This window comes from Lissotriton helveticus, chromosome 2_1, assembly GCF_964261635.1.
Source record: "Lissotriton helveticus chromosome 2_1, aLisHel1.1, whole genome shotgun sequence".
Taxonomy (NCBI): domain Eukaryota; kingdom Metazoa; phylum Chordata; class Amphibia; order Caudata; family Salamandridae; genus Lissotriton; species Lissotriton helveticus.
This window is the reverse complement of record NC_136059.1, coordinates 1470517731-1470589819: the sequence shown is the minus strand read 5'-3', so window position 1 is coordinate 1470589819 and position 72089 is coordinate 1470517731.

The following is a 72089-nucleotide window of genomic DNA, read 5'->3' as shown; positions in this document are numbered from 1 at the left end:
GCGAGGAAGAACTGGGGAAAATGTTGAAATTAGAAGAATACATTAAGTACAGTGACATTGTGATGGAAAGCAAAGAGCTGGTGGTAAAAATTGAAAAGCAAATTGAGGAATTTAAAGAATTACACTTAACTAAAAACACTCAAAGTTAGAAACAGATAACAAGAACTCTAAATGCGAAACCACTTGTCCCTACCCGAGGGAAGATTTTTACTCAAAACCAGAAGCAAAGAGATCACTAACGGATTAGCATGGCAGGGTTTAAGGATTCATCACCTTTTCAGGTATTTCATTTTCAGAGGGCCATAACGACCTAGAGTCAGGTGAAGGAACCTCTGGTATCAATTACCACCAACAAGTCCTTCAACCGCATCTTTTTAAGTAGAGACAGAAGTAGAGCAAGAGGGGCCCAGCTATGGGAAATGTGGACATGACACTTCTTCTACAAGAGGTGAAGAGCCCAGGTCAAACCATATCTAATACAAGTGTATCCAAGATCAAATATCAGTATTATCAAGAGCGCTTGTTTGAACAGACACTACTATATGTATTTAACAGAAGCAATCACATTTTTTTCACAATGTTCAAGGAAGAGTCTAGTTTCAACAGTTGGCACTCCAAATTTTGCTATTCGATCTGACATCAGCAGCTTTGAGACTCAAGTTCTCTCACCCATAAATCAGCTTGATAAAAGATCAAAGTACTTGAAACCTAATATTTCACAGCCAATAATCAATGGTTAATCTCAAATGAAGGAAAATGATAATGTAGTCATAAAGCCAGTGGAGAAAAGTTTTGGCCGGTGTAATCCTAAATAAAGATGAATACATTGCAGAAGGTATACGCCAAGTTTTGAATGTAGACCACCTAGGGAAACTTGAAAGATATCCCTGCAGAGAACTACTTGAGGAAACAACACATCTCCTTGAATATGGACACACAGATGAGTGCATTTGGACTAAAGTAGTTAGAATTCTTTACTAACAAAACACCCAGGACTCCAATACTATACCTTCCCTCCAAGATTCTCAAGGACCCCAATAAACCACCAGGAAGATGGGTCATCTTTAGATGTGACAGCATTCTGGAGCCCCTGTCTAAATATTTTGACTGCATTTTGAAGCCATTTCCCAGCACTGCCCGGCCAGTCATAAAAGATAACAGACTTTAATAATCATATAGAAGCTAAGAAAGTTAATACCGAAAAGCAGCCTCTTGTAACTGCCCTTGGAAGTCACCCAAATGCATTTTGATAAAAGAGAGAGACCGTATCAGTTTCCCACAGATTCTATCCTCAAATTGGCAAAGCTGGCATTAACTAGGAATTAACTAGGAATAACTCCCTATTTAATGAGGAGTACTAACTGTAACCAAAAAGGGCTTCCCTGGGCTGTTCCCTCCTTTTAGAAATAGCAGCTTTGTGCATGGTTGAATTTGAATAAAAATGTATATTTAATAACAACCTTTTTTTAAGAATATTGTTCTTGGTAAAGCTGACATATTCTGCATTTGGACAGGCCTAACAGATGACTTACAATGATTCTTTGAATAGTGTAACGTAAGAACAACTGACATCAACATTGACAATACATTTGGTAATAGCGAGATCAACTTCTTGGATATCGCAGTGGTACCATCGGAGAGGCATTTCAACATCACTCTATACACTCTAGTCAAGAGACGAGACCAATCTTTTTATGATACAACAGCAGACGTACTCTGAATTTGTTTGACAACTTGCTCAGTGGCCATTTCTTAAGAATCTGGGGAAACTGTTCAAATAAGATAATAAGATGAATACTCCATCTAAGCAGAGGGACAGAGGATAAAACTAGCTGAAAGAGGGTGTCCTAAGACCATCTTGGATAATGCACTAAAAAGGGCATGGATTACTCCACGCAAAACACTTTTAGAACACCGCCAACAAACCAACTCAAGAAAACCATCTGAGATTTCTGCTACCTACAACCGATTGAAGGGCATCACAGATGCAAGGAGTGCACTGGCTGCGACCAAACGGAGGAAGGTAACACATTCGAGTATAAAGGGATCAAACCAACATATGGTTTTTCAAACTGGAAATCTAAACTTTTATGCGCTCTTGTAATAAGCTGTTCATTGACAGTCAAGGCAAGAATCAGCAAACAAATCTGCCACCATATATCGCATATTCGTATACATTCTTGATGACAGCCATCTGGTGAAGCATTTCCAGAACCATTCTCACAAAGAACATGATTTAAATCGCCTGTAATCGATGTCATTCTAAAAGATCACAGGGGAACAGTGACATGGAAATACCTTTGCTGGGGATTGAGAAGCTATTGTGATTCCAAAATATGATACAATCCACTCAACAAGCTGTCTGAAATACAGAAAATATAAAAAAAAGTAGTCGGTGCAGCCCTGACTCCAGTATTCTTCCATTGTTCTAGGTGCTGCAATATAAAGACTTTCCCTCAAACCAACAACACTTTCTGCCATCTATTGGCACTGTTCCTATATGTAGATCTGTTTTCTGTCTATTGAATCGTCCGGCTTGTTTTATAGACTGACACACTCCTCTTAGACAGACTTTCATATTCAGCATTATTTTTATACCCACATGCTTTTTTCCCTCCCTCTTAGGCCAAATCATAAATGTTACCTCTATCTCAAAGTTTCCAATCAAATAAGAATTCCCCACACCTTACCCATTTTATGCCATGTCAAAAACAAGCTGTTGTACTCTTATGAGATCTCCATATCCAGAGACACTTTCTCACACTTTGCCCGACTGATTAAGAGCCCCACCCGGTCACCAGCAGAAAGTGAGTGTAAATGTATTTCAAATTGCAATTCCCATGAGTACGACATCCAGTGCCTGAGGTTTTTTTTTCCGCCAATGTTTACAACAAGCCAGTAAAAAAGCTCTCAGTGCATCCTCTTTACTCTCAGCATCCTGATATCTGAAAACAGGGGCTGGAAAGAACAGACACTCTGCGGAGATCTGAAAATCCTGAGAGGTACTTTCAGAAGCAGCAATTGGGGGGGATAGCGCATCCAAGAATGACTGACTACTTTATAATGTGCATAAAGCCTCTTTAAGGAGACAGGGACACAAAAGGACAGCAAGCCTTGGCTCTAAAGCCTTACATATTAAAACAATCTGTCCTCACTATACATTTTGGGCCAGATGTAGGTAATTTGTATTTACCGATTCATAAATATCGGTAAATACCGAATGTTGCAAGGGTGCAGGGGGTGTCACTTTGACACCCTCTAGCACCCAAAGTAAAGGCATGTGTGACATGTGGCACACATACATGCCCTTAGGGCATGTCTGTGTGTCACATTGCACAGTGTGCATGCACAGATATGCATGCACACCTGGATTCATTCATTCATTCATTTCGTCTTTATTTCGATCAATGTAGATCATAAAAGTATACAGCAATTTAACACATACAAAGCAATATTCAGTATAAGAGATATAAAAGCAGTACAATTGATCTGTTGCAATGAATTTAAGAACAAAGAATTTTAAAATCATCAAATACAGTTCATTGTCCTATTAATAACTAAATGTAGCGTTTACGAATGTGCCACATTGCAGTTAAAAATATTGCCACTGCAAACACGATTGGAGGAGAAAAATCTGTCTTTAGTATTCTATAGGCTGGAGAACAGTTCCTAAAGCCAAGGTTTTAAGAAGTGGGACAAGCCAGTAATTCCTAGGTCTATGGTAAGCTGTGCAAAAGAATATAATGTGTAAATCAGTTTCTCGAGGAAAAGGGCATGCTGGGCACTGTGATGTAGAATGGGATTTTTTCCCAGCGGTCCGTGAATGCCCTAATAGGGAGAGATCCATAACGCCACTGCATAAATAATTTCCTAGTAAGGGCAGGGCTAATGCTTTCAAGAACAGGCTCTAGGTGGTATGAGTCTTTGATTTTAATGAACAGATTTAGTTAAAGATCCCTCGCGTGAGCTCTCAGTTGAAACAGATAATTTGTGCTCGTAGAACACCTTGGAAAGACATTTACGTGGGATCCTACCGCATGCGTTTCTAGGATCTAACCACAGTTCCGGTCTTCCCAGTGTCTCACAAGTTTGTCTGATGTATTTCAACCATGGGATTTGTCCAGCGTTAGGTAGGCGTAAGATCTCTTCAAGCTCAGACCTATAAATAGATAATTCTGGCTGGGTCCAGATTTTACGCCAAAAAGTTAGAGGTTTGAGACCCAGTTCTTCTGTAATAGGTCTGAGATCCAGATCTAATCTCATCGGAAGCAGTGGAGTACTAAGTGGTAGGGCTGCCAGCTGCCTGATGAAGTTGTTTTCGCTAATCTGCAAATTCTGGGCAGTTGTATGACCCCATAATTCTCCAACATAGATGACTGCCCCTCTTGCCTGCATTTTATAAATTTGGAGGAGGGGGCCGAAAGGCTTGTAAGTCAACCCACTTGCCAGCCTAGAGATACCACCCGTTAGCTGTGCCAATTTCATGTTTGCCTTAAGTCGGTGGGAGTCCCACGTCATGTTCTGATTAATTGTTACCCCCAAGTATTCAAAGATAAAGACCCTCTCGAGTCTTAGGGACCCTATGGTGGGATTCGAACGGGTTGAGGATGGCGGGTTGAGGATCATATATTTGTTTTTTAGTGCGTTGATCTCCAGCCCGCGCTCGACGCAAAAGGTCGAAAACCCGTCTAATACCCGTTGAATACCCATGGGGGACTTGGACAGCAGCAGGGTGTCGTCCGCACACATAATGGCGGGCACCCGATTGCCATTGAGTTTAGGGGCATCAATATCACTGAGCCTGTTCAGGTGGTTCATTACCCCATTGACAAAGAGGCAGAACAAGGTCGGCGCAAGTACATAGCCCTGTCTTACCCCCCTGTCAACGGGGAATCTTCCCAAGAGTGCCCCCCCTCTGCCGCACCTGACCCTGGCAAAGTTCCCCTGGTGTAATCTTATCAGAATTGACAAGATATCAGCCGGAATACCTAGGTCCGCTAGAACGGACCATAATTTATCTCTAGGGACTAAGTTGAAGGCTGCTCGCAAGTGCACGAAAACCGTGTACAAGCTGCCGCCCTCGATTCTCGCAGTCTTCCAGAATAGGAGGTTCAGTCGGAAGATCTGGTCCGTAGTTGAAACACCCCTTCTGAAACCGGCCTGAAGGGGACGTAGGATGGAGAATTCCTCGATCCAGTTTCGGAGGCGGTCGAGTATCAGTCTACCGAATAATTTCTGAGAAACATTGATAAGACTGATAGGTCTATAGTTGGCTGGGAGCAGAGGCGATCCCTTCTTGTATATTGGGACAATCTCTGCGCCCAGCCAAGTACCTGGTACCTCCATGCCCCTCAGGATTGCATTAAAGATCGTCATTAGATATGGGACCCATACATCGGGTTCCTGCCTGAATAGGTCGCCCGGTAAACCATCGAGGCCAGGTGCTTTACCTGATGCCAGCCCAGCAATCGCTACTCTTACCTCCAAGTCTGTGAAAGGGTCCCTTTCAAAACAATCGCTGGGGGACAAAAAGGGAGCAGGTAGGGCCCCATCAACTGCCCTATACAGGGATTGGAAATGGTCTTGCCAAGCCTTGGGAGCGATGTTAGGTTCTATAGCCGAGGCTAGCTCCTCAGACCCTGTATTCACAATACGCCAAAATTTGCGGGAGTCCATGACAGCTAAGGAAATGGTGAGATTTTCCCATTTGTCCTGCTCCCACTCTCTCTTGGCGAGGGCAATTAGACACTTATAAGCCTTTCTCATGGCTCTGATCTTATCTTTATCCCTGCCTTCCTTAATCGAGTTTAGCAAATCGTTTTTTGCCTTGCGGCATGCAGTGTTATACCAAGAGCGGCGGATGGGTCGGCCGCTGCCACTTTTTGCAGTCGAGAAGAGGACTTCAGCCACAGACCTGATTAGGTCTTCGTGCAACAGCCACAGATTTTTGTTTGCGCCTTGAATGCTGGTTTGTTCCGCAACTGCACTCGCCATTTCAAGTATGGGGATGACCCGGGCGTATAGCTCTCCTAACTTTTCTGGACTGGAGGCCAATTTCTCCCACCTTATCCTATGTCTATTGTTGGTTAACACAAGCCCTTGCACAGAGACCTCTGCCTCTGCCCCCCTAGCCTCTAGACCAGGGTGGGAATACTCTAGTTCCAGTGCGTCGTGGTCGCTGTCCTCCCTAGCAATCACCTGGAAGTCGATAATATGCGACCACAATGCAAGTGGAACCAGAATATAGTCGAGTCTTGACTCCCTACCCATCTTGTTATATGTGCATTTGGGGGGAATGTCAGAATTTGTGTGTCCATTACAGGCCCGCACGCCATGTTTCAGAGTTAGGCATGTGATTTGGACGGCCACTGGAGTCCATGCTCTAGGGGCGGGCGCTGCCGAATGGGGTATTAACCATAGAGCATCCTCCTCCTGGGACAATCCATCTAATAAACCGGAAAGCGGTTCAAAATGGCAGTTCAGATCCCCTCCTATCAGGAAGGGTGTACCCTCTGGAATTTCGTTTAGGGCTGTCGATAGCTCCTCAATGGTGCAAGATTCTTGTGAAATGCCCACCGGCCTGGAGTAAACATTTATCAACAGTCTGCTCGAGTTTGGCCACACCAGCATAACGTCTAAGATGTCCTCTGTCGCTAGGGGAAAAATTGTTGCCCTACATCCCAAGTCTACAGCCACCCATGTTGCTAGACCTCCCGAGGGACGCCCTCTTCCCCCCAACTTTGGAGGCTTTGAAAATGCTGCAAATCCTGGGTGAGAGACATCCTCTCTCGCCCAGGTTTCTTGAAACATACAGATGTCTTTGCCCTTGACGAATAAACTCCAATCCGGGCAAGTCAATTTGTTCCCCAAACCTGCCACATTCCAAGATAATATCTTCAGGAAGGGAGGGTTGAGACTCGGGGTTGAAGAAGGAGAAGAGTCTGTATTGGGTTCGGGCGTCACTAATGTATTGTTGTCGGAATTTTCCCTCTGGACAACAATTGCATTGTTTGGAGCTGATGGGGTCCCGACAAGGATTTTGTTTACCTCACTACTGATGTGATGCTCCTTACGGTGGGCCTTTCCCCTTAAGTTAGGAGTGCATTGTGTAGGTGGAGAGACCTTATGTTCACTTGTGGCCTCCCTCCTCCCATGTCCACTCTGTCAGTCTACCATGTCCAGGGTGCTGTACCTGTTATAAGTTAGAAAGTAAGCAGGCTGCTGAGCTCTAGGAACGAAGAGGGCTCCTCTTTCTCTTTCACCCCATCTTCCCTCCCTCCTATGGACTGTTTCCCCACCCTCCTCTGCTTGCACGTGTCATGATGGTGGATAGAAGAATGACAGAGGTAAGGGCTGGATGGAAGTCCCTGGGTCGGGGTAAGACCAGCCCCATATGTGTGAGACGGTCATGGGATCCCTAAAATTAATTAGGACACAATACCAATTGATGGATTTCCTGGTGTTACCTAACCATGGTACTCTCCTTACCATAAGGACCTCACTAGTTATTCCTTGTGTGAGGGGCCTATTAATGGAGAGCCAGTTCACCACCTTATTTCTCAAGGCTGCGACGGGTTCTTTGATAAATGATTTTAGCTCTGGGACACCAGCCAGAATAACAGTATATGGGCTCGCCTCTGGTGGTAGGTTCATTGGCCTATATTTTTTAATATTGCCCTGCTCGCCCAGTACAGCTTCAGCGGTCCTCTCAGGGAGGCTGAGAGTTGCGACTCGGGTGGTCTCCTGTTGGTTGGAGGTGTCAGATATAGGCTGTTGAATTTGCGTGGGCTTAGGGGCTGGACCAGCTTCCTTCGCTAAAGACGCTGATGTAGCCTTCTTATTTCTAGGCTCCCCCTCACCTCTGGGCTCTTTATTTTCTTTTTTAAGACTGTCAGCTAAAAGCACCATTGCCTTTTCAATGGTCGCTAAACTAGCTTCGATCTTGGAAAGGCGTAGTTCAAGTGGATGTAACATTGACCTTAAAAGGACACCTATATCAGAGAGTGTAATGTCCTCATCCCCTACGATTACACTGGGGCATGGGGGTGACTGTCCTGGTGATTGGGTAGGTAATGGCATGTTTGTTTGCGGAGTGGTAGAACCCTTACTAGTTACTCCTAGTTTGTGACCCTCCGCCCTAGAGGTGTACTTCACAGCCTTGGCCTTTCGCCCCCCAGTATGGTGTGCACCTCTTTTTCTTTTTGGGATAGCTCCTTCCCTTTCCTCCTGGGTAGAATAGGTGGTTCCAAGGGGAGTGCCATCCGTATGAGCCATAATGGCTATAGCAGTAGTGGGTGGTGGAGGGGGCTGGGGTAAAGGTAGAAGGCTTAGCTCTACGGGGGCACTAGTATCAATATCAATATTATGAAGGGTGGAATTTGTTAGATCAGCTAATACAGGCGTGCCGCTTGCCCCCCTATTCCCAAAGTCTGTCGATACACAGTCTAGTCTTTTTTCTGGGGTAGTTGCATGCGCTAGGGGACCCATAGAGGATCTCCTTACCCAATCAATTTCTTGCGATATGTGCCTCTCGAGGGTGGTAATTTCATCAATAAGAAGGGAACCTGCTTTTGCAAAGTAAGTCTCCAAAGTACCTTTTGCCGCTCCAGCGGCTAGCGTGGTCTTGCTCCTAGTCTCTCTTGCGGCCATTGTCTGAGGATCAGAAGACGTGGTGGGTGAATTGGGAATATGTAGAAGGTACAGAATCCAAGGGGGGTAGCCCGGTCCCGATCTCTGCCGGACTCGAACGGCCTCAAACGGCCCGCCCTTTGCCCGGGCTTAGCCCGGCGCTAGCCCGCGCGCGTCCCGCGTCGTGGGATAAGTAGCCTAGTTTTAAATCTCCAAGGCAAGTGGGCGTAGCCGCTGCGGGAAGAGGCAGCAGGTGTGTCCAGTGCTTGCCTCGCAGTCCCGCAGCGGTATGGGTGGGATCAGCGGCACACCCGTGGAGCGGGGCCGCGACTGCAGAAGTCCACCGAAAATGCCCCAGCAGGGATTTCAATCAGCCCAAGAGGTCCCGGTCCGATCGCGGTGAGCAAAGCAAGCTATGAGTAGCACCCGCGAAGAGGGTGCTGCGAAAAGTTATTGCAGAGCCAGGCAAGTGGGCGTAGGCGCTGCGGGAAGAGGCTGCAGGTGTATCCAGTCCTTGCCTCGCAGTCCCGCAGCGGTGTGGGTGGGATCAGCGGCACACCCGTGGAGCGGGTGCCGCGACTGCAGAAGGCCGCCGAAAATGCCCCAGCAGGGATTTCAATCAGCCCAAGAGGTCCCGGTCCGATCGCGGTGAGCAAAGCAAGCTATAGGATTGTGTGGTAAAATACCGACTCTTAAGGGCCTGTGACACTCTCAGGAGTGTCACCTACATTTGGAATTACCGAATCGGTAAAATTACCGATTCGGTATTTTACAGAATCGGTAAATTTACCGAATCGGTAAATTTACCGATTCTGTAAAATATTGGCCCCTACATCTGAAAACCCAAATACCGGTCGGTAACGGCCGAATTTGGCCGTTACCGACCGGTATTTGTTCTCCTACATCTGGCCCTTGGTAACTATCCAAGGGACTAATCCCTCCTCTAAACAACCCTTCTGAACCAAATCAACCAAAATCAATCACAATCATTGAACTATCCGCATCCCAACCTAATACCTACCCCACTGTAGTCATTGTGTTCTATTCCTGCAACTCACCCTTCACCTCCATACAAAATCTGAACTTGGTCTGCACCTGACCAACTTTTGTCGCCATAACTTCCAAAACGTATCTAAAATCTACCAATGCACCTGCTTATACCAGCGATAGTAAAAATAATCAAATAGCACTCCTCATGCACCTGACTTATCAAAAACTGAAAAATAGTGATCATGGGAGGGTGGGGAGAAATCTCCTAAATGGTGGCCGTCAGCGAGGATGCCCGTAAACTAAAATCGCACCCGGAAACCTTTAATCCTGCGCTAACTACCTGACACAACCATGCACTCATGCCCCATCCAATCTGGCCTTACCCTTGCCCTTGGACTCCTGCCCACCCGCCAAAACCCCCAATACCTGTGTAACAGTGTAGGAAGGTAGGATCTGACTGCAATTTTACCCCCACGTTTTACCTGGTTTTTGACTAGTTTGGCTGGGATCCTGCTGATCAGGACCTCAGTCTATCTGCTTTCTCCTTAAATGATGTGCCATGTGCTTTGTTACACTCCAGATTGGATACTGGTTTACCCTTATAAGTCCCTAGTATATGGTACCCATGTATCCAGGGCATATGTACCACATAGGCCTCCCGTGTGCTTATGCATGGATTATGCCACCCATATATCAACATTAACAGCCAGAAATCTGTGATCACTCATGCTTGTTGGAAGTACCTTAAATTGTGTACACGCACCAAACAGTTGGTAAGCTACATCCATGTGATCAATTCATGAGTGACCATATGGTCCCCGGTAAGTATAGGAGGCTGGGGAATCCTCTGGAAATCTGCCATTTAACATTACTAGGTCAAACATTCTCAAATTATACAAAAGTAACAGGCCTTGTTTATCTGATCTTAATTGATCGGGCAATAAAGGTTCTGAAAGGAACCATACATCCTCCAATTCAGGTTTTCAAAAAGACACAACTGCACCGTTGTATAATTTGGCATTAAAGTCACCCACCTTCTTAATCAGCAACCATTCTTTAGTGCTACTTATCCTTTGCACATAAGTACATATCGAATCAACCAGTGAGTTGGATGCTCTCCCTGAGGGAATGTACACTTTTACCAAGAAAAGAAAAACAGCTTACCCAGATTTATCTTCACCCATCCTCAACTTCACTCCCATACAACACTTTGAGGGATGAATGAAAATCACAGGATCCCATATTATGGTACAGCTAAGTAAAATTCACTATATCTATAATTATGCGGATGACCTCCAACTTGTTTTCAATTTGTCTTCTTCCTCTGCTTCCATTTCTAACTTTCAGTCTATTATGATTTTTATCCGGGACTGGATGAACTACAACCACCTGAAACTTAACCCGGATAAGACCGAGTTGGTGTTGATGGGTGGTTGCTCCAGTCCCTGGTCTCCTCTTTTTTGGCCCCCTTCCCTTGGTTCTCCCCCGGTCCCTTCTACCTCTGTTAAAACTTTAGGTATCAAACTTAATTCCCAGCTCACTCTTCACTCCCAGGTTAGTTCCGTGTTGTCCTCTTCTTTTCTGTCACTACGCACCATCCGCAAGGTATCCCGTTTTTTTTCCTTTGATGCCTTGAAACTGATCATCCTGGCGATGGTTATTTCCCGCCTGGATTACGGCAACGCCTTATATGCAGGTATTCCTGCATATTGTCTAAAGCGCTTGCAGCTGATCCAGAACCAGGCGGCACGGTTGGTGTTCAATCTCCCAAAATCCCACCACGTAACACCCCTTCTTAAATCCTTGCACTGGCTCCCTGTCCGTGAACGCGTCCAGTTTAAGCTCACTTCCATCACCTTTCGAGCACGACTGGGCGCGGCTCCGGCCTTCATTACATCTGAGATCGTTCCCTATGTTCCAACTAGGGAACTACGATCATCCACCCAATCCCTGCTGTCAATCTCCCGTTTCCGGAGGAAGAAATGGGGAGGATCAAAGTTCGCGACCCTTGCCCCAGTCATGTGGAATTCCTTGCCTCTAGAGCTTAGATCTCTAACTCTTTACCCTCAATTCCGTAAGAAACTCAAAGCCCATCTATTTGCTAAAACTTTCGACTAGGTCGGTTGTTGCCTTTGCTCTCTTCTTGTCATCTTCTGTTTCCCCCCCTGGGGATTTGTTTGCTGCAGCGCCATGAAACCGCTGGTGAAAGTGCGCTTTTATAAATATTTTAAACTCAAACTCAAACTATATCTATAGGTCACTGCTCTTAAAACTTATAAGTCACCGCTATAGTAGGCCTTAACAATCCTGAAGACAGGGTGGTGGGTTGTACATGAGAGGGTGCCCCTAAATGAGAAGAGCCCCTGTGTAGCCTTCGGAGACCATTCTCCCGGGTTGTCTGTGACTCAGCCCGACATAAAGGTAGATGTGCATTATAACCTCGCGGTAAATGCTGTCTCGAAAAAGGCTGAAACAAAACATGTTGTGTTTGGTATCAAACACCTTGTAATCATACCTTCACACCTGTAACCAGTGTGGGAGGTATGATTCCACCTTTCTGAAGCAAGCTTTGTGGGGTCTATCCGCTGCCAGCACAAAATGGATGCTGCTGACCAGAGACACATTTCTGCCCTCCTGCTTTTGAGCCAAGCTTGAGCAGAAGACGGCAGCACACTAGGCATCCTGTCACAGGGAGGAGTAACCATTTCCCAGACAGGATCTAGTGTATGGTGGCTAGGTGGGTGTTCCTGTGCATAGTCCAGCTCAAACCAGTTCTGGGAGCCGTTGGCTCCTGCTCTGGCGTGAAACTGGATAAAGGACATGGGCTTAACCTCCCCTCTGCCCTGACCTAGGAGGGTACCCTGAATCTGCCCAACTCTCTCCCATGGATACATAAGGGCTTACCTGGCTGTAAGACTTTAGATTTTAAGTGGAAAAGATTCTTCAACAAGAAACCACTGACCTTCGATCCTTTAGACACTCTGGACACTCTGGACTTTGCTGGACTTCGACTACCCCTGACTTCATCTCCCTCTGCCTAAATATTTGTCTGTGTCCTTTCCCCATACAATACAGGCTCTGTGAAGGAAATTTGGTGCACTAAGGACAACTGATGAATCTCCCTTGGGGTGAAGGAGTCACTCCCCTGCATTTGCAGGTACCGCAATGCAACTGACTGGCCTGCTGATCCTGAGCTCCTGCAGACTGGGGAAGGCTCCAGCAACACAGGAGGTGGGTGCAGAAGTTCCTTGAGGTTGAGCTGCCCTCTCACCGAGTTTGATGCCAGTATCCCTCGTGGAAACCGCCTAACCCGAATCCCTGTGCACCGCGTACATTTGCAAATGCATATGCTTGTTGCCGATTTCCGAGCTAGTACATTGGACTCCGTGTAGTACTGACCCCGTGCAGTATTTCCAGCAAAGAACTCAAGCCTCCTTGCACCGAGTGCTCCGTGGGCTGGTACTTTGTGATCTTGCTCGAGGTCCCCTCGCGACTCCTGGTCATTCGACCTAGGGGTCCACCTGGGGGTCATCTTGAATCCTGTTGGGCTTTCCTGGTTGCTCCAGATGTGCCCTGACTCCCCATTGCTTGGTGAGTCCCCTGGACCTTGCTGGTCCACACAGTAACCTGCTTGACCTTCCTGCATGGGTTGCATTTGCCAGGGCTTTTTGGTGCTCAAGCTGGACACCGACCACTCAACACGCGACATCCTTCGTCAGACAGCTCACATCTGGATCCTGGTTGTTGTCGACATCTCCTGATCCTCGTGGCTGCAGTGTCAGGCATCCCTTCTACGCAACTGACATCGGTGGGCATTCGTTCAATGAGCGCCTGGTCACCCTGAAGTGACCCAGACTATGTCCCTTCTGCTTTCAGGTTCCTTCTATCACAAATCCACCCTTGGATTCCAACAAACACTTTATTCCTGCCCGGCAACAGCTCTTCTTTGCAACCCTCCATTGAAAACGCAGTTGGTTTCCAAAACCACTCCAGACCTCTGCACCCAGCTACTCTGGGATAGGTAACTTGGGTACTATGGCGAGTTCGCTGATTTTTTGCGAACTCGCGGATTTGCACAAATTACTGTTTCTACTGGCTAACAGTAAGTGCTAGCTCGTTGGGTAAATGTATAGTGCTTTTCCAACACTGCAGCTGCGAAAGGGCCAGAAGAGTTGTCTCCAGTCACCATGTGTGTGTTATTAGGCCATTGCGCCGAAGGGCGCAGGGGTCCCTTTAGTGAGCTGTCCATCATAGTGGGTAAAAGGCGGGAAGATGGTGCACACCTCTAGTGTGTGGGCGGACCAAAGAGCGGGGCTTATATGCCAGTTCACATGCCTATTGTGTGTGAAAAAGGTCAGAGACCGATCAGAGCAGCAGATGGAGAGAAAGAAGCTCCTGGACATAGGAGCTGCACGGTGATTGCGCTCGGGAAAGTGAAGGATGCAGAGACCTCTATCCAGCATCACAGCTAATTTTCGACGGTAGATATGGGGAGAAAGCACACCTGCCCAGCGCCGTGGTCCCTTAAGTGAGCTGTCCATCACAGTGGGTCAGGGTGGGAAAACGGTGCACACCACTACTGTGTTGGCGGGGCCAAAGAGCGGTGCTTCTATGCCAGTTTCTCATGCCTATTGTGTGTAAAAAACGTCAGAGACCGATCAGAGCAGCAGATGAGGAGAAAGAAGCTCCTGGACACAGGAACTGCACGAGGAATGTGCTTGTGAAAGTGAAGGATGCAGAGGCCTCTATCCAGCATCACAGCTAATTTTCGATGGTAGATATGGGGAGAAAGCACACCTGCCCAGCCTCGACAAAGCTCGCGAATTTGAGCTTCAACTCGGGCTATTCTCTGACCCTGCCTCAGGCACCCGGCTGTTTAGGGTCAGGACAGGGTCAGAGAATAGTTGCAAGTAAGCAACTTCAACTCTGGCAGCTTGCCGGCGCCATTTATAACTATTCTCCGACCCTTTCTCGGGCACCCGGCTGTTTAGGCTCAGGACAGGGTCAGAGAATAGTTGCAACAAGTAAGCAAGTTGAACTCTGGCAGTTTGCCGGCGCCATTACCTGCCTTAACTCTGCAGGAGCATCCTGCCAGAATGTAAATCCCCCCGCGATCGGACTTGAGGATTTTTCAGCAATTTAGCGAGATTCGCGGATCGCGACATTGCCAAAAATCTGCAAATTCCGCGAGCGGAACGGATTTTGCGCCCTCACTTACTTGAAGTCCACCAAAAAGAGACCCAAAACTTTAGATTGGTAACCCCAACTTCCCAATAGAATTGTACGGAGCCCATGGTCATGTTATCACACTGCACCTTTCCTCCGTGTGGTCCCTTTTCACTCACCTTGGGTGGTTCCTTGGAATCCCAACAATTCTCTGTGTTGTAGACACTGCCTCAACTCCAGTTGTGGTTCTTATACCACTATTTTAGAATATTGTCTGGTTTCTCACTGGAGCACACTGTGTATTGTGCTACTTGCAACTGTTTCTTTGCGAAAGTATTGTGTGATTTGTGTTTTATCCTTGTGTAAGTGATACTAGTGAGTGTTATACAAATAAATACATATTTGTATAACTACTGTGTGGTTCTCCTTTCATTTACTTAATACTAAAGGTGATAATGTGGTAAAACAAGCTGCTTTACATTCCTTCAATATTAAGCCAGAAGGCTGCTCTCCACAGCTACCACTAGGATAGCTTTCTAAAGGTCATCTTTGACCTCATACATCATAAGGGTCATTTGGACTGGTGCAATGTGCTCACTTTAGTTTACAGCATATACCAGGCCAACTTCTCACATTGATGTGCAGCGGTTGGGATTCAAGCCTGCATTGTTTTACCAGATACATCTTTGTAATGATTAACTGAAAACTAAGTACTAGGTACATATAATACCTGCCTAAAATAAGAAAGTTCCACTGAACTTGGGGTTGGGTAGTTGTTGGACTTGGAACATTTTGGCAGGTACACCCCTAAACTTTATGCCTTTTCTGTGACGTGATATTGGTGGTTTTTGGCCTCTGCGCACTTTAGCACTGTGGCCCAGTGTAAAGGGTGTGCGCTCTCTGTGTTATATTTGTACGGTTGGCCTGCACTCCCATAGGAATGCTTTGAGGATTCCCTGATCATTGTGAGTCAGTGGTAATTCCTGATATGAGATGAGCAGTATGGTCAAGTCTGGTATGTCTGAAATTGTGTGAATAAATGCCTCGCAATGGAGTGCGCAGATTTATTGTGGTTATTTTAGAAATGCCACTTTTAGAAGTTGGCATTTCTGTGTGCTATCTGTCTGCATGCCTGATGTTAATTGCATGTTATAAAAACACGGGTCAACCCAAGAAGTCGCTGGGACCTGGGCAATATAGCAGTACAAACAAGGTGGTCCCAGTTTATAGAGAACAAATAAAGACAATCAATAACCAATAGAAATGGATGCACAAATAATTATAACAACATTGTTTTTTAATCACAATGTGTTTCATATAACAATTATTCATTCATTAAATGTACAAAAAATCACTTTACAAAATGCCCCTATGAGAGTGAAAAAGGGAAGGGTAGTGTTGGGATGGTGAAAGAATAAGATATTCAAGGAAGGTCTGCAAAACCACAATATATCAATTTGTTCTATAAAGAGTTAAATCATCTTCTATTTGAAAACATCATGCCTCAATGGAAAACAATACTAATAAATGATAATAGAGGCTGAACATAGAAGAAAGTGTCGACGTTGGATGGGGGTGGGTATGCAGATCTATTGCCCCACCCTCCACCACCCCCGTCCTGATGAAGACCCTCTAGCAAGGTTTATCCACGCCTGCATTCCAACTGGGTCGAAACGTCGACACTTTCTTCTATGTTCAGCCTCTATTATCATTTATTAGTATTGTTTTCCATTGAGGCATGATGTTTTCAAATAGAAGATGATTTAACTCTTTATAAAACAAATTGGTATATTGTGGTTTTGCAGACCTTCCTTGAAGATCTTATTCTTTCACCATCCCAACACTACCCTTCCCTTTTTCACTCTCATAGGGGCATTTTGTAAAGTGATTTTTTGTACATTTAATGAATGAATAATTGTTATATGAAACACATTGTGATTAAAAAACAATGTTGTTATAATTATTTGTGCATCCATTTCTATTGGTTATTGATTGTCTTTATTTGTTCTCTATAAACTGGGACCACCTTGTTTGTACTGATGTTAATTGCATGGCTGGCTTGTGAGTGACAGGGGCTGAGGGGTGTGGGTGGCTCCAAGAGATAGGGTGAGGCAGCCCAGCGATGAATAGAGAGATCTGCATGCAGATGGGAGGGAGGAATTGCACCTGGGACCTGAATAGGGCTGTGCCTTCCCTCCACAATGCTGGCCCTGTGGTGTGTCTGATCACTAAGCCCCCACCTGACAAAGGGGAGAGGATCTGGGCAAAACAAAGTGCTCCAAATTCCCCCTAAACCAGTTGCATCTGGTTCCCCCATGCCCTGCACTTTTACACAAAGGGAAATGTAGTATAAATATAGGGGCTGCGACCTCAAGAAAATGTTGAGTCTTGGTGTGATGTTCCTGCCGGGGCGTGCTGCTGCTGGGACCCAGGTGGGGCTGCCATGAGGGCTTGCCTCCCTGGGCCCTGCATTGCCCCTTGATGCCTAAAGGACTTGTGGGACCCTTTTCGTTCTTGTCATCTCCAGGACCTTAACAAGACTTTTGCAGAATTTCTGCACACTGGCAGCACTTTACTTGGTTTCCCCTGGGGCGCTGGAGCTTCGCTGCCCCGGGGCTACCCAGCGCTGCTGGGGGGAATCCCCAGCGTAGGGATTCCTCCGTTATGCCTTTTTCGGGGGTGCCCACCTCTCGTATTCTGATATTTACTTTGTGGGTGCCCACCTCACATGGCCGCTTGTATTTATTTCTGGCAGCCGGGGCCCACCCCGCTTCTGAGTTTATTTTAACTGCGGGTGACCACCCCACATTTTTATGCCTTTGCGGTTGCCCATCCCACATCTGCGCAGGAGAAGAGCTCACTGCCGCGGCTAGGCAGAAGTCAGGCAACGTAGTGCCTGACGGCGGGTGGGACTTCCGGTTTCTCGAGGGAAGTCCTTCACACACCGCTGGTGAAGAGGGGCCAGCCTAGTGACGTGTGCGGTGCTGCCTGGGGCTCCCGTGAAGCGGAGGAGAGCCCCTGTGAAGAAAGGGGGTTGGGAGCCTACCCTGCCTCCACAGGCACCAATGTAGAGTCCCAGGAGGGGCCCCGGGTGAAGAGAAAGGGCAGCCAAGGCCGCTGATAGCAGCCCGCGGCTCTCAGGAGGAAGGGAAACCCCGCACCATGAGTAAAGTACAGCCGTAGGTGGGGAAGTACTGGTACTAGTTGACGGTGCTCTCGGAGCGGAGAGAGAGCTCTGCATCCTGCTGAGCCGCCGCCTGGAAGAAGACACACATCGAGACCTGGTAAGAAAGGGCTCGAGGGTGTCCCCTTTTGTTCACTTGCAGAGCAGACCCGCCGTTGTGGGCTGCTCCAACGAGAGGGGCCATGTGTATTTAGTTATGCGAAGTCCCCGTGGGGGCTTGGGGACACATTCCGTTTTCAGAGCCCGTGTGGCTCCAACAAGGGGTATAATTATTGTTAAAGGGCCCAGAGGGGTCCGTGCTTTCACGTACCGTCCTCCATTTTTCTCAGCTGCCCCACCAGACAGTGGGCAGCTGCAATGATTAGCATACTTTACTTGAAGTCCCAGAATGGGGTTTGGGGACAGTTCTTGGCACAGTTGTGGTCCCGGTCCGAGGGCACAGATGGGCCAGGGCCCATTTGCTTTATTCCCAGCTGTGCTGCACCAGCACGGGAAGCTGCAACATTTTGACCTATTTGTTCAGGGGGCCCAGCGAGTGCCCAGGCCCACGTTCTGATCCCAGCTTCCCAGCAAGTAGTGAGCAGCTGTAACGTTTAGGTCTGCGCAAATAGCGCACCCTTGACTTCTGCTGCATTGGCAGCGCCCTGACTTTGGGACATATAGGCCATTAGAGCCCCTTAGAGATGGCCAGTTGTCCAGGGGGACTGTTAGGTTAACAGGGCGCCCGGCCCTAATGTGATTTATGTGGTGCTAGGAAATGTAATTTATATAGTATGATTTACGCACCCCGATTTATACCTCTAGATTTAGTTTTATGATTACGAGGTTTTGCATACTGTGATCATGTTTGAGTTATCCTCTACTGTGGTTCAGGTATTAGGTTATTTGCATACTGTGGTTTATGCATGTGAGAATATTCTCTACTGTGAGTGTATTCCCTAAGGTGAGTTATACTTAGGAGGTTATGGTGTAATATGTTTAGGCTTATGAGGTTGGCGCAGAATATATTTCTCGCCAAATGTTATACTGTGCATAATAGGATTTATGTTACAGGATAATGCTAAGTATAGTGTTTGCCAGTTATTACTGGTTGTGTTCTATGTTTATTATATGTCTACATTTATTATCTTTAGTAAGTGATGATTCTAACACTGGCCCACGTGGCTCTGTCATGTGTATATAATCCCCTGTAAATATTGCCCAGTGCCAGTTGGCACGGTGTATATTGTGTGATTACTATCCTAATGTGTTTTATGATAATACAAAGGCTATTTTTGATATAACCTTGTGTGGAGTTCCTTTTTGTGGTGTGCCTGGTATTTTGTTGCTGTGTGTGTGTTGCGCAAACCCTTTACACATTGCCACCGGGATAAGCCTGGCTGCTCATGCCAAGCTACCAAGGGGATGAGCAGGGATTATCGTTGACGTGTAACTTCCTTGCCCTGACTAGAGTGATGGTCTCTGCCTGGCTTTGGTGCAAGCCTTAGCCAACCAGAGGTCCCCTTTCTAACATTGCCGGTCAGCGGTGAGGACAGGACTTGCGTTTGCGCAGTACCGTAGCAACAACTGGTTACAATACAAGCTCTGCATTTTAGATAGTCACATATATGAAGATTATTGTTTCTGATTTTGTTTGAGTATCATTCTTTGAAATGTGCTTTCTTGTTTCACTATGAGCTGGGTGTCCTGCCAAGGACAGAAACCAGAGAATCTGGAGGAGTGACTGCCCTTGTGCAGACTGCTATTTTCTTGGGTTGGCCTGAACCTGAAGGAGTTTTGTACTGCCGTGTGCAGACTGCTTTATTCATGGGATTGGCCTGCTGCGCAAGATAAAGGAGTTGTTACTGCTCCTGTACTCCCTGCTATTTCTTGGGTTGGTCTGAAGATGAAGGAGTTGTACTGCCCCTGTGCTGTTTGCTATTTCTAGGGTTGGCCTACAGTGGTAACTTAATTGGCATGGAGTAACTGGCTCGGGAGGGTAGATTATCCCCTAAGTGCAGTTTTAGTTTTCTGGATTCCCCAGTAAGGTGGGATCCAGTGGTGGCAGCAATATGTTGTCCAGTGCAAGAAGTCCCATTTCCAGTTCCCAGAGTATGGTACCTGGTTCCCAGTTAAGAGGGGTACAGGTTGTGTTTCAGGGGCAGTGAGATGCTGTCTCACCTATCTTGTGGGGGGAATGTGGATGAATATTGTGGTGCACTGGACGTTTGGGTGATTGGTTAGCATGGTAAATGGTGTTAAAAGGCTGTTCAATCTGTTCTGTCAGAGAGAACCTACCCCGTAATCATTTTCCGGAGTTGCGCCAACATCCATTGGAGTGTGTAAGTTCTTTGATTCTAGGGAGCTTGCATTGGGGAATGATACTAGAAGAGTGATGCAGGTGTCTCCCAACCCAGAGGGGTGTAATTGGTTCAGAGTAGCCCAGCTAGGGAACAATATAGTGAGGAGGTTGTAGGGACTCACATCCTGTCTCGCAGGAGAAGGAGTGAGATTGGGCTGTGTCCCAAAGTGCCCACACCTCAATCTCTAGTACTGGATGGTTCTTAGAGGGAACACCAGGTAGGGAGCCTAGTCCATCCTGTTGGACTGTTCTTCGAGGGGGATCTCCCTTGTTAGGTGAGCTCGGAGTGTCTGTAATCAGGCCTCCATCACTTCTGGTGTCTGGTAGTGCTGCTTCTAAGTGGAGGGTGCAGAAGTCCAGATTGAGGGGTGAGAGGGGTAAAGAGTCCCCAGTGAGAGTACCAGTGGGCCAGGGGCCAGCCAGAAGGGCTGAGTTCCCATAGATTGGCCATGGTGATGCCACTTCTGTCCTGGGGCATCTTGACGCACTGTCAGATGGACAGGAGGTTGTGAGCGGGCAGGAGGTCGTGAGCTCTGCGCCAGACAGACTGTCACACGACATATTAGTTATGTGTCACCCTCGCAAAGTCCTGGTTCACCTGGAATTTGTCTGACCAAAGGGTACCGTTCCTAGGTTGGGGAGACAGGTTCAGGTGTTTCTTGTCCTGGACGAAGGGCAGCTTTAATCAATGTCCTAACCAGTTTTCCTTCTAGGGGAACCAATCCAGTTGGGAGGGTATAGGGCTCTGGAAGGGGTGCCGAGGGAGAGAGTCCTCGCCTCTGACCCCAGTGCAGTCGGTGAGTTTGGATGCCAGGTGGTAGACCAGTTGATGGAGAGAGGTCCTGAACTGGTGGAAGAGTTGTGTTCTGGGGTGCTTCTCCTGGGAGAGTGCAGAACGCCAGAAGGGAGGTAGGGTGAGGAGATGCCTTGCCCTTGATCTCTGGTCTGCCGAAGGGTATAGACCATAAGTTGGAGGAAGAGTGGAGATTGGCTATTATGTGCCAGGGGTTACTGCCCCCACTCCGATAACAAACCTATGAGAAGTCTTGTAAGGGTTCCAAAAGGCACCCCCTAGTACCACTTCTGTTGGACCTAAATGTTAGAAGAACTGACCACTATTCCATTATCCGACCGTTAATGTTCTGGGTAAGACTTTGGCAAACACCAGAACTGCTTGTTTACAAAAATGGGATTAAAGAGGTAATGGATATGGATGGATCAAATTCTAATGTTTGGTTAAAACATGTTAGGATGTGGTTAACTAGGATAGGCCTATCACAATTCTGGGAGAATCCGGAAAGTTTGTCATACAACTCAAAAAAAATGGTGAAAAGGGCCTTTTGGGGTTTCATTAATAATCAAATGTTTAATGGAAAAACCGGTGGGACATTAGTAAATAACTTCTTAAAGTTCAAGGACAAACCATTCTTTGAGAACTTTTTAGATGAAGTAGAGCCCCTGCTAGCTAAAACCCTTTTTTTGAAATTTAGATATTGGAACCTTATGACCAATACAACCTTGGCACGCTGGTCTAGAAGGGGAAAGGTTGTTGAGGACCCCATGACTAGCGAAATATGTACCTTGTGTGCAGGTAACCACAAGGAGGATGACCAGCACATCCTATTCTTCTGTCCAGCCTACGTATCGGCCAGAAGGAAATGGATCAAACCTCTATGTAACCTGTTGGGAATAAGGTCATGCATGGTGGCACTGAGAATGATCAAATCAGATACAACCCAAGTAACTGTATTCAGTGTCAGCCGTTTTTTGTATTCCATCTACATTGTGCGCAGGAAAAAAGGACTAAAGCTATAAGCTCGAAATCACTAACCACATGTTCTCTCGGTTTTATTTGTTTAGTGAACTAAATGCATGTACTTATATTGTAAAATTTCTCGGCTCCGCATCACATTGCTTATAAGCTAGGCATGTACCATTTTTCACATTTGTCTTTTTTAAATTTACACTGATTTTACTGATAATAACAATGAATTGGTCTAATTAGTGGATATAATATGTATTTTATTAATGAAATGTACATGTCATGTAAATCTTTTATGGCCAAGTAGTGCCGAAATAAAGATCAATTGAATTGAATTGAATTGAATTGAATACATTGCATGTACCATTTGCAAAATGCATTGGCATAAAACCCGTATTGCATGGTGAACCGTGAAACATGGGAATATTTCAAGGTTCCTTGTAAAATCCGGCCTTCTTCGTCATAATGATGGACCTCAAACCACTTTACAGAAGTTTCTGTTACCTGGGCTCCTACAATTATGCGGACAGCCATAAAAAAGTAGGGCTAATTATCTGATCCATGGCTTGTAAAATACAGTAATGACCCGGCATGTCCAAGGAGGGGACGAGGCGACTGCACCAGTTTGGCCCCCAGAGCCAGCAGCTGTCACCCCATAACTCTGAACAAATGGGCGTGGTGTCATCTGTAAATGGTGACAGCCCTCGAGAAATGTCACACTGCAGCGTCGAGGGAGGCCAGCGAGAGGGGGGCTGGCAGGGATGACTGATTGAGTGAAGGTGAGAGAAGAGGCGTTTTTTTAAAATCTCCCCTCGAAAATTGGGGTGACCAGAATTTTAAAGCCAAAAAACGGGACGTTTCCTAAAAATAGAAGAAGTACTACAATTGTACTTCAAGCAAGCGCACAGAATGACAGTGCTCCTCAGCAGAGAATTACAGAACAGGCAGTAAGAACATACATAAAATTATTTTTTTTAAGCCAGTAGCTTGCCTGTTGATTAAATTGCTTTCTTGAAATAACTGGTAACTATCCCTGCTTTGGAATTCATAAAGAGCACCTCAGTCGACCCTCTCTAATAACAGAGATATGAGCTAAATTTCTTGAAATCTGCTGGGACAGCTGGTTAAAAACCTGGACAGTCCTGGCAAATCCAGGACACCTGGTCACCCTATCGTAAATAACCATTTCTCGAGAATCACTTTACAGTGCTCATTTACAATAAACCATATGTTAGCATTTGAGATGGATGGCTTTACGTTTGCTTAGTCCGCGCGTCAGATTCAATTGAGCTCTTCATCCTTCCAAAGTCGATACACTGGCACTAAGTAATTCAATACCGTAAAACCCATTATAGAAAGCGTTTAGAAAAAACACATAGTCCACAGCGCTGTATAACAGTTTTTTTTATATTATCGTTTGTGGTAACTTTTCTTCAAATAACTGCTGTGTGTAAAATCGTACAAACTGGCACATGGTAGTGATGTTGTGGTGATGTGGATACGTTTAAATCTCCGTAGGTCATCTTAGTTGGTCAGTTAAGGTGCCCCAAAGTCAGGGTTGACAGCTTACACCTTATACCAGCTATTTTTCTCACCCAGCATGCTGCAAGTATGCCATTCTTACAGCTGTATAGAGAAAACTACAAGTCCCAGAATGCTGTTTGCTAATAGCCAATCACGGTGGACTGTTTTATATGGGACTGCTTGGAGCCTCATGTTGTGCCAGATGTGATTAAAACACCATCCATGTGTGGTAAGATCCTGGGAGCCCCGTTTCCTGCCCTTGTTCTTCAAAACATTATTTTGAGAGCACAGCACATGCCAGGCTGACTGAAAGCAGGCGTTGCAATTAAAAGGCTGACCTTTGACCTGTTGGGTTCAACTGGATGTTCATGTACAGCAGCAGCATTTTCCATGTACAGCAGCAGCATTTTCCACAATGTGCGAACAACCCAATAACATGAGTAGCAAAACAAAACAAACAAAATGATAATAAAGGGAAGAATTTTGTTGAAATTGCTCTGGGCAGTTAGGACTTTCAGGGGCAAGATTCCTCACGCAGGGGCAAGATTCCTTGCGGGCAAGATGGCAGCTGCTTGACCGCTGTGAGAGTCGCTCCCTGACTGCTGTGTTATATAGTTTGGCAAGACCCGGCTGAACCCCTCTGTGTGTATAGAATTGCTGGCCAAAAAAAAACTAAAGCCCGAATGAGTGCTCCGCATAACTTCTTAGCACTGTTACGATGGATAGCAGACGTTTTTGTCGATGGTGCACTGAGACTTAAAAACGAAACATACCTGTCACCACTAAAAGCTTTGCTTTCCGGGAGGCTTCAAAGAAGGTTTGATACCTGCAGGATGGGCCCACGGACCAAGCCCCCAGTGAAAGAGATAGCAACCGGTGCCAAGACTCTCCCCGCTTTCAAGAAATCGGTTGCATCCAAGGGGTTTGACACTACTCGCTCTCTTAGCCTGGAGGGGGCAGAGAGCAATGGCAGAGCTCCCGGTTGTGAGCAGCGTCCCAATGATCCAGTAGTCAGACCCAAGACACAGACCCAGACCATCCCCGGAATGATTTCTGGCACGGGAGTCTCCGGCAAACAGATAAAATCCCCTTCCAGGGGAAAGACAGTTAATAAATCAGTGGTGTGGGATGGAGATTTAAACACTGGCAATGTCGGAATGTACCCCCTCAAAGCTTCTCTAGAGACAGCAAAACTTGAAGCCCCTAACATTAAAACTGGTGATGTCAACATAATCAGTACTGGGCTTGAAGAAAGCCGGGGTCAGGAAGAAATGGCTAATACACATAAGGTACAATCTGGCAATTTGGAACTAGCTGAATGCGCAGAATTTACAGATTATAGCGCCGAATTTGCCAAAGTGGGTGATAAAATCCTAAACACCCTGGATGGTGAACATTTTTTCTCCTTAACAAATGACTCGGACCATACAAATGTTAGCGACCCTGATAACACCGATCTAGATGCTACCGGGGAGGATAGCGATAGCCCCTCCACAACAACAGACACCTTGACGATGGCAAGCAACCACGCAAAAAAAGGAGCTTTATTGGTCACACAGAGGCTCTCTCTCTGATATCATCCAACCTGGTCATTTGCAGTGGGACGATTCCACCACTTTACTAGAGGCAGGATCTGAAGAAGGGGATACAGATGGGTCCTTGTTCAAAGACCCAAAGGCTACTGGCAATAAAACGGATCCTGCTCCCTCTATGGGACTAATCTACACTACATTAAAGTCAATGCAGGTAGAGGCTCGACAGGAGCACAGAAGAGCACAGCTTGCAAATAAAAAACTTCAGGGTGCGATCCGCGAGACAACAAAAGCTTGTTCGGAAATTGTTGCATGAACCACTGCTTTGGAGGAACGTGTGGTGGGACTCGTGGCTGGGCTAGAGAGCACGGATCAAAAGACTATGTCAAACGATGCTAGAATGACTGATATATTATGAAAATTGGAAGAATCCGAAAACAGACAGCACAGAAACAATTTAAGATTACTGGGCATAGAAGAAAATGTGAAAGGAAATGATATCCGGAAATGATATCCGCGGGTTCGTACTGAAATTATTCCATGCACCTTTTCCTGAACTATCGCACTGGAATTGGGAAACCAAACTTCAGCAAGTTCATAGGTTTCCATTGATTTTTTAAAAAGGCAGTGCCGGCCCAAATACGAAACCTCAAGCTATTCCAATTTATTTTGGGGAATTTTTTATTGCGTCAGGCAATATTCGAGAAAGCTCAACCAGATGCAAAAAGATTGGCTGAAGGGCACTACTTCTTCGCACGGCCGTATTTCTGCCATACAACGGTGGAAAGAAGATAGAGGCTCCGCCAAATGATTAGCCCTTTAAAAAAATAAAGGCTGTGAAGATTATTTAATGAATCTTGCACGCCTAAAGTTTATCTTTCAGGGAAATGTCAGGCTATTCACCTCAGAGATTCAGGCTTAGAACTATCTACAAGAACTCACAGGTGTCTGAAAAAAAACCTATCACAGCCAACTACAGGGAATCTGACCATGTCTATATACAACTATTTACATGCATGGGGTTTCAAATTGAGGCTTGTTTTTTACTACTTTTGATTTGTATTTGGTCGGGGAGCAACCTGGGAGCACAGCGGAATGCAGGAGGTATCACAAGGGTCTTTGGACCTTTCTTGCCTTAGTAAGGGGGGGTGAAGGGAGGGGGAGGAGATGGGTCCGATCTTTATAAGGGGAATTTGCATGGTGATGTTTTTTGTGACTTTTCTAGATATGTTTCGTACATCTGTGGGCTAAATGACCCGCTAAAAGGCGCAAGATTAATCAGGATCTTTGGTTCCTGAAGGCAGATATTATCTGCCTCCAGGAGACCCATATAGAAGCTGACAGAAGGAAGGTTATGGAATTTGAAGAGTTTCAACTGATTTCTTGAACCACGCAAGATGTAAGGACTAAAGGTGTAGCCATATTAGCCCGGCGGGGTCTGGCTCATTTTTCACGATCCATTACGGATACAGTTGGAAGATGGGTAATTTTACAATGTACATTTGATGACAGTTTGTTTACACTCTGCTCTGTATATAGTCCTGTGCTTGATGACCCCGCAATATTTTTTTGGTTGAGCATGGAATTAGTGGGCTGGCCTCTCCCAATTATTTTATGGAGGGATTCCATTTTAAATATGACCAGCTTGATATCTAACCATCCTGAGATAACTTATCAAGGGCGGAAACCAAAAAATTTATAAATCTTTATCTCAATTAAGAGAGTTTCATGGTCTATCGGATATATGAGCTCAACAAGAGGGAAATGACCGCGGATACACATATTTCTCTGCCCCTCATAAAACGCATGCAAGTTTGGACTATTTTTTTGTTTCCCAGTGTATGGCTCAAGGCTGCAAAATCACCAAATTTCCGAGGGTAATGTGAGATCACAACCTTCTGATATTGGAAGTCAATATTATGCAGAAATTACAAACTACACGCTGGACATTTAACAGGGCTCTGTTAAACGATAATGTTTATATAAACATATGGAGGGATGGATTCCTAGGTTCTTAGAAGAAAATGTTGGTAGTACTAGCATTCAAAATGTTTGGGATACGTTAAAAGCAAGGATCACGGGTGAAACATCTGAATTCTGCTGGGAGACACAAAAAGAGGAAAGGAATAAAGTAAAGGTATTATATGAAACATTAGGGAAAGCTGAAACTCATTTGGTTAAGGTTCTCTCTGAAGGGGGGGAATCAGGTACTGCACAAACAAGGATTACAATTGCCAAATCCGCAATCACCGAAATTCCCCTCAATAAATCAGTGGGTAAATATCTTGCTTGGAGGAGTAAACTTTATGAAAGTAACAAAAGGGTGGGACATATACTGGCAGTTCGCTCCAGAGAGAAGGAGGTTCAAAGACGTATCAATTAAATCTTAGATCCTGACATCGGTCTAGTTTATGGCCCTGAAGCTATACTATTGGCATTTAAAAACTGTTATCAAAAACTATATACAGAAGATATATAAGATAACTGTGGGACCCAAGAGGAGACTTAGAGTTAACTCAAAGAGATAAAATCAGAGCAGCTCACTCCCCAAGAGAAAGATATGTTAAAGGCATTAATAAGACCAGGAGAAATTCAAATGGCTATTGAATCTCTCCCAACTGGCGAACTGTTGGGACGGATTTTTTACCAGGCCAATTTTATCAAAAAATTCTGATTTATCTGTCTCCCCTGTTGTCTGAGATTTTTAACATAGTACAAGCAGGTGAGGCACCTCCTGACTCTTGGAAGGCTGCCAAGAACATCATATTTAAAAAAGGAAAATTGGCAACTGAACCCGGATCATATAGACCCATAACTTTGATCAATAGTGATACGAAAATCTAATAAAAAATCCTAGCAAATAGATTGTCTTCCGTGATCAAGAAGCTGGTATCTCCTCAACAACACAGCTTTGTTCCAGGCCGAGAAACTATCAATCATAATCGCTGGACTATAGCCCTCTTTGATTATACCCAGGTTACAGGAGAGCCTATGGCCTTAATTCTGTTGGATGCAGAAAAGGCATTTGACAGGGTCTCCTGGCCTTTTTTATGGGCAATTATGGCTAAAAATGGTCTAGGAGACGGATTTATTAAGGCCATCAAAAGCAGGTACATAGAACCAACTGCAAGGATAGCCATGATGGGGGCCCTCTCTGGCTCAATGGAGATATCACGGGGCACGAGACAAGGCTGCCCCTGCTCTCCTTTACTATTCGCCATTTATATTGACCCCTTAATTCGGGAAATCTCAGAAAATCAAACACTACAACCTATACATGCAAAAGGAGGGGATATCAAAATCTTTTCATATGCTGATGACTTAGCTATCATTACAGCCACCCCTGTGCTGCCCTATTGGAATTAAATAGTTAACCAGCCAATTTGATAAACGTTCAGGCTATCATCTTAATGAGCACAAAACCCAAATTGTGATAAAAGATAAAATAAATCTGATTGACCATCGTATTGTTTAAAGTGTTAGATATGTGGGTATGGAGATCAGTTCTAAAGAGGAAGATATTGTGGATATTAACTTGAAACTATTGATAAAGAAAATGAAGGCAGATTCTCATAAAATAAATAATTTACAACTTATATTAGTTGGCAGGAGTAATGTAATTAAAACGTTATTTCTACCAAAAATGTTATAGTACTTTAGAGCAATTTCTCTTGAGATAAATAGGTCATGGTTTTTACAGTTGAACCAACTGATCTTGTGGTTTTTATGGGCCGGTCAGCGCCCTCGCAGGGCCCTCAAATACATGATCTTAACTGGAGATCCAGGGGGCTGGTCCGTCCCAAATTTTGAAATGTATTATTGGGCTTCAGCTCTGAACCAAATGGTGGATCTGTTGAAAGGGGAAACCGCGGGACATATTGAAATATCTATCTATCGCTTAATTTACGGGGTAGAAGCCAAAGGGCTCCTCATGCGCCATATAGACTATGCTTGTTCCAAAAGGGTAAAATGTAAGGTTTTGTTGGGTGCGTTTAGGGTCTGGATTTCCGTTCGGAAAAAGTTTTCGATTGGTCGATTCATAGATATACTCCTCTCGATAATAATAGGTTACTTCCTGAAATATTTCAGGTAGAATACTTTAAAAATTGGAGTAAGAGTGGTTTGTTTATAGGAGACTTATTGTCCGATACGTAAGTATCTTGATGTGATTCAATGACGGAAAAATTTGGGATTGGGAATAATCATTTTTTTAAATACCTACAGATAAGGAACTTTCTGTTTAAAAAGTTAACTTGCCATAACAAAATTCCTTTACTGGATTTATTCCTGGGGGGCAGGACATCTATGTCCCTGTTATATAACCTTATTAATAAAAGGATGGTGGATGATTTGCCCAAACACATTGAAAGGTGGCAAGAGACGCTATAAGCACGGGCCGAGAGAGTGTGACGACTCTCTCCAGCTTAGCCAGACAGCATGTATCTGGGCAAGCCTGCAAGCACAATGTTTTAAGACATTGTGTAATCTTTATATTACTCCGGCTCAAATTTATAGATGGGGTGACATTTCTGGGATGCACTGCTCTCAGTGTGGAACGCTTGCTGTGGATAGTATTCATATGTTCGCCACTTGCCCTAGACTCATTCAACTGTTGACTGAAATTGGACAACGTCTTGATGCTATATTGGGATACTCGGTTGAACTTACCCCTCAGGTTATATTATTAGGGATTAGCAATCTTGAAATGGATGAGCCCAATCAGAATCTGGTTTATGTAGCTATGGATGTTTGTCGGTTATGCCTCACTAGTTCTGGCTTGACCAGAATCCCTCCTCTATACATGTATGGTTTGGTAAATTACTTTCAATTTATAAGTGGGAGACCTCAGTATTCAGAAGAAAGGGAATCGGGGCAAGGGATAGGGGGCTAATGATTTGGGAACCTTGAACCAGATGGATAAACACTGACGAGGATTAATAGACCTCAGTCCCAACTAGTCAATCAATCAATAAGAGTACTTGTAAAGCTCGCTACTCACCCATGAGGGTCTCAAGGCGCTGTGGGGAGGGGGTGCTGCTACTGTTTGAAGAGCCAGGTCTTGAGGAGTCTTCTGAAGGCGAGTAGGTCTTGGGTCTGCCATATGTGGGTAGGGAGGGTATTCCAGGACTTGGCAGAGAGGTAGGAGAAGGATCTGCCGCAGGAGGTCGTTCGTTGGATGCGGGGGACAGCGTGAGGGCGAGGCTGGCGGAGCAGAGCTGGTGGGTGGGGGTGTGGAAGCTGAGTCTGCAGTTCAGGTAGGTTGGTCCGGCGTTTTGGAGTGCTTTGTGTGCGTGGGTGAGAAGCTTGAAGGTGATCCTCGTGTCGCCGGGGAGCCAGTGTAGGTCTCTCAGGTGGGGGGTGATGTGGCTGCTATGGGAGACGTTGACGATCAGTCGGGCGGAGGCATTTTGGATGCGTTGTAGTCGTCGTAGGTGTTTGGCTGGGATTCCTGCGTAGAGTGCGTTGCCGTAGTCCAGTCTGCTGCTGACGAGGGCCTGTGTCACAGTTCTTCTTGTTTTGGTCGGGATCCCGGGTCAGGTCGGGAACTAGTAGGGTACCTACCCCTGTGGTATATTAGGGAAATCTAGGGCGAGTTGTATGTATTCTTTTGTGCAAACACCTCTTTTTTTTTAGGTTTTTCTTTATTTTGGGACCCATCTGGGTGGGGGATGAGGGGTTATAAATCTAAAAAGGTGAACTTCAATTATTTCTGTTATTGTATATTCTGCCTGGGTAGGGCGATCAGATCATACCACGTCAGCGCAAGACAACTTTGTCAGTTTTGCATTTTGATTTAATATATCGATGCATTCTGGGAATTGTAATCTTGGTTCATTTTCATTGAGCAAATTGGACTAACACAGCTCATAATGGCATGTAAAAACAAAGCCCAGAAATGGACACGTTTATCATGTGGCAGAGCCTTCTGGTCCCACTAAATATGGGACTTTTTTTAAGGTTTCCCCATAGTAGGAATCAGCTTGATCCCATGAGTCCCCGGGGCAGGAAGTCGTCCAGTCGGTAAGGTTGGAGAGCCTATGCAGCCAGGCTGGTCCAGCCAGGCTGGTCCATTAGTTCTTGATTTGCTGAATGCGTGGTTGAAGGTGGCATGCATGGCTACGCAAAGTCGCACAAAGATTCTGCGACACTCTCGAGTAGCTACACAAGCATGCAGAGATGCTTATTTCTGCATGCTTACGTGTGCTCGCGTATGCTTGCGAGATTCAGCAACATGGATGACGGGTTCTGAGAAATATCGCACAAACTTCCCCATGCGGTCGCCAATGGGTGCAGCCATCTTGTTTTCCTATTGTTTGCATGGTTCTAGTGCCAAATCCCTCTCCAATCTTGTTTTTTTTGTGCAGCGCTACCTCCCCTGCATCTTGGCAGCATGCGGCAGGCTTGGCTCCGGGTACGCTACCCAGGAGCGTCACCGCCGGTGGGCGAGGGTGCGCTGGGCAGTGTTTTGCTGCTCTGGGGTCAGGCGCACCCGTAACTAGCTGACCCGCCGGGGGTCAGACATCTTGGACCGGGAGCAGGACCTGCAGGAGCTGCTAGGTGTCGAGGTCATGGGGCTTGGTGAGAAGCTAAATACAAGTAGTAATGTGTGTTCTCTAGACTGTGTTACTGTTATTGCAAAGATACATTTTTTCTAAATAGCAAGAATGCTGCTGCTTACATTGCAGGTAAATTAAGTTTAAAAATCTTCTGTGATTGGTATTCTTCTAGACACAGGTGCTCGGTGCTAATAATCTTACTTGTTGTTTGCAACTTTGCGCTCGCTTGGGCTGATTATGTAAGAGTTTACTTTAGAGAACTTAAGTTAAGTAATGCTAGAGAGACTCTAGTCCTTCCTTTGTCTTCCTGTCACTAAGATAGTGGTGGATAGTTTAGTTACTTAGTATTAGCTGGTAATTTTTAAGCCGTCTGTGTGACGCCTCCTCCGTCACATCACGTGCTGTTGAGTGCTGCTTACTCCAGTCCTTAGTAGAACCTTTTGTAGTTTGTTTAGTGAGGGAGTAATAGGCTTAGCAGAACATCAGTAGCAAGCAATCAACCAACAATTAGGTGTATTAAAAAATTTATACATGTGTCCTCCATCTATGCATTTTTGAGGACTAAAATAAATGGGAATGCAGAATTAGTGAACAATTGGCACGTCTGAATAGGTGGGCTAGGTCAGGTGGTACTTAGGTGTAGTATTCTGAAATCAGAATGGAACACTGGATTAGTGTTCATAAATAATAACTAGACGGTCCGCAAATCCCGCAATACCACCAGTCAATCAGATTAGATAGGTCCATTTTAATTGCAATTGTTGTTTCAAAAAAATCTTTGGGGAGCGTTTTTTAAAATATTTTATTTATTTCACACCAATCATCAACGTTTGTCTCTTTCTCTATTATATCTTACACAATCAGCACCCAGGGTAAAAAAGATGGGGTCGGAGTCGGCGGGAGCTGCTGGAGAACACCAGGACCACTCCTCTACCAAGGGCTCAGCTGCTGGCCCCAGTAAGTCTTCCTTTTGTTAATATTAATAATTAATTTTCCCTAACTTTTACTGCACCTTATTTTTACTGAAATATTATTTCTGTTTCCTAATTCTATTTTTTAACAAATCTTCTTCGATCTAGACTATCTGTTTCTAAATTCTTGTTATCCCTGCCTCTGCATGACTCTCTGTAAAACTACTATTATTAGTCTGTCTGTAGCTAAGCTTGCCCAGTTGGCCACTCTATATTTAAAAGTTTTTATTAAAACTCAGATTCACAGATAGATTTAGCCACTGAGTCCAGTCCTTTGGGTTGGCCTCTTCTAGTCTTATTAATCTAGAGAGGATTTTCGACAATGCCCACCAACAAAATGCCCAACCAGATATTTTTCTATTTTTTATAGGATAGGACGTACTTCTACTAGTAGTGTCAACTCTACTCTAGTACCCGATTTGTAGTTATGTGTGTGGTATATATAGGTATTCTAACTTTTTTTTTCAATCTTGCTAGTGAAAATTAGGGGGAGTTGTATATGGTATCTACAAAATTTGTAATGTTTTTCGTAGGTGTACCGACCATGATCACCAGTGCCGGGGCCAGCAGCGGGGCAGGCGACGCCAGCCAGGAGGGAGCAGTGGATGCGGCAGCTGACACAAGGGTGGGTGAGCCAGCAGCAGTGGTGGGTGGTGGTAAGTTATACTTGTATTCCTTGCTTATTGACAATAGTTACACACTCGTTGCAAGGGTGATGTGTAAGTTGAGAGAAACTGGGTTATTGAAAACAACTGTTGAAGAAGACTCCCTTCTAAGCATCAGAGCAATAGCATTAGTGGTGGGAGTAGTTGAGTAACTAATGGCCTCTTCGATCTGACTTCTACTAAGCTGTGAAAGTTTTATGGAGAAGACTAAGAGTCAGATCAGATGACCTTGATGGATGGGTGAATGAAAAGGGAAAAAAGAATGGAAGGAGAAAGGATGGGCGAGGTGTAATATATATGACTGGCAGAGAAGGATGCGGGGGATGCATGCATAGGTGGCTGATAGGAATCAGATGCATGGGTGGTTGAAGGATGGGTAGAAGGTGAAAGAAAATATGCTTGCCTGGGTGGGTGAAACTGTATGGGTAGATAGCAAGAATCCTCCAGGGTGTTTCATGGGTCAAACTCAAAGGCAGGAAAAGAAGGAAGGACACATCGGTTGTGGCTTAAAAAACAAATATTTGTTGTTGGTGAAACAAACTAAGGTTTGTTGAGAGATTAAGAAGAATTATAGACATGTTTACTTTGAATGGATGGATGCCTGGGTGGTATTCATCATAGATAGCATAGGTGGAGATTGTCTCTGGATGAAGAGTCTTTGAAGAAAATGTAAAAGAAAAATAAACCGCGCCAGAGTAGCAAAGCCAAGGAGAATAGAAGTTGTATTTTCAGAATACTCCCCTGACTCACAGTAGTTTACAAGCACAGCATATATATTGTGTATGTTTGTTGTTATCAAGCACCTTCCTCCGGCTCCGAGGCCCACTCGCTACCTATTTTTTTTTTTTTTAAACTTTATTGTGCAGTGAAAATATAAATACAGGTATGGACCTACAACCGCACGGGCTGGCCGCTAGAGCATGAAGCAAGATATACAACAAGAAGGAAACGATGGTCACGTGCCGAGAGGTCAGGCATATACAGGATCTAAATCGTAGCACACAGGACATAAACAGGATAACATCATTTTATGAATTTTATAAAAGAACCCAAAGAAAACAAACACATAAACCTCAAGGCGAAGAAAATGTTAGACAAAGTCGAGCTCTAATGGGGAGGGAGAACCCTCTGTATAGGGAAACGAAATAACAAGCAATGGAGCTGGTCGGGGTGGGGGATGGAACCGTGGGGAGGTCAGAAGAAGTACAGAAGTAGACTCTACCAAGAACGTCAGCTCAGGGGGAGAGAGAAACGTCTGGGAATTCCTCGAGCGGGGGCGTACAGATGTTCCCTCGATAGGCATTCCACTGACTCCATATCTTCATCCATGCCCTCAGTCTGCACCTAGCCAAATACACCGTCTTCTCCCTAAACATACACCAGTCCATATTCTCCTTCCATACTGACAGGGTGGGGGGCCGTTGGGAACCCCACAACTGCGCAATGCCACGTTTTGCGATCATGTTCCCAAGAGCCGCCCACCGCGCCTGGGCCACATTGTAATCAGTAGGTTCCCACAGATTCAATAAACATCTCCGAGCCTCAGGCTGCAAGGCGACCCCCGTGACACTCTCCATCACCGCATGCACACTCAACCAATACGCAGCCACTTCTCGACATTCCCAAATAGTATGAAGAAAGGTAGCACTCAAACCACACCCACGCTTGCACAATCCGTCCGATGAGAATCCCATAGCAAGTAAACAAGGGCCAGTAACGTATACTCGGTGTAGAATCTTGAGCTGGACGAGGCGGAGACGGGCGGGGATGGCGACTTCTTTCGGAGAGGACAACGCTGATTGGCAATCCTCGTCGTCCAATTCCAGCCCATCTCCGGTCCAGGCCTCTCTAAGACAGACAAGGAGATCCGTCCGACTGTTGATTAGCTTCTTATAGATTAAAGAAATCGTACTATCAGGTATATGACCGTCAAGTGGAGAGGTGTGGCTCACTGGTTAGAGGCGGCAGACCTGTAAGCAGAGAACGGCCCGGGACCAGGGTTCAATTCCCGCCGCGGCAGGGTCTTGGACCAGGGTCAACGGACTCGATAATTCTCGCCTCAGTGCCTACTCTAACCAGGGAACACACTCGGTAACTCTGGGCATTAAGCTTGCCTCATCTCTACAATGGCCCCCCACAGACGCCGGGGATGCCTGGTTTCACCCTGGAGATACCCGGAAAGGGAGCATCTCACAGGGAAAACCAGGACGGGTTCCCCAGCGGTCTACAGCGCCAGGACACTCGGGTAGAGTAACAGTGCGCTTTACAAGTATCCCACAAGTATGCGGTCCTCGAGTGGAGAGGACTCGGGAATATTAGCGTCAGAGGTGAGGACTGACGTCAAGGCGTGACGGACCTGAACATACCTAAAAAACTCCCTTTCACTCAATTCATATTCCTTCTGAAGCGCCTCAAAGGACTTTACCGCTCCCTTCACCCAGAGGTCACCCACTTTACTGATACCGATTACATCCCACCTCTCAAACCCTTTCGTTGTCCAAAGACATCCCAGTCGTTCGGACGCATACAGTGGGGTCGCTAGAGTCATTCGATCATTCCAACCCATGGCCACATGGGCTGCCCGCACACACTCACCGCGATTTTGGTGGGTCCCGTAAGGGTCCGCCCGGCCGTCCTAGAATAGAGCACTCTGTTGTAATCCCCACCAGGGAGCTGATATTTATCCATCTCGAAAGCCGGATTCGGGCCGGGTGAATACATTGCGTGGTTAATCGCCGACAATTGTGAAGCCCAGTATTACCGCCTGATATCCGGAAGTGCCATACCCCCGTCATACCAGGGGATAGTGAGCTTCGCGAGGGCAATGCGTGCACGGCCGTCCCAAACAAGTTGTCTCTGGAGACCTTCCAGCTCCCGAAAGTAGCTTGCAGGGATAGCGTCAAATGAATTCTGGAGGGCATAGAGAAACCGAGGGAGGAACATCATTTTGAATAGAGCGGCTCTGCCCAGCGGAGACAGAGGCAATCTATGCCACCGAGCCACATCTAACCTCAGTCGACGGAGAGGAGGAAGAAGGTTTTGTTCATAGCGGGCCACCGGGTCCAGCGTAACAAAAATCCCCAAGTATTTAAAGCCAGATTGGGAAATCTGGATCGGAAATCTACATGGCAGCTGTGGTAGGCCTCCGGAGAGAGCATATACACAGGACTTGGACCAGTTTATGACCAGGCCAGAGTTCTTGCCGAATGAGGTGAGGACGTCGAACAAGACATTCAGGGATTTACGCGGGGAAGTGAGGTACAAAAGGATATCGTCCGCGTACAGTGAGACACGATCTTCAAATTCGGGGGATCACGTGATACCCTTGATAGACGGCTCCCACCGGAGCCACGCAGTGAGCGGCTCCAGCGCTAGAGCGAAAAGCAGTGGGGACAGCGGGCACCCCTGTCTGGTGCCCCTGCCAAGGGCGAAAGGTGCGGACACTCGACCATTCACCACAACCTGGGCCAGGGGGTCCTTGTATAACAATTTCACCCATCCGACAAATTCCGGGCCAAAACCAAACTTTGCGAGGGCAGCCCAGAGATAGGGCCACTCTATCGTATCGAAGGCCATCGAGGCGTCCAAAGAGGCCAAGATGGCCGGCTCCAAAAGAGACCCCGCCCTCGCGAGGACACCGTGCAGACGACGCAGGTTGAGGGCCGTATTGCGATGCGGGATAAATCCGGATTGGTCCGGATGTATCAGGTCACCAATCACAGTAAGCAGCCGAGTAGCAAGGACCTTGGCTAAAACCTTAGGCTCAGCGTTCAGCAGGGAGATGGGCCTGTATGACGCGCAGAGGTCCCGAGGTTTACCCTCTTTAGGAATTACCACAATCGTAGCCAAGCGCTGATCATAAGGGAGGGAGCCAAGCTCACGTGCCTCCCTGAACATATCGCGGAGGTGAGGCGCGACCTTATCGGGCCGTAATTTGTACAGCTCGATAGGCAAACCGTTCAGGCCCATAGCCTTGCCCGAACGGAGGGATCGAATTGCGGTCGCGATCTCATCAGCAGATAACGGGGCCTCCATACACACCCGTTCCTCCTCGGAGAGGCAGGGCAGCGCAATGTCACGTAATAGGAAGTGGGAGTCCTCTTCATCCCTGTCTGACACCGGGGAATATACAACACGGAAATATCCAGCAAAACATTCCACAATCTCACTCGGGTCAGTCACACTCACACCATCAGAAGTCTGGACAACCGGGACAACACGATTCGCTCTTTCCTTCTTGTCTAGCCAAGCAATCAATTTGCCCGCCTTATCCCCAACATCATAGAGTCTACCCTGCTGTTCCCTGTACATTGTCTTGGCAGCATCCGTAACGAGGGACTTATAGTCAAGCTGTTTCAGACCAAGGGCATGAAGCCCCTCACGGGTAACATCTGATTCCAATTTGGCCTCCAGATCCAATATCTCAGCCTCCAAACCAACCACCTCCCGGTTCTTGGCCTTCTTAGCTTCAGCAATGAGGGACAGAGCCTGCCCACGAATGACAGTCTTGAAGGCCTCCCACAGGGATACAGAGGAGGAAACCGACCCTTCATTCTCCAGGAAGTAGTGATCTAGAGATTTAATCACTGGGTGCGAGTCTTGGGAGCTCGCAAGTACCAAGGATTAATGGGGGCAACCCGCCCCGCAGCATCTACCCCCGTGTCAATGCTGAGCCAAAGCGGAGAATGGTCCGAAATACCCCGGGCCAAGTGTCTGATCTCTCGTACCGATGAAGATTGTACAGCGGGCATGAGAAAATAGTCAATTCTAGATAGACTCCCATGCGCCCCAGAGTGAAAGGTGTATTGACGCTGTGTGGGATGCATAAGTCTCCAGCAGTCTGCAAGACCAAAGGTGTCCAGGAACCCGCAAAGCCAAGACTGGGACGGAGGAATGTCCCTGGGAGGGTGACGGTCAACCAGGCCAGAAAACACAGAGTAAAAATCGCCACCCATGAGAAGGACACAGTCCGGGAGCCCCAGCAACACACGGCCGATGTCTGAAAAGGTGGAGGTCTGGAGGCCAGGGGGGACATAAACATTGAGCAGTGAAAGGGTCTTGCCCTCATATCTACCCGTGAGGGCGACATAACGCCCCCTATCATCAAGGATTACATCATCAATCTCAAGAGGGAGAGAAGACCGGATCAGGATACCCACCCCTCTAGAGCCCGTAGTGAACCCAGAATGTGCAACCAGGCGGTAACCCCACCTATTCATAGCGTGACAAGTGTTACCCACCAAATGAGTCTCTTGCAAAAATACCACATCAGGTGACAATCTCCGCAAATACTGCAACACCACTCCCCGCTTGATACGGTCCCCCAAGCCATTGACATTCCAAGATATTAACCTCAACCCACTACCCCCCATCCCAACAAATAATGCAGGAGCCATCCCACAAAGAGCAGGACAATTGAAACAGAAAAGAAAACAATACGTTGCCTTGAGGAAAGGAACACAACAATAAACACCCCACCCCACCCACCCACCAACACCCGTTACAACTCCCCCCTCCCTGCACCACTGCAGTAGACTAAGAAGCCACCCCAACATGCAGTGTGCCTGTCGCACAAACATCCCACTCTACAAAAAGACCCCTGAGGAGGAAAGGGCCCCGTCCCTCCCGCCACCCAGAAGGGAACATCGATAAAACACAACATATACAGTTACGGAACCCAGGTGAGCAATGTCTTGTATCCGGAGCCCAGGGGTCGAAACATAACTCGCATCAAGACACGCCACCCTCGGCGCCACCAGGGTGCTCAGTCCGGTCAGACCGGTCGGTCCGGTCCAGTAAGGAGTCCAGCCAGTCACTCACATTCTCTGGTCGATCGAAGAAGAATGTCCGGTCCTCATATTCGACACGCAGCCTAGTTGGAAAAAGCATGGCGTATTTCAGTCCTAGATCTCGAAGACGTTTCTTAACTCCACGGAAGCCCATCCTCTGTCTCTGGACCAGCTGAGAGAAGTCCGGGTAGAAGTTCACAGTAGCGTTCTCAAAGTTCACCAGGCCATTCACCCTTGAGGCCTGCAGGATAGCGTCCTGATCCCTAAAGTGAAAAAGCTTGGCTACGATGGGTCTCGGCGAGCCACCCGGTTTGGGTTTTCCACCCGGAACACGATGGGCGCGTTCCACCGCGAAGAACTTGCTCAACCCAGACGGAGCGAGGTGGTTCTGGACCAGGTCCTCGACCAGAAGATCGAGTGAATGCGCCTCAGGATTCTCCGGCACACCGATTATGCGGACGTTACAGCGCCTGGCCCTGTTCTCGAAATCCTCCAGACGACAGGACATAATGTCGTTAGCCGATTTAAGATTGCCCAGCTCTGTCTGGAGTTCCGACACATCAGTCGTGAGACTAATTGTCTTGAGGTCCAACGACTTCACCCTCTCGTTGGTCCTAGACAAATCAGCTCGAATCAGGGTCACATCGATGGCCACCATGTCGATTTTATGTGCCAGAGCCTCATACTGCTGGCCGATGGTCTCCTTCATGTTGGAAATGGCGCCCATGATGTCCTGCAAGGACAGATCAGTAGTAGCAGCCGGAGGGTCCCTCGCATCACCCAAGGTGTGACCGGAGGCTCCGGGGGTGATTTAGACTGGGTATACCGGTCCATTATATTAGTCTGGATCTGTCCCCCCGCGAAGGGGCGTCTTGGTCTTCCGTCTATCCGCATCACCCCTGCCGGCCATATTAGAAGATGAGTCCCAGTGGGACCCTCGCGACCTGGTAAAAATGGCCGCAGGCAAACAGGGCACCACCAGGCAAAAGTCACCAGCAGAATCGGCCCAAAAGGAGACTCAGCCGAAGTCGTTCCAAGTCGATGTGAAGTACCCTCTCACACCGCCCAGTGACTGGATAAAGCCCCGACCAAATGATGCCGTCCCACGGCCCGGTCAGAGTCAGAATCGAAACTGAAAGTTACGGGAGGGCACCTGGGACGAATCCCACAGCCGTTGTTGTTCAACTCGGACTCGGCCTCACACACCACCAAGTCCCCGGCTTGCCACAGGGTGGGCCTCGAAAACTCGAGACGACGTACTTTCGGTTCCCCGGGTCCGAATCAAGTTCTGAAACGAGCAATGAACTCCGCCCAGGTTCCTCTTCAGTAATCCGTCCACGAATACAGGATATATTCAGGATATTATGCCAAGAGCGGCGGGGGTCCGGAGAGCTCTATGCTCACGCGGCCATCTCGGTTGCCCGGGTAGCTCCTCCCTCACTCTCTACCTATTTTAATAGATTTTTGACTGTGTCAGCCTGCCATCGGAGGCCAATCGGTTGCATGGTTACACAATCAATAAAAAATAAATAAAAAATTTAAAAAAGTACAGAGAGCAGATTGTTTTCAGTTCAAGGGGAAGGTGGGAAATCATGGCGGCTAGCTAGAGAGCCGGTCGCGGGTGCCTGAGGGAGAGGCCGCGTATTGAGCAGAGCTATGGAGGGAAACGGGCTCAGAATAGGGAATAGTGAAAAAACGTGTGTTAAGCAGGGTAGCTGCGGGGCAGATCCTACCGGCCGGTAAAAGCAGACTGTTTTGGCTAGAATCGACGTGGAGCGGTAGTAGCGGTGTATGGCGACGCTGGACTTAGGACGACCACTCGATCAGGAGGGGGAGGAGGCGGGGCGGCTCACGGAGCTTCCAGCGGGGACGGGAGAGCAGGCTGTGGAGCTGTGGAGCAGAGCAGCGATAGAGGTAGGGAGAGGGAGGAAAGCGGCTGCCAGAATCCAGTTTCGTGTTGTGGGTGCTGCAGGCAGGCACGAAGGCAGCCCCAAGGAGGAGGGAAGTAGAAAAACAGAGAAAAATTTTGCGAGGAGCTCCGTAGGAGTAAATAGACAAGGAGGTAAGGTGGGGGAGGAACGAGGAGTAGTTCAGGTGGGTGGGAGAGAAAATAGTATCAGGCTAGCAGCGGTAAAGAAACAGGAGGCAGCTAGATATTTTTTGAGAAGTGCTGGGAGAGGGGTAGGAGAGTTGAAGGCAGGAGCAAAAAAAAAGGATGAAATTAGAGATTGGAGTACAAGGGTGCAGAGAGAGGGGAGTAAAGGGAATATAGGCACAGCATTTAAAGTCATAGCGAAAAAACACACCAAGCAGGGTAGTAGTAAGGTATCTATTCCAGATAGGAAAATTAAAATTACCCCCTCGCTAAATTCTTTTTTCAAACCTATACCTAAAACACTGATACTACAGAGGGACCCCACTCTCAGCTCTCCAGCCACCCCAGTCATTGCAGAAGCACTTAAGGGAGATAGTGATAGTGATAGTCGGAGTTTAGTAGACTGGTCGGACCACCTTACCCCAAACAGATTTCAACTGCTCGAGATAGAGATGGAGGCAGAAAAACAGGGTAAGATCAAGGATTTAGAGATACAGGAGGCGGCGGCGGGAGCGACCGCTGATGTTGCAAATGAGAACCCCACCTCTCAAGAGAAGCCCAGTACTAGTATTAGTACTAGGGGTGAGTTAAGCGGTGACGAGTTAAGCGGTGGTGAACTTTTACCTACGACCCCTCAAATAAATGGGGATTTAGACCTCTCAGTTATTGTCCTCTTGAAAAAGCTAGATGTGGACGTTCATAAGGGCTTTGAGGAGTCTAAGATGAATCAGGAAGGGATCAGAGAGATATGCCGCAGCCTGGAAGCCAAATTTGACGAGTTAAATATGCGCACAACTGCCCTTGAATCAGAGGTGAAGGAGATTAGAGAGAAATTTGAGGAGAACCAAAAGGATTTGGAGGATGTGAGATTGAGGGAAAGAGAATATGAAGAGCGGTTAGAAAGATTGGAGAATATGCAATGTAGAAATAACCTAAAAATTTTGAAACTTCCAGAGGGAAAGGAAGGTTCAGATATAAAAGGGTATGTTGTCAGGCTGTTAAAGACGGAATTACAACTAGATGAAACCGAGGAGGACATTGCAGCAGATATACAATGGGTGCATCGGGACCCCTTCAGACTGAACCCAAGCCGTGTAAAGCCCAGAAGGATATTGATAATTTTTTTATCATACAGCCTAAAGGAAAAAATCTTGGCAATGGCCCTGAAAAAAGGAGCCATAATGATGGAGGGAGGCAGAGTGGAGGTCCGGTCAGATCTGTCAATATTAACAGCGAACAGGCAGTGGGAGCTTGGAAAGAGGATTGAGCCTTTAAGGTATTTGGGGGCAACAGTGCAATTGAAATTCCCTGCTTTTTAAAAAAGTTATGTGGAAGAACAAAATGTATACTTTTCGGTTTGTTGAGGATGTGGAATTTTTTTTAGAACAGTGTCAAAACGGGGAAATCTAATATTGGTAGCTAAAAGAGATTAAGTATTGTAGAGGAGAGCGTTTTTTCCCTCCGCAGATAATTAAGAGTTTAGGTTAAAAAAAAAAAAAAGAGGCCGCCTCAGACAGCAGGCACCCAAAGGGCTAGGGAAGGCCCAGAGGAAAGTTGGTTGGGCTTTCCAGGGAGGGCGGGGGAGCAGGGGTGTTCGGAGGGGGGGAAGATTGGTGGGGGGGAAGGGGGGAGGGTACGGGCAAAATATTTGAAAAAGTTCTCAGGAGCTATCTTTTCACCAGTGGAGGAAAGGAATTGTATTGGGCACGTTATGAAAGGGGGTAGTTCGATGGAATTAAAGTGTCTATCATGGAATGTAAACGTCGCAGAGTCAAGTCAAGGAGAGAGTTAATTTTGAAATAATTAAGAGATCTCCCGGTTCACATTATGATTTTACAGGAGACTCATTTAAATGGAGAAGAAAGCAAGAAATTCCTGGCGTCACAACATTGGCTAAGCCATGTTTTTTATACACCCCAAGTGCTGTTACAAAAGGCATTGCGTTGTTGGTAAGGCAAGGGGTAGAGTGTACTATTGAGGGAGTGGTGGTGGATGTAAAGGGTAGATGGCTGATTGTTAGATTTAAGATAAAAGCTCAGTTGTATAATTTCATAGGATATTATGGTCCAAATCAAGATGACCTTGGGCCTTTACATGAACTGGCTAGGGAACTAATAGGTCTCCAGGGAAAAATTATATTAGCTGGTGATTTTAATACGGTACTGGATTACAAGCTAGACAGGTCCTCTAATAGCAGGGCGTTAGTAAATGTGAAGATGTCGAACAGGGTAAAAGACCTGATGGCCCAATTAGGGCTTTGTGATGTTTGGAGAAAGAGGTCAGGCCAACTATTAGGGTATACCTACTATAATAAAAAGTATAGCCACAGGTCACGGATAGATTATATTTTGATAGATCTCGAGTTAATGGAGAATGTGACTCAGACAACATATGTAGGGGTTCATTTATCGGATCATTCGGCGGTAACTGTGGCTTTAAAGATACAAAGCAGTAATGAGGGTTCAGTCTGGAGGTTGGACCGTACAATTTTATATGCCCATGAAGCTTTAGGGAATTTAAGCAAGGAATTTGAAATTTTTCTAGAAAAGAATGTGGGGTCAGCAAAAATTGATATAGTTTGGGAGACTTGTAAGGCTTTTTTGTGGGAAAGATTAGGAGCATTAGGAGCAGGCAAGAGGAGAGCTTACTTTAACAAGATAGATGTACTGGAGAAAGAAATTCGTCAGCATGAGGCAGATATAGTGAGTTCGGGGGACCCCGAGATAGAGGGAAGGTTGGTTCAGGAATTGAGTGAGCTAAAAGGAGAACTGATAAGGGTGCTAAGCCTTGGAGTTAAGGAAAAATGGGAGGCCAGCCAACTGGCGCATTTTGAGTATGGGGAAGCGACATGCAAACTGTTGGCATGGAAAGCGAGGAAAGATCGAGCTCGAAATCTGATTAAGGAAGTGAAAGTGGGTGACCATTTGGTTACTGATAATAAGGAAATTATGGGAGCTTTTCACAGGTACTTTGAGGAGATATACAGGGAAGATCTTGAACCAGATATTCAGGCAGTGGACAAATGCATTAAGGTGTTGAAACCAGTAACAGAAGAGTTTCGGGATGGTTTAAATCGTGAAATCTCCCAGGGAGAAGTAGAACTGGTAATTAAGCAAGTAAAGAAAGGGAAGGCTCCGGGCCCTGACGGGCTGCCTGCGGAGGTCTGCAAGGCTCTGTTAATGAGTTTAGCGCCTATATTGACTCAAGTGTTCAATGATGTTTTGAAGGGGAGGGCTGCCCTTCCGCAATCATGGAACGAGGCAAATATTATAGTATTACCAAAACCGGGTAAGCCACCCAAATATTTGGACTCATATAGACCAATTTCACTTTTAAATAGTGATTATAAGCTTTTCGCGAAGATCATGGCAGACAGGCTTGGGTAGGTCATCCCCTACTCAATACAGGACGATCAGAAGTGCTTTATCAAGGGCAGGTATTAGAAGGAGCTAACTTTTTCTCTTATAGGGAGTATAGATGTTGCTTCTATTCATAATCTTCCCTTGGCGGTCATCGCGTTAGATGCCGCCAAGGCATTTGACCGGGTTAATTGGATATACTTAAGTGCTTTGATAAAACATCTTAACCTGGGTCCACATTTTAGTTCAGCATTGGCACAAATATATCAAGCTCCCACATCTAAGGTATTAGTGAATGGAATATTAACTCAGCCAATTAAAATAATGAGAGGAACGAGACAAGGGTGCCCCCTGTCCCCACTTTTATTTGACCTTTACATTGAACCCCTAGCCTGCAGAATCAGAGAGGCAGAGAGGATCTCACCTTTTACATTCCAGGGATGGGCTAGGAAGATCGGGCTATACGCCGGTGATATAGTCATTTCCACTTCAAACCTGCACCAGTCGATGGAATGCCTAAAAGGAATAACACAAGAATTTGGGAAAGTTTTGGGATATTCTATAAATGCTGAGAAGACTGAGTTCATGGCTTGGAACATGCAGCCAGGGGGTATAGAATGTAATTCAGAGATTCGCTATCTGGGGGTAATAATAACACAAGATATAAGGCAGCTTACTAAAGTTAACTTTGACAAGGTCAGGAAAGAGATATCCGTTGCTCTGCGGGGGTGGGTGAACCTCCCTCTAACAATATTTGGCCGGGTTAACCTGGTGAAAATGATGATTGTACTCAAGATAACCTTTTTGTTTGATTCATTACCTCTTTTGTTTGAAAAAGAATGGCTTGCCAGGTTACAGAGCGAGATAGGGTCTTTTATTTGGGCTTCAAAAGGGTCTTGCATATCATGGAAAAAGATCAGGAGGAAATTATTGAAGGGTGGACTGGCGGCCCCGGATCTCCAGATATATGGTTGGGCTTTTTTGTTGAAGAACTGTAGGATGATGATGGACACCCTAGCAAGCTCGGACATTGGGACTATGCTGAGTGCTCTGCTAAATATGGAGAACTTGAAGCAACAGGGGTTCATGTATAAATTTGCCGATCCCAAATTTTTCAAAAAGATAAAGTTAAAAGTGTTGAAGGATCTAGCAACGGTGTGGTTTAAAATCAGGAGGGTAACGAAAATACCATATTTTAGTTTTAGGTCACCAATTTGGGACATGCCAGGAGCCCCCCTCTGGACTAAAGATGCGTTGGCATTGGTGTTAAAGACTGAGGGGCCCCAGAGGTGGGGAGAACTCTTTGTAGAAGGGGATCAGCTACCCTGGAGGTATTGTGAAGAGGAGTGGGGGCACAAATTTTCAAGATTTAAATAGCTACAGATCCCAAGTTGGGCTGCCGGCAAGGCAGATCTAATTGGACAGTATAATATGTTTGAAGAAAAGCTTGGGATGGAGAGGCCAATAAAAAAAGAAGTCGCATTGTGATATTGGTCGATCGTAGAGCTAGAAGATGGACCATTCACTCTGTCGGAGACCCTGTGGGGAGAATGCTTGCCGAAGATCGCAACAGCAGACCAATGGCAAGTGACTATCTTTACTTTATATAAAGTGGTTAAACCTGCAAACCTAAGGAGAAATCACTTGTTCACCTTCCACAGGGCATATTGGTCTCCCAAAAGACTCTCGAAGTTCAAGACTGGCGGAATGGTGGCATTCCCTAAATGTAACAGCTTAAACGAAGATGACTTACATATGTTTGTCACGTGCCCAGCGATAAAGACCTTCTGGGATGTCGTAAGTTCCTGTTTATCAGCTGTACTTGCCCAGCAGATCGAGGTAAGCCCTGAACTAGTCATGTCGGGAATGTTGGACCTACAAGGTAAGGGCCTGGATGATAAAACAAAATTTGTTTTCTATGCTATATTGTTGGCCCGGAGAGAGATATGCAGAAACTGGGTTTCGACAGACCCTCCGACAGAGTTGAGTTGGTTAAGAGCGTTGAGTGCTATTGCTAGGTTGGATATTGTGGATCGGCAAAAGAAGAGATACAATTGTTGGACTCCTTTTCTGTTATTTTTTGGGTGTAGGGCGGGTTTGTAAGGGTAAAGGTGAAGGTGTTTCTGAAGTCCTATGATTAAGCTTTCTCAGATCTCGGCGGGTAAAAGTCTTGTGGAAGACCGGTAAAGGTGGTATACTTCCTCCTAAGAGCTAAGAAAACCCCTCATATGAGATAAGTTGCCCTAAGGCGGTACCGCAAAATTCAGGGGCGAAGAGATGGCAAATGAGGACAAAAAAAAAACCCAATAAAAAAAAGTACCTCATGTCGTCCCATATCTAGCAATGTTCATTTGGATCATATATCATCTGCCTTGTTGTAGTATAGTACTCAGGGCAGGGTGAAAGTGAAATTGAGCAGTTGCCCTTGATGTAACAGAGTATGGCCAGTGCCACCCATTATAGAAAAATATGATGATTGTATAGTAGTACTAGTAAATAAAACTAATGTGAGTTTGCGTCATGAGTATGTGTCTAGGGCGCAAGGTGACTGAGCTGGCATGCCGGCTACAACAAGGTTACTTAATTTAGCTAAACATTAAGAGAGAAGAAGAGGACTGGTGTACTTGAGTGAGTCCATACTGCTAGTATAATGCCTGAAACTCCCACAAATGTTAGAGGCCAAGGACGATGTGAGGATAGATACCACAAATGTTGTGCACTGTGCTTGCTAGTGCTACTGTGCTACTATGTTTAGAATTAATTTGTCTTACTGTTTTGATAAGAGTATATTGGTTACAATATTCTTTTTTCTTATTGATATTGCTACTCCTTCTGAACCAAATCATCTAAACCAGACAGGAAGGAGTTGGCAGCCATAGCTCTGCGCCGGAAGCTGGAGGCCATCTGTACAGTATACCAGCGACTGGTGGTTCTGGCGGAGGAGGAGGAGGCGACAGGAGCTGCAGCCTCCTCTAATGCAACGGGCCCTAGACAGACCCCTAGAGTGGTACGGTGCCGCGGTCTGGCAGCTGCCCGCCGCACTTCATCGAAAACTGCTGCCCCCCTGTGGATGCAATTGAAGATCTTTTAATCGCCGCATGTTCTTCCAAATGGCGCACCTAGAGGAGCAGGTAAAAAACTAAAGCAGGTGGTCCTGGCGGTTAACCAGCAACTGCAAGCCCACCGATAGATCCCATTGGATTGCCCCTCTTTTATTCCTTTTTTTGGTGGGTGGGCATTGGGCACACTTTGGGAAAAAGTTGGGGTTATATGGACAATTTTATTTTTGAAAGGACATTGGTTGGACTATTCTTTTTGGACATTGGTTGGGATTAGGGAGAGGGGTGGGGCAGGTGCTGTGTGATTTTTTACATAGTTTATTTTTGTTGGGGGTTTAATTAAATTATATTTATACTTAAACTTTACACATGATGTAAATGTTTTCTGGGGGGGTTACACTTTTATGTCACACGGTTTCCTTTGCTGCTGCAGGGCCAGTGTTTGATTTAAATAATCTACAGATTTTTTGTAACACACAAATAGATGGATGCAGTACCCTCACTGAGTGACTTGCCTTATTAGTACTGTCAGTTTCTCCTCCTAGTCTATGCATTCTGTAACTGGACTCAAGGTTGTGGGTGTATGAATTCATGAATTAATTTCCATTATTAAGTATGCCTCCCCCAAACTTCGTCTCTTACCTGTGATTGGTGTTTAAACTTAGGCACAGCGATGGCTGCATGGTGATGATGGTTTGGTTTCCCAAGATGCCATGGTTGTGGTGGTAGTAGAAGACACTGGCAGTAGCATTTACAAAAAAAGAAAATGAGATAGTCAGTTGCCTGAAAGAGACTTTGGAAGGAGTAGTAGAACGAAGTACAGTACAGTACACAAGAATACTGCCAAAAAAAAATCCATAATAATGCTGATTAGCAGTGCTAAAGTAAAATAAAACATATTGGTGGCGGGGATAGCCTAGTACAACAACAAGGTACAAACTGTAGTTGTGTCGAGTCACTCGACACAAGCGTAACCTTTAGTGCTGTAAAAGGAGAATGATTAATCTAATTGATACCGGCAATGCATTATGATGGATTATGTTCCTTTGGAAAAAATTGATGTGCAAATATACTAGGCATGAGTGGGCAAGCAGAAGAAGAAGATGATCTTTGCCCTGCCTTCAAATTTAATTAGTGTTGCATTCACCACATCTTCCCCATCAAGTATGTGATCAATTGCTGGTTTAAATTCAATTTAGTCTCACCTCAATATAAATCACACAGCCTGGGGGAAGAGGGTTAGGGTTTGATGAAAGGTTGGGAAGGGGTATTTGAGAGAAAGATTTTACAAAGACAAATAGTACACATGGACAACAACACACACACAAACAATCTTGGCAGATGACCATCATATTCATAAATCTGTTAAGGGAAAAAAAGGAAATGCATGCATGATGATGACTTGATGGTTAATGATAAGTAGTACTTACTAACTAGACAGTACAGGGCAGCAGTATATTATTAATTATTATTATGCTAATAGCTTTGACTGACTGCCCTCATAGAGACCCAAATTACATACATTTTATGTTCTGTTATACCGGGCTTCCTTTTAAAGCTAGCAAAGAAAATTAAAAAATAGATGTAAGGATCAATAAGCAAATAGCAACAATAACAACAATACACAGTCGTAATGATTTAAGAGAAAAAAGTAATCAAATTATTTAAAAGATGATGATACTAAAGTTATTGTACAATCCTGGTCAAATTGGGGAGTTGCATCTTGGCATTCCTCTTGGTCCTCCCTTCGATGGACGCTGCGTCCGTCAATCTTGGGTGCCACTGCCTGCCTGGTGGATGCCGATTGGTAGGTGAGTGTGACTTGTTTTTCTCTGTCTAGCACAGGGTAAAGACCTACCTGTAAGCGTAGATAGAAAAACAAAAGGGATATTGAAAAATCAAGAAAGAAAAAACGCATAAATTACGGAGGAGTACAAAAACTTTCATAGGAGGCATGGCTAAATCATGTCAACTCTGTTGTCTGTTTCCAGCATTAACCTACAACAGCAACAGGACAGAGGAGGCCCATGGTGCCCACCCAACCTCCACTTAGCTTAGATTTCGAGTTAGCCAGACAGAGCACACATATACAGCAAAATAGCTTTTTCCAAATGAAGTAACTAAATCAGTGCACAGCTGTCAGTCATATCACTACTACAGTCGTGAGACTTGTGACTTGACTCCACCACTACACAGACATGTAGGTCTGCTGTGGTTGTTCTTGAATTGTTTACTTTTTATGCCAATCTTGAAAAACGCCATGAGTTATTCCATCAATCATCTCCGATCCTACTGACTGACTGCAGGGATACTATGTCACTGTGGTTATCATCATGGCGTTGTCCAACTCAGTCTGCAGTGTTCTGGGTGAGTCTTGATTCCATATTAAAAAATGCAATGATAGGCCTGCAATATAAGTACAATTTTGTTATTAAACATCAAGAAGGGAAACATTGACGAGTCACTTTTAGTGTGTAGATATACTTGTACACTTTGAATTCACTTTATGCACTACAAACAACAACACAAACAAATGAAACTCAGCGTCAGCGTCCAATGCATGCCATTCATTACCTGTTCCTTCTCATCTTAAGTTAAGGGGCAGTCTCACTCGGCTCGGAAAGGAGGATAGCTATAGTCATCATGTTGTCATGTTGTTTCACTTCTTTTGGAGGGACTCGACGAGGCAGCATTTCTTGTACTATTCTCCATCTAATGGCTTGCTTGAGGGAAACGGATTTAGGGTGAGTCAGGAGGATGGGGCAGGACTCAGAGGAGTGGACTCAAAAGCACACAGCTGCAACTCCAATAAGGCAATAAAAAGAGAATACGGTTGTGATGGATTTGTTGTGATTCAAACCAGAGAGACAGAGACACACACAAATAATAAAAGTAAACAAGGAAGAAAGAAAGCACCAAGTTGAAACCTAGTTTTCAGGGAAGTAGAGCTTGTCCTCAAACTCTGGTGGTTTGACCAGAAGTAGTTCAACTAACACACTACTTCTGCCACCTAAGTCGCTGTACTCATTTTCCTGCTGTGTTACATGTATTTTGTACTCCGGTGGTATTAAGTGCTAATTTATTTCGATCATTTTTAACCTCTCACATTTTTGGGTGAGAGACTGGTCCTTTTCACTGTTACAATGGCACCAGCAGCACTGAAAACACACTCAGAAGAGACACTTGAGACAGGGCAAGCCAAATAGTTTTATCGCCAGCATGCTGAGGACCAATGGGTTTTGAGCAATGTAGACCTCTGTTGGTTCATCCAGATAGGCCTGGACTATCTACTCAATGCTCAGGGGTGCTAGGCTTTGCTGGGTCTCTTTTGCCTTTGTATCAGCACTGGACCTAACAAGCCCTTGCTGTAGATACCAATCCTATGCCAATTTTACTGGCGCTGATGATCCTGTTCTTGCTGTGGTTGATAGTGTTGGTGACTGCTGTGAGCCAAACACACTGCCCTCAGACTCTGAAGTTAAACTTGATACCGGATGCCCTGCAGGAGTACTTGTAGATTGGAGTAGCGGGCTTTAAATTACCAGACATTCTTTTTCCAAGTCACTGGCTGCCTCAGCTATCCAAATTTTGTACTGGGCAACATCCACTTCTGAAAAAGGAATTAATGTCTTAGTGTTCAGTGTTGATGTGTACCGTGGATACAGAATTGCGGCAGAAATGTAATGTTTGTCTGACGCAATCTTAGTTTGCACCTTTGTATTTTCAGCTAAGCGATGGCCTAAGCTCTCCACCAACTCATATGCTTATTTTTTCTTCCACACCTGCGTACGTGTCAGACACCGCCTTCAGCTGTTGCTCTAGCATGTGCAACAATGGGATTGCTTGGCCCACTGTACAGTCTTCCTTGCTGACTTCACGTGTGAAGAGCTAGAAGCAAAGTAGCATCTGTGTCAGGCATTAAACTAGGTCCTATTGGTCCATCTGAATGGTCATGCCTTTCACACTAGCATCCCCTAGTCATTGCATGACATAGTCATTGATTAGTCTGTACTGATCAAACAGACATTCAAGCGCGGAGGTACCCCTTCGGGAGTGATTCCAGCGCTATATAAGCACATAATTAATTAATTAATTAATTAAGCATGTAATAAGTTTAGATCCTACGTGTTGGCACCTCCTGGATGAGTGCTTTGACTGGCATTCTATGCTCACATTGAATTATCCTCAGCTGCTTCCGGGCTTTAAAAGAATGGCTGAATTGTGTGCATATTCTTCTGCAGCGGGTCAGTAAGTTGCTGACTCTGTATTCTTTTTTTCAGAAAGTCTTGAACAATGATGTTAATGCAGTGCACCAAACACGGGACCCTGAAATAGCCACCACCGCCCAAGGCCTTAACTATATTACTGCCATTGTCCATGGCAACTAAACCAATGTTAAGACCTGTTGGGTGCAGCCATTCAAAGACCTTGCTGTTAAACTCTTCCAAAATATTTGCAGTAGTATGAGATTTCGCCATGGCAAACAAGGCTACAGTTGCATGTTTATGAGTGGCATTAAAAATCTCAGTAGTGTCAACAACACCTTTTCTCTAACACCCACAAACGAGATCCAGTGGGCAGTGATGCACATGTAATCAGTGGCTTTGCAACTGGTCCACATGTCTATTTTCAGGTGAATATTGGGACCACCAATCTGCTGCAAAGCTTGTCCAAGCAATTCTAGCACGTCATGATGTAGTGCTGGAACAGCAACTCTGGCGAAATAGGACCGGCTGGGAACCTACCTTTTTGGGCAGATGGCTGTCACAAATTCCAGAAAATCCACCCCTTCCACAAAAGAATAAAGGGAGAAGGTCCAGCGTTAATACTTTCACTAGCTATGCATTGTTCAAACGTGCCATTGGGTGGTTGCGTTCGTACAGCCCCTCCGACCTAAACATGCTGATAATGTTAGGCTGATTTTTTTTCTTTTCTGCTGCCACTGATGCAGGTGACTTCTTGAACCCAGATTTTGTGAGGTTCAACTGTGCACTTTTTTTCATTGCGGTACTCTGTTGGCTTGGTGTCTCAGGCACAGTGTAACTCTCTCTACGGTGCCACTGAGATGTTGCTGAGGATGATGACGATGTGGGCGGTAGTACACTGATGGGGACAGGGCTACTTTATGTACCAGAGAATATGTTTCCGTCTTGTTCACCTTCCCCCGCGATCATATCTTCTTCTACTTCTTCAACCACACCAACAGCAATGAGTGCAGTTTTACTTTTTTCTTGGTCATTAAGGTGTTCCTCTCACTCGATACATGCATGTTTTTTCAGATGGGTTGTTTGGCCTTTGGTGCCATAGTTTGTACCAAGCTTACCCCGACTAACACTCTGTCAACAAATTGAGCATATAGCAACATTCTCCTCCTTACTACTAACCGAAAAGAAGTGCCAAACTGGAGAGGTGAACTTTCTTGTGCTGCAGGAGGTGCCACTTGCAATGCCGGATGAACTGGAGGGTGTCCTTGGAATTTGACTCTGTGCAGTACCACTACCTACTGAGGTGGTGGTTGTGCTGGATGTAGGTCTCTGCTGGGCCTTTGCAAATGCAAATATGGAAGCTGGAGGTTGTGTTGGTGTTACCTGTGTTGGTGGTATCCGTGCCACATCCCTCACAGCAATTTGGGATGGGGTAATAGTGTCGGTCTCCATCTCCACTTCTACATCTACCTCTATAACTCTAAGGCTTTCTGGAACCTTCCGTTTTTCCTAGCCTTGTCTTGTGGCATTCCTCACTCTCAGACTAAGCTGGTGGCTTCCAAGTCACATCTGTATCATCAGAAGGGGGACTTGAAGAACAAATTGATTGACCAACCCTCCTTTTTCTTGCTGGAGATCTGGAAGACAATGGATCCTCTGAAAGAGAGGCTTGCTCTTGTTCTTCCTCTGCAAGAAGCTCGATTTCCTGAACTGCCCTACTTCAGGAGGAACAACTACTATTGTGGGTGTTGGTTGGGGCTGTGGTTGTGGCTGTGGTTGCGGCTGTGGTTACAGCTGTGGTTGTGACTGTGGTTGCTGCTGTGGTTACAGCTGTGGTCGCAGCTGTGGGTGCTGACTTATCTGCTGAGTTTCCTCCTGTGTTGATTGGGTACAACTTTGTGATAAAGATAAGTTAATTTCAACAACACTGCTCATTGGCATTTGCGCAATTAGACTGGCTGCCTTTGCGACACTCATGGGCTTGGGCCTAGGTTGGTGGGGTGGGCCCACTGATGTGGAGGTGTTGTTCCCAGCTTGCTCCCCGGACCCCGCTGCTGCAGGATTAATTTTTTGTTTCCCAAAAAAACATCCTGGAAGGCACACCAGTCTTGGTAAGTGCCACTTCTTCCTTCTTCTGTTCCTTCTTCTCACTGGCAACTTTTCTTGGAACTGGAGGACCTGGTGCCTTTCTTTGGGGCCATATTCTTCAGATGTCAGACTCAGCAGGACGCAGTTGCACAAGTTGCAGAGACGTCTGTGGTCAGTCACATGTCACGTGACTTTGTGCAAAGCAGGACTTCTGTCTTGCAGTACAACGGGTGATGATGATGATGACATCTCCTCCACAGTCTTTTTTGCACCTAAAAGAAAGCAAAGAAGGCAGAAGAACATAAGTGAAATGTTGCATTTGTTGTTGTGGTTCAATCAATACTAGTACAAACAAACAAATATAATATATAATTTACAGGTACATGCATCATCCAAAATTGCCCTCTGTAAAGTAGCAAATCGGTAAAACAGGCTGTTGTCGAACTCAAAACATCATTTCCCAATGCATCAACCCCAAAACCAAAAAAATGAAAGAACCGCAAAATAACCCACGCGGTAAATTACCGAATCGCAAAATAGCGATTTGAAAATACCGATAAATGCAATTGCTCCCGGAAATAGCAAATCACAATTAAATCATTACAACGGAATGCATCAAACTTCGCAAATACCGAAAATCCCAAAACTCGCTATTTAGCATGAGCAGAATAAGGGGAATCTCAACCAGGAGGTAAAGTTGATGAAAGGAAAAAAAAAAATCAAACAGGTGGATACCATCAGAATCTCTTTAAAAATGCCACTGGCCTCTACGTGCTTGCAAGGAGGATGAGAATTATTGCAGCAGCACAGAGCAGGAGGAGGATACAAGAGAAGGTATTCAGGATGCGCATCACATTGTTGGGCCAACATGAGGAGGAAATCTATGACAAGTACAGACTGAATCGTGCCATGATCATGCGCCTAATTGCTGACCTGGAACAGCTACTGCAGCACCAGACCCGTAGAACCAATGCCATTCCTGCGCACGTCCAGGTCCTATGCAGCCTGCACCTGCTGGCGTCTGGAAGTTTACAGGGGGTCATAGCGGTTGCCGAAGGCGTATCACAAAGCACACTTTCATGCTTCTTCAGCAAATTCATTGATGCCATGCTGAAAATGATACATACCCACATCAGATTCCCTACAACCCCACAGCAATTGAACCGGACCAAACAGGATTCCTACCAGGTGGCACAATTTCCCCATGTCATAGGATGCATCGACTGCACACATGTCCCCATCTGTCCACCCTCAGCCAACGAGTACATATTTCGCAACCGGAAGTCCTATCACTCGATAAACGTGCAGGTCGTGTGCAATGCCACGCACATCATTACAGACATTGTAGCACAATTTCCCGGGAGCACACACAACTCCTACATATTCAGACACAGTGGCATCCACAGGCATCTGCTCAATGGGGAATTCGGAGAAGGACACCTACTTGGTACATACATATACCTATTTGTTAAGCCATCATCACATATGTAATTGTATTTATGCTGCTAACCCTTTGCTCCCAACCCTGTAGGGGACAGCGCATACGCCTTGCATGAATATCTCCTCACTGCCTACCTCAACCCAGCAACACCTCTGGAGCAAGGCTACAACGCAGCACATATCAGTACCAGGAATGTGGTAGAGTGAACATTTGGCATCCTTAAGAGTCGCGTCAGGATCCTACACAAGACTGGAGGTGCATTGCAGTATAACCCTGTAACCTGCTGCATGATAATAGCAGTGTGTGCCATGCTGCACAACATTGCTACAAGAAGGGGGATACCAATAGAGGTGAACGGAGATGACAACTTTTGTGATGAACAACCGCCCGCACAACACCGACAGGTACACATGCCAAACACAGCTGAAGGTCAAAGGAGGGGTGCAATGTTTAATTCACGTGAGCACTTGTCAAAGTAAATATGAATAATACATCGACATGACAGTGACTCAACACTTTGTGATAGATACATATCCATTGGCATCACGGGAGTACGATCATGATATGGCCCATGGTGACATCACCATGGCCAAATAGCCGGTAGTACATGTCTATTTGTGCTTTCCACGTACCCCCAGCCTCCGGTCGCGTCGCTCATCTACATCACCATGATGTGAGTCAGTGGCTGTAGAGCTGCGCAAACTGCACCTCCTGTCCCTGATCTCCGGCACAGAGATGCTGCTCATTCTCGATGCCGCCTCACTTCCCTCCACCCCTCTCAAGTTGCTGGCACTAAATGGGCCAGACTGCAGATGTTCCACTGCAGTGGTCACCTGGCATAAGGCCTTCGCTACATCATGGCAGTAATGACCCAGGTCTATCTGCAGTGACACTGATCTGCGTGACAATACAGCAGTGCTGTTGCAGAACTTGGTGATGGCCCTAGTCATTGCTGTAGAACGGAGCAAGTTCTGACGATGCCTCCTGCGCTCGCTGTGTTATCCTGCTAGGACAACACAGGTAAGCTCCTGTAGGCATTTCTTAATGTCATGATTCCCCTCTGCTACAACTGTGGTCAGTTGATGCACAGCGGCTGTCATTGTGCACATGTTTTTTACCAATTTGGAGATGTTCAGGTTCATTGTTCCCATATGTCTTCCCTGCAGGCGCTGAACACGCAGCATCTGGGACTCTACTACACCGTAGACTTGAGTAGGCTTTCGGATCACTCAGCAAGTCTGCCCATGACCTGCGCCGCTGTCTGAATCGGCCACGTGCTGGTGTTGTAGCTGGCGGAGTGACACATGACTGGCGGGGAACACTTGTGGGTGCTGGGCTCTGCTCCATCTCCATTACCTGTAGGGAGGGGATATGTGCCCTGTGTCTTGGTGGTGTTGTCGGTAGTGGTGGTGATGATGTTGATGTTGGTGGTGGCGGTGATGGTGTGGATTGACGTCCCCGCGGAGTATCTCCATCGGTCTCTGCTGGGGTTTCAGATATGATGAGGCTTCCCTGTCATCAGAGTCCACCGGAGATGCATCTGTGTGTGAAAGAGTGCATTGTTATTTTTTGTTTTTTCTTTATCTGTGTATCATTTTGCATACGTTGAACATGATAAATGGCATATCTAGACAGACTGTTAGACCTCTGCTGCTGGTCTAATTTCTTGCGCATTGGTGATCATACATGCACACTTGGCTGACATGACTACAACTCTCATGAATTCTCTGAAGGTATATGTATCATGCAGTTCTCCCTGAACACTGTGATTAGCCTGGGGGATAGCCATGGGCATACAATACGCAGCGTATCAGCACAGGCATGCATCTTACCTTGTTCTATGGCAGGTACTCTGGATGGCCCCTCTCCTGTGCCAGCTGCTTCATTCACCCTTTCCGCAATGCGCTCCTTTGCCTTTTTCCTGAGGTCATACCACCTCTTTTTAAGAGCGTCAATGCTTGGATGTGTGACTCCTACTGCATTTACCCTCTCCTTGATGCCCAGCCAGATCTTTCGCTTCTCGGCTTCGGGCACCTTGAGTGACAGCTTTCCAAAAAGCTTGTCATGCTTGCTGCTCACCCCCTCTATCAAATGTTCCAGTTCCCTGTCAGATAACTTTCTCTTCCTCTTTCTGGGCATGTCTGATGTTTGGGATGCATTCTTGTCCATTCTGGATAGCTGTGGTGTGGCTGGGTTGTGAGGGTGAAGTCTCTCAGCTCAGCTCCTGTGCTCTGCCTCCTCCTCTGAGCTCCTCAGGGTACTGAATGAAGCATGGTCTGGGTGACTCCATGGTTGTTGTGTCATCAGTCTGCTTCCAATGTGACCAGTTTTTTGCGAATTCGCTAATACCTAAATCGCTAATACTAAATTCGGTATTAGCTATTTCGGTAATTCCTATTCTTTATTTTGAGGACTGTTTTCGTTTTTTCTTAGCGATTTACCGAATTGCTAAAAAATACTGAATCTGTTGATGCATCACGAAAAACGAATCCTTATTAGTGATTTCTATTATATAAGGACTTGTTTTTCCGAATTTTGATGAATGGGCCTCTTAGTGTGTGTTGGTCACACTTGTTAGTGTTATATTATAAAATGTTATTAACTCAGTTTTTAAAGAAACATAACAACAGTGTAGCCATTTGTGAGACTTTGACAACAAAGGCTTTCATGGTATACTGTGTACACTCAGGAAGGATAGGAAAGAAGAAGAACAAAAACAAAAATGCAAATGTAATGGAAGTGGAACCTGTTTGGCATTAATTTGAGTATCACGTCATTCTGGGAGCTGCAGCTGGCAAAGGGGATGGAAGCATTAAGCCAAGAGGAGCAAAGGAAAGACATGCAGGCCTATATGCAAAAGCAGCACACTGCTAAACTACCACCAAAAAATGGCCACAAGCCACACGGTCACTCACAGTCACAACAAGCAGGAGACCTGAAAAAACATTGAACTCAATCAGGCCTGGCCAGACAAAGGAAGCAAGCTTGCTAAACAACACAGATTTAACTCCTTGGCCTTAGCGGTAATTCACCCGCAGTGCTGGGGGGAGGGGGGCCGCGCAGCGCCACCATGCGAGCCACGGGCACGCTGTTTTTGTGACGGAGTGGTTCCGTCCGTGCAACCAAACCGCTGCGCAGGTGCGGAATTGCAGCAGCGTGGGCGGGCGGCCGCTCCGTGACGGAACCACTCCGTCACCAGCACAACGCGTCCGTTGCAGGTGACGGAGTGATTCCGTCCCCAGCATAGAAAGGGTTAAATGCAAAAACGAAAATCCACAGGGATAAAAAAGGTTAGAAAGTTATACAATGCAAGTACAACCACACCACACACACATCCAACAAAGGCATTTATTTAATACACATAAAAAAGGGAAATGCCCCCAAAAAAACACATTTTGCAATTCAATCCAATGCCATCCTTGCCCTAAATGATGTTTAAATTCAACAGACACCACAGAAGCAGTTGTTTCATGCACCCATGAGTAGCTCTGGGCCTACTGTCTGAAAGTCCTATTGGCAGACTAGGCCACAAGCTTGCAGGCCTATGGAAAAAAGCACACTGGCTGGCTCCACAAAATGGCCTCCAGCCACATGGCCAGGCCACCCCCAAAAACAAGAAAGGGATGACAGACAATGATGCAGGCCTATGGCAAAAGCACACTGAGCCTGACTTCACAAAATGGCCGCAAGCCACATGGCTATGCGACAACAAAAAGAAGCATAAGCCACGAGGAACAAAGAAAAGACATGCAGGCCTATATGGCAAATGTAGCACGCTACTAAACTACCACCACAAAATGGACATCAGCCACATGGTCACTCACAGTCACAACAAGCAGGAGGCATGGAAAACAATGAACTCAAGCAAGCATGTATTTTATGCAGAGACAACGCAGGTATGCTTGCTAAACAACACAGCTTTAATGCAAAAACAAAAATCCACAGAGCTTAAAAAAGGTTGGAAAGTTACACAACACAAGAACAACCACACCACACACACATCCAAAAAAGGCATGTATTTAACACACATAAAAACAAAGTGAAATACCCTATGAAAATACCTTTTGCAATTCAATCCAATACCATCCTTGCCCTAAATGTTGTAATTCAACAGACACCACAGAAACAGATGTCTAATGCACCCATGAGTAGGTAGCTCTGGGCCGACTGACTGAAAGGACTATTGGTGGACTAGGCCACAAGCTTGCAGGCTTATGGTAAAAAGTACACTGGCTGGCTCCACAAAATGGCCACCAGCCACACGGCCAGGCCACCCACAACAACAAGAAAGTGAAGACAGACAATGATGCAGCCCTACGGCGAAAGCACACTGCCTGGCTTCACAAAATGGCAGCAAGCCACGCGGACAGGCCACCCACAACAACAAGAAAGTGAAGACAGACAATGATGCAGCCCTACGGCAAAAGCACACTGCCTGGCTTCACAAAATGGTAGCAAGCCACATGGTCAGGCCACAACAACAAGAATCATAAGCCAAGAGGAACAAAGGAAAGACATGCAGGTCTATATGGCAAAAGCAGCTCAACTACCACCACAAAATAGCCACCAGCCACATGGTCTCTCACATTCACAACAAGTAGGAGGCCTGTAAAACAATGAGCTCAAGCAGGCCTATATATGGCCACACATAGGAGGCATGATAAACAACACAGCTTTAATGCAAAAAAATTGCATAAACGAAAATCTACAGGGCTAAACAAGGTTTGCAAGTTACACAACAACCACACCACACACAAACATGCAACAGAGCAAAGGCATTTTTTAACACACAACAAAAAAGTGAAATACCCCCAAAAAAGACTTTTTGCAATATGATCCAATGCCATCCATGCCTTAAATGATATTCAAATTCAACATACAAGACAGAAACAGTTCTTTCATGTACCCATCAGTAGCTCTGGGCATACTGGCTGAAAGGCCTATTTATTGGGCCAGACTACTAGACTAGTGATTTAAATAAATATTGCAAATTGATTGCAAGAGTTGGAGAAAAGTTAGTGAACTTTGCAACATGTTTCCTTTATAAAAACAAAACTAGTAGAAAAATTACATAGAAAGAAAAACAACTAGGCCCCTACTAAATCTACAGACCACCCACAACAATAAATAAAAAAACAATGAAAAGTACCAAAAAACGTAGATTTTGATGCCCCAGTCAAACAAACAACACCAATTTTCCAACTTACTTGTAAAATTTCAATCCAAAACAAGCCCTCAAATCCAATTATATATGATGCAGCAGGCACAAAGAGTGATCCTTCCAGCTCCAAATCCAAATGAAAAGTGTACAAGAGATGGACAAAGCACTGGGAGGATCCTACTGGACAGGAACAAGAAGTTGGAGACTGCTGGGCACTTCCTTCCCCTTAAAAAAATGAAGAAAGAAAGAAAAGGACTCCTTGCACAAAAAAGTACAGCCAAATGTCAATCCGAGGAGTGTTTTTCATCCAAATCAACTTTTTAATGAAGGTTTTATGCTGCTTGAGAGATATTCTTCTCCATATTGCAATTTCTGTGTGTTCGGCATCGCGATCTTTACCGAACTTCTGCTGGATGTCCGATGGTGTGTCCAACTGATGTGTTTGTGATTGCACACTCTCACAGGATTGCGCAGGCAGCTACCAAAATCTTGGGTTCGCACGCGAACGAATAGGAAATTTTATCGGCGAATGCAGCGATCCCGGTAAGTTGCTACCGCGTGATTGAAAATGCATTTTGACAGCAAGAGAAAGTAAAAACTCTGCTATACCGTGGATCACACAGTTTTCAGTAACTCCACGTTCTACGTGGAATAAGGAGTTGCGGAAAATCCGCAAACTCCGCAAGCAGAACGGATTTTAACGCCCACGGTTGGCCATCACACCATGTACTGTGTGATGTGCGACCAAAATACTCTCAGAGTGAAATCACCAGAAACAGCTAAACACACAAAGGAGGGACTTCAACAGAAATGCACCAGTAAGAAACCAGCATTTGTGAATGCTGCAGCTAACAGCCAATAGCAATGGGTAGATTTGCCAAAGCCACACATAGAGATACAACAGGTCATCACTGATTCTCAACCTAAAAATGTGCAATCTGAATCTCTCCACCAAAAGTTATGCCCACCTTTAAATCTGCCTTCTGGCTCTTGAATTTGCCCATCTGAACCTCAGACTATCCTGTCAGTGTCATGATTACCTCTACCTCAGGTTAGCTTTCAGAGCTCCCCTGCCAGGCCTCACATCCATTCCTTACTGTCAGCCCTAAGCGCCCACATCATCTTCAAGCCTCTTATAATCTTCACATATGCTCTCTCCACTTCCTTTCTCGTATGGCCATCTAGATTCACCAACTGCTAGCCTTAATGATCCTCATCCATATTAGGTGTGTCTATTCAAAGACTGCTTGTGAGAACCCTGACTATTGTCTCTCAGATCGTTACCCTGTCTGGGTTTGTCCCCAACCCACTGAAACTAAGAGTTTGACCTCCTACCATAACCCAGACCACCTCCCTCTTCTGGTACTCACAGCCCCACTTTCAACTTTCAGCAATCTCACCATCTCTTTGACTAATTCAGATCCCACAGACCAGTGCCAGTGGTTCTTGTATTCTTCGTGCCAGTTTCGAGCCATAAGGCGATTGCATGCTTTAGGGTTCCTCTTGCTGGTTCACACTGGCGCTTTTCCTGGTCTCTTGGGCCAGATCATTCTAGTCCTCCTTACACTGGTCTGTGTCCAGTTTAATCTGGTATCATTTTTCCTGCCTCTCTCCCATACCTTGTTGGCCTGCTGGTCCAACTGGCTGTAATTCTCCTGTTCTTGATCATCCTGGTTCACCTCAATATGGTCCTGATCTTCTTGGTCCTGGTCCTCCTGATCTCTGTGGTTCTACACCAGCTGGTCATGGCCCTTCTGTTGTAATTTGGCAGCGTTTGGGTTAGCATTAGCAGAAGCCATCCTGCATTTAGAGACTATGTTATCCGTTTAGTGGAATCCATTTTTTATTTCTGGCAGCCATCTTGCCTGCCATGTGCTACCATGTGCGTGCCATGTGCTCTTTCCTACCTTGCTGTTGTTGGTTCCTGAAATCTTCCTAGAGACAAGTTATATTTAGCCTTTTCTGCTTTGCACATGCTCAGTTGAGCTTGCAGCTGTCCTTGCAGCTGCTACTAGAATGTAACTTCAAGATGTGTTTACTAGAATTAGCAACTGTTAGTTCCACTCACTTATTGATTGTACGTTTTCTACATGACCATATATGTACCTAAAACCTGCATTTTGTACTTGTACCGCCTTCTTTTGAGCCCCTGTGTGGGTATAAAAGGACCAAGCTCCTTCCATTTAGTGTGCTACTTCATAAATTACCGAAGGGTGTTGTGTGAATGTAGTTCCACCTCCTGAGGTTTAATAAACCTTTTGTTTCTATTACAGTTTCTGTGCCAACTTCTATTCTATTGGTCTGAGGACTTGTGCAGAGAAGGGCGAACCCCTTGTACTGGCAGGCCTTGCTGAGGCTCACCATGACACTCCTTGTTCTGATCTTGTAGGTCTAGCCATACTAGTTGTCATCCCTCCTCCTGGACATACTGGTCATATCCCTTTGGCCCAGTACTTATGGCTGTGGTCTTCCTTCTCCCAATAACCCAAGTTGAGTGCATTGTTTTCCCTCACCCTGGTACTCCTCAGTCCTGGGTGTCTTTCACATGATGTTCCTGGTACCCATGGGCTTTGTCTCCCTGGTCCTCTGTGTTCTGGTATGGTTAGACTGCATTCCTCGGCTGTGGGCTCCTGTGTCTTAGAACCAATCCTCCTGGTCCTCTGTGACCTGGTTCTCCTGGTGTGACCTGGTTCTCCTGGACCCTCCTCACCTTGTGTTGTATGGCGTTTTGGGATCCGAGTGAAAATTCCCGATTCATGCCCTTATATAGGTACAATTCACATTGCCCTTATATAGGCATAGAAATCCTACCCTTATTTAGACACAGCCCATGAAGTGCAAATACAGGCATGGCTACATCCACCCGTACTGAAACATCACAACAATTTCTAGGAAAATTGGCTTATACAGTCATGGACCACCTCTTGCTGAAATATTGATTTGTCCAAGAAATCATGTACTTTACAAAGAACTACTATTCCCTCGGGGTTCTTTACTAATGTTATTATGCCCAACTGTACGTCAAACTAGGCACCTTCAAGGTATAACACCTTCAGTGTGGCGCGAATTTTTGCGCTGTGCTGAAGGTACTAATGAGCCTACCAGCTCATGACGGAACGGTTCCGTCATGAGCACAGGCCAACCGACGCTCATGACGGAACCATTCCGTCATGAGCATCGAAGGGTATAAATATGCCTTCACTTGCCCTAGCAAGACACGGTGGTTCGGAGCAGTTAGACTTTCTACATGCCCGACGCAGCTCGCTACAGCAAGTGCCGAAGGAATCCGACCCTCCAGCTGACGCACTGATCAAGACGCTGTCCTTTCTCTCGCTGAGCATCCAGCTCCAGTGATTCCAAGCTCCCCTTGCTGGGTGTTGGGAAATCAAGTCCGAGACAGATATACTAGACTTCCTTAATTCTAAACTAAGGTATGGAGCTGATTAGAACCTAAGAGAAAATCTTGGATAGATTCTTGGTATAGAAAACTAAACCTAGGCTACACAATACTTACTTCTTCCCTCAAACTAGACGTAGGTTAGGTACATCGGGCTAAGCGTATTTTAGAAACACCAATTGAGTATTTTTAGTAATTGTTATTTATGTATGTATTTTGATATGGCTTAAAACCATACAATGCTCTTACAGTATTATTCCCTAATATAGTTCTCACTGTCCGCATTATACGTTGCAGCCTGCATTACGATTGTAGCAGTTCATTGCTGCTTGATGGGAAAGAACGCTGTTCAATAAATCCTTTTATTGAAAAACACTAGTCTCTCTAATTCTCTACACATCTGTAGGAACGAAGCATGCACGATTGACTGAGTTAAATTCTTATCTATTGTTGCCGCTACTCTAGAGATACATTTCTTATTCTTGGGAAACAAAGTTGTCATATTTATGCGGTTGTCAGAAACGAATCCCTTCTTGTTCATTCAAGAACATTTCTAGTGACCTCTGAGTTAACTGGCACACACTATTAAGTTTAATATATTCTATAGAGACCTAGTTGACCTCAGTCCTACGTCTAAACTATAGGATATAATATTTCAAAGCACAGAGCCTATTGGGAATATAGGAACTACACTACACTTCATTCTGGTCCTCCTGTCCCTAGCCTTATATTGGTTTAGGAATTGTCCTGTTACTCAAAACTCCTTTTGGTCCTGACCCATACTGTTTGAGTTTTCTTAGCCCTTGATCTCATGGATATGTTCCTTCGTATCATCCTAGTTCTGTGCTACTTGGTCCTTGTCCTCCTCGATAATCCCATTCTTCTACAGTCATGCTGGTCATCCTAAATCTTGTCTTCTGGCTATCTTGGTCCTTCCTTATTCACCTAGTCCTGGCCCCTCCAAGTCCTGTCCCTCTTGGCCCTGGTCACCTTGTCTCTTGGTCCTCCTGAATGTATTCATCCTAGTCCTGGTACTGTAGTTCCTGGCTCTGCTCGACCCCAATGCCCATCTAGTATCTTATATCCTGGTCCTCTTAGGCCTGGCTCTCCTAGTTGTTGACCTCCTGGTGTGGGTCACCCTGACTTTCTAGCCCTGCTATTTGACCTCTTGTATCTGCTGGTAATGCACCCCCTGTTCCTAGCCCTATTGATCCTGGTTCACCTTATTCATGTCTTCCTGAGCCTGGCCAAGTTGTCTTGGGCCTCCTGACCCCACTTGTCCAAGGTCCCTGTTCTGGCTCTGGCATGCTTGTTCCATTAGATTCTCCTCACCCTGTTCCTCATACCCCTGGTTTTGGTCGATCTTCTCCATTTGGTAATCTAGACCCTGGTCCCCATTGGTCCTGCTCCTTGTGGCCTTCCCCTCCCTGTATTTGGTCCTCCTTGCCTTGATCCTTTGAGTCCATCTTGTTCTCCTTTAATTGGTCCTAGTCCGTCTGGCAAGGGAAAAGTCCACGCACATAAATCAGAAAATGGCTCATAAGGAATCCACAAATGTACATATATAGTGCAGGAGCTCACAATGGGGGGTAGCAGAAGAATCACGGGGGTAAAGGAATTCAAAATATAAAAAGTCTTTATTTTTTCTTTTTTCATATTTAATTCATGTATTCGTTATTCAAAGCATAAAACATCATAACAACTCAACAAATAAATAGAAAATTATTTCTGAAAAAAATATATACATAGTATAGCATAGTTTCCCCACATAAACCTTTCCACAACCATTCATACACTAATACTTCACACATACACATGCATTCATGCACATTCCATAAGCACAAAGAATTCCTCAACGAGGTTCCCACAATGATACAGGAGAGGGATCCAGCGGAGCCTAGATAGCGCACTGCTAGAGGGGCTAGATCGATTAAGCAGGATCCCACAACCAGGTAACGCCTGGCCTAGTCCTTCTGGCCCCTTGGTAATGACCCCTCTAGTGTTTCTAAGCTCAGTCCAGCTTATCCAAGTCTTCTGGTCCTACTGGCCATAGTCTTAATTCTGATCTTCCTATTCCTAATTCTTCTGGTTATGATTCTCTTGGACCTAGTTCTCCTACTCATCCTACACCTTGAACTCATGATCTGCAATAGCTGATGTTGTCCATTGCTAATCCTCTCGGCATTTCTTCACTTTGGTCATCCAGGACATCCTGTTTATGAGAGTCAAAGTCATTGCTTGATCCACACTTCTGAGTGTTGTCCCTTTTGGCTGTAATTCACAGTTTCTCCTTCCCCTAGTTCTCTGGATCATGGTGCTCATATTTCATAAGCTACTGGCCCGTTTCATTCTCCTTAAAAAACTTGTGGTGTGCCAGTCCTCCACGTCCTGCTCCCCTGGTCCATCTGTTCATAATCCTTCTGCTTCCTTCTTCCTTGTCTATATAGTCCTGGTATTTAAAGTTCATAAACAACAGTGAGCTAGAGGAAAGCACCAGCGTAGCAGGAACCGCAGCACCCTCTACAGACTACGTGAGTGCATACGGACCTACAGCCACGGCAGAGGGACAATCACCTGGACAGCCGACACCAAGTCCGCCCAGCCAGGGCGCAGATGGAGAAGCATTCTGGCCAAGACATTCAATGCATCCCAGAGAGACCAGGTGGAGGGCACGAAGTCAAACGGGCCCTGCGGAGGAAGAGAGTGAGGGACTGAAACGCACACCTGCAAGGGCCGTGCGGTGAAACTACCAAAACACCTCAGTAACTTTCAGTTGTGAATTTCTCTCTCTCTCTCTCTCTCTCTTTCTCTCCCCTCTCCCCCACGCCTGTGGGTGTAGGTACAGTTAAGTCTGCCATTGTTAAGGGGAAGATGTGTAGTGTGGCGGTCTAGCCTTCCCATGGTCACGTGACCTGCGAGGAGATATCGCTGGAGGACGTAACGCGTGGGCTGGGATTACGACCGCGAGACAAGTGTAAGAAGGACCGTTCTCCCCTATAAGAGTACTGTACTAGAAATAAAGTACCGATCTGAGTATCGCAATTGCCTTACCTTATTTCATTCTATCTCTGATGACCGCAGGGTGTGCCGATTACGCCTCCACCCCCCTCCTGTGACCCATGGTGTGAAATCATCACACTATCAAAGTGAGAAATTACCCTGATTTTAACCTTTCGGCACGATCCTGATCGCGCCAATTTTTAGGTTGATAGCGTTTTAAACCCACAACCCCTGTAAATATCACACGTTGTACATAGCACGTATAGCACTAAGCACCACCTACCCATAATGCTCTATACTCTGGGGACCAAGGTGGTGTTAACTATACTGTTATTCGACCACATGATGTCTCTGATACCACCAACTGGAGCACAATGGACTGTAAATAGGCAATCATCAATACAACTGATTGTATGTTTTGTTTTTTTGTTTGTCTCTGTCCTTTCTTTCCCTAATAGGTGCAGAAACCGTAAATTCGGAAGCCTCCTAAACCAGGAGTTATTAGAAAGACAGCTTTTCTTTCTAATTTTTTGCACTTTTTCATTATTTATTTTCACTTTCACGTCCCTAGGTAAGGGTGGACCTTAGCGAGTCCATACCGCCAGGGTTTACTCACATTAAGTCCTGAAGAATGCCAGGTAAATTCACACCGTTTCGTGGCTGAAACATGTCGACTGACTTAAGGAAACTACCACTTGAATAATTGTGGACGCATTTCCTACACATCATTTTATTGATAAGTCCTTAGTGATCCTAATAAAATTAATTTTGATACACTACAGACTTTTTTAAACTTCACATCACTCACTTAATATTCTTTGCACATCACTGTCCTTACCCACTACCCGCTCCGCAGTAGATCTGGCGTTGCAGCACACAGAGGGGATGCTAGATCCCCTCTGTGGGGCCCGATGATGAAGCATGTCATCACTAGGTGGTGAGTGAGGGCTTTCTTCTAAAAAACGCCTTAAGTGAAGTCGTTCCTTGCTCCATATTGATGGTCTCCTTTATTACCTTGCAATACTCTTGTTTTGTTTATGAGCTAGAAATAAAGTGAGCATATAAATTCTCCGAAGTCTCCGCTCATCATTCGGGGAGCCTTACCACCATACCCCACAGAATGCTTTTCTTTGCTACTCTTGGTCTGCTGTGTGTGAATCAGGTCACTCCATTTGTGTCAATGTTTTATTATTTATGCTTGTGAGTCAAGTTACAGGATGACAGTTTTTTTCTTGCTTGTCTTCTTGATGTTTCTCTTTTGGTGGCTTGGTCTGAGTGCTGGCGAGGTTTGGCCTGGTGTGAGTACTGCAGCAAATAGATATTTATCTGTCCACTGGCCAAATATTACCCGGCAACGAGCAGAATTGTACATATTTTCTGCTGTTATGCAACAGACGGTTAAATATCTAAAATGTTACTATTTGTCTGGCTACAGACTAAATAGCTGACATCATGTACCATATGACCATGACCAGATAAATATTATAAAGGAGCACTTTATTTAGCTGGACATGAACAAAAAAGGGACTCCAGGAATTGATAGCATAGTAGCCAATTGGTAATAGAGATGCAGGAAACTGTGAGTTATTTGAAAGAAAGTGCCTATTTAAATTCAAAACGTCTGTACAAAACCAAAGTGCATGAACTGAGCTCATTTGTTTACATATACAAAATAGTACAATTGGAATAAATACATTTAAGTCGATTTATAATTAAAATTTGAAAGGTCAAATTATACTTCTGCTTCAGTTTAAGGCATGCAGATATTTTCTGCTGCAGTATTGGAGAACATGTCTGTCTACATTTGACTCTTTACAGTTATGCTTGGAAAGATAGATGGGTATGTTTTAATTCATGTTACACAGATGTTTTCTTCACTCATGAGAAAACATCCTTTTTTCACTGATTAGGATCCTGCTTTTGATTATGTTCAAGCACCGGACTCCTTTGGATGTCTTATAGAAGGCCTTTACCCTGTTTTTGGCCTCTTTTCATGCAATATGGTGCTTGTTACGCATTTCTGACCTGGCAACACAGCAGCAGCAGCCAATAAACAAAAGGAAGCAGAGACCACAGAGACACAGGTGATATCTGGGTTACAGAGGAAGGGGCATTTATATAAAGCAATTGCAGGTGGTAAATCGGATGGGGCCACTGTAAGGGTTTTTGTGGAGCTGGGGAAATGAGAGTATGGCAAGCACCAGGGCAGTGCCTAATTTGAGCTGGTGGTTGGTGGTGGAGGCCACCAGCACTTATTTCTGAAGACTGTCACTTATTTTTCCTCCTTAAACAATTTGTGAGAGCTTAGGAGGGAAAAATGCAAAAAGAGAAAGAAGAAGAGAATGATGGAAAAACTATCAGTAAGGGAGAAGGCAGGAACCTTAAAGAGTGAGAAATAAGAGCAGGGAGTGTCTGCAAGTGGATTAATGAGGCCTGAGGTGGATTCAGGACTACACAGCCTTGGTATACAGCATACTGAAAATGTAAAAGGGGGGCTTCCGAGCAGTGCTTTGGGCACCAGCACTCATTATTTTACTAATTAAGCACAGCACATGGGTAATTTAAAAGGGAAAAGTCTATATAATCAACTGGCAGCTGTTTAAACACACATTTTCACACTGTATACCTAGCATAGTGGGTTTCATGCATTGATACTTTGTGGTCGTATGTCATGCGTTGCCCCATAACCCACCAAATACCCCTTAGGAATTGTAATCTTGTGTTAACTATGCCCAGGTGGAATTTAAATTACGCAGGAGTTATCAGAGTAATTTTGGTAAATCCACATTGCTCTTTGATGCATAATAACGTGATTACTCCTGCTTGTGTAATTAAGAGTAATTTGGGGGGAAGCAATCCTTTCTCAAGAGCACATTCAGTGAGCGAGAGTGGCTGCTCGCTTTACTATTCATGTTCTGCTGCATTTAACGCTATTTCTCAGTGCAAAATGCATCCTCACTTCCATTTTAAACACACAGGTGAATTTTACGCAGAGAATATAGCAAAATAATCTGGGAGTGAGTTGGGGAGAATCTTACCCCAAGAGCACACTTAGCTCTATTTCTTAGTGCAAAATGCATTCTCACACCCATTTTGTACATGGGGGGAATTTTGCAGGACGAAAATAAAACAATGTAGGGCGAACTTGGTGTAAAATCTTACCTCAAGAGCACATTTAGCGAATGCAAGTGGCTCCTCGCACTTGCTATTTGTGTTCTACTACTTTTAGCACTAATTTCTGGTGCAAAACGCACCCTCTAGTCCATTGTGGCTGAGAGGGGCACATTGGGCAGAGAAAATAAAGCTAAATGCCAGGAGTGAGTTAAGGGAAAATCTCGCACCTATTTTGAATGCAAGGGGGTATTTTGCTGTAAGAAAATAGCACTAAATACCAGTAGTAAGTTAGGAGAAAATCCTTTCCCAAGAGAACACTTAGCGAGTGTGTGTGGCTGCTTGCATTTGTTATTCATGTTCTGTTGCATTGCATGAGCTATTATTTAGTACAAAATGCATTCTGTGCACATTTGGAAGTGAGGGGATATTTTAAGACCAAGAAACAGCGCTTAAAACATATTTACTCTTCTCAAATGATTATGCGTAGTCTTGCGGAATTCTCAGATAAGTCTGTGTGATTATGGTATACTGAATTTCACAAGTTACGCCAAATCCCTAGTTTTAACACGATATGCAGTGTTTTACATAGGCCTGGTAAGGTACTGTCTATATTAAATTCCCAAATCTGTTCTCAACATCTTTTGTTTCAGCAATAAAATGTGGTAGCAAACAAAAAATTCATGTGACAGGTTCGGAGACTGTTCCCCACTAAAGTCATTGTGGAGGTAAGGAAGAAGGAGAACCTGTAGGTAGAGAAGGAGGACCAGTTGGATGTTAAGGAACACGAGGTGGACAACTAGGATGGCCAGGATGACCATGGTAAGAAGGTTAGGACTAGGGAAACCTAAACCAAGAGGATATGGTTGACAAAAAGGATCAACAGCAATACGATGAGGAGGAACAGGACTAGGGGCGGTTAGAACTTAGAGAACCAGGTCAAGATGGAACAGAAGAATCAGGGCTAGAAGGACCAGAAGTCCTTGGTCCAACAGTATGAGGAGGCTCTGAGAGTTGCAGCCTGGACCAGGGGGACAGGAGGATCAGGACAATGACTGGCTGAGCCTGGTTGATAAATACCAGGCGGTTAAGGGACAAGAGGGCCAGGACCAAAGAGATCAGATCAAGGAGGATCAAAGGAGCAGAAGGACAAGGTCTGTGGAGACCTCAACCAAGAAGAACAGGGGCTAGCTGGAATGGGCAGCCCTAGATCATCTGAAACATGAAGAAAAGGAATGTCTAGGAGGCCCAAGTCCATTGAGACTAAGATCAGAGTGTACACGACAGTCGCACTGGTGAGGTTGAGTGGAACTACATGGACAAGTGTGACCCACATCAAGGAGACTACGAGATCAAGCATATGGAAGACCAGACCCAGGAGGACCACTATTAGAAGGGTCAGGACAGAAGAGAGCTGGTAAGGGAGTCATGAACAAGGTGGGACTGGAATATGCAAATCAAGGGCCAAGAGGATAAGGCTGAAGAACCCAGGGGATTAGAGAGCTCTGAAACCAAGGTCAGTGGTACCAGCACCAGAAGACAAGTCTGTAGCAGGACTAGGCAATACGATCCCAATGCAGGATCTTATTGCACTTGGCCATTCTGGATTGGGACCCCACCTTGCCATCACTCAATAAAGTAGAGCGGGTGTATACTTCTACCACCCGCAGGGGCTCACTGAACTTGCTTTCTCCTTTGAGTCCTTGTTGGCCCTTTTTGACTTGGACACAATCACCCTCTGCCAACGAGGTTTCACACACGCTGTTCCTTTTGTCATAGTGTGCCTTGTAGATGCTTTGTGCCTTTTCTATGTTGCTGCAAACCATGGCTTGGGACCATTTGCTTTGGAGTCTCATGGTCATCCAGGCTGTGTTGTCTCTGGTGAAGGGCTCTCTGCCTCTTAGGATCTTAAACAGGCTATAGCCAGTCAATGTAGGTGTGATACGGTAGGCGGTAGGCCCATACCGTGTTCCTAACTTCAAACTCCCAGTACTTACCAGCGCTGATGGCTGCTTTGATCGAGCCCATGATCACCCGGTTAAAGCGTTCCACTTGGCCGTTACC